General features: G+C 44.2%; 2 protein-coding genes across 9 annotated transcripts; one reads left to right on the top strand and one right to left on the bottom strand.

Moving 5' to 3' along the window:
* The first annotated feature begins 18,199 nt into the window (after nucleotides 1-18,199).
* On the top strand, nucleotides 18,200-36,320 carry SFRP5 (secreted frizzled related protein 5). The gene is made up of 3 exons (XM_061636301.1): nucleotides 18,200-18,940; nucleotides 25,729-25,806; nucleotides 30,037-36,320. The coding sequence occupies exons 1-3, from the start codon at nucleotides 18,418-18,420 to the stop codon at nucleotides 30,378-30,380; spliced, it is 945 nt and encodes a 314-aa protein (XP_061492285.1). The 5' UTR covers nucleotides 18,200-18,417; the 3' UTR covers nucleotides 30,381-36,320.
* Nucleotides 36,321-44,275: 7,955 nt separating this feature from the next.
* ZFYVE27 (zinc finger FYVE-type containing 27) lies at nucleotides 44,276-71,279 on the bottom strand. 8 transcript variants are annotated; one of them, XM_061636294.1, is made up of 13 exons: nucleotides 71,173-71,254; nucleotides 70,120-70,160; nucleotides 69,733-69,936; nucleotides 61,793-61,863; nucleotides 61,136-61,322; nucleotides 53,630-53,725; nucleotides 52,733-52,845; nucleotides 51,534-51,676; nucleotides 50,286-50,357; nucleotides 49,507-49,651; nucleotides 46,410-46,456; nucleotides 45,411-45,492; nucleotides 44,276-45,179 (listed from the first exon to the last, which is right to left on the bottom strand). In XM_061636294.1, the coding sequence occupies exons 3-13, from the start codon at nucleotides 69,933-69,935 to the stop codon at nucleotides 45,115-45,117; spliced, it is 1,224 nt and encodes a 407-aa protein (XP_061492278.1). In that variant the 5' UTR covers nucleotide 69,936; nucleotides 70,120-70,160; nucleotides 71,173-71,254; the 3' UTR covers nucleotides 44,276-45,114. The 8 variants fall into 8 exon arrangements, with proteins under 8 accessions (XP_061492278.1, XP_061492282.1, XP_061492281.1 ...); XM_061636298.1 differs by having other exon boundaries at nucleotides 70,124-70,160; XM_061636297.1 differs by lacking the exon at nucleotides 71,173-71,254 and adding an exon at nucleotides 70,674-71,093.
* Nucleotides 71,280-72,089: the final 810 nt, after the last annotated feature.

The following is a 72,089-nucleotide window of genomic DNA, read 5'->3' as shown; positions in this document are numbered from 1 at the left end:
ACATGGCTCAGGAGCTGAGTACTGCTCCAACATGAGGCTGGCCATCTAGATGTCATCGTCAGCTTTCTTCCAGAGCCCCCATCCTCTCGACAGAGGCGAATGGTGATTGCGGAGTGGGCCTTCTGGCAACGTACCCATGGAATGCTCTTCCCAAAGAGGCTCACCTGGAATCCGACTCCAATGATTTGTTGGCACCAAGCAAAGACCTTCTTTTATTATTTCCCCAGGCTTTTAAATTATAATGTGTAACATTTATAATTATAAATGTGTAACTCCTGCATTTTTTATCTACTGCAGGTTATTTGGAGATTTTTCTCTTTGTGTGTTATGATAGTTGAAAACAATCTTGTAAGCCCAATGTTTTCACTAAACGGGGAGGTCTGAATGTAATATATATCTAATTAAATAAAGTTGTGGCCCAAGATAGGGAACCTCAGACCCAGGGGGCAAATGTGACCTTCCTGGCCTGTCTAGCCAGCTCTCTGGTCTCCCCAGGTCCCTCCCTTCCTAGGCCATACCTCTCACCAGCCCTGCTCCACTTCCTCCTCCCACCCTTTTGCCTGGCTGGGATGTGTTATTGACATGTGATGATGCCTCTTGCTTGCCTTGATGGAGGATGGAGAGGGATGTGTGTTGACTAGAGAAACTTCTGGCTTTCCCATGGCTGGGATGTAGAAAGATAAATGTAATAGTCATTGTTCCTCCCACTCTTGCCTTTGACCACCAGGCTCACTTGGCCAGCCCCACCATTGGCATGCATCTCACCACCACCACTGGTATGTTGTCCATGAGAGAATGCAACCCTGGAGCTGAAAAGGGTTCTCCGCCCCTGCCCTAGCCTCAGAGGCTGTTTTGCAGTCGGAGCAACTTGTCTCACAAAAGAAGACCTTGGCTGTCCGTCGAGGCTCCTGCTCCTCTCTGCTGCAACTACCTGCCTAGGGTGACATTATCTGTCTTTGGAGCCTCAGTTCTTGCCTTTGAGACTTGATCTGTCGCCTGTCTTGGACTCTGGACTCTGCATTTGGACTCTCTGACTGATGGCCTCTGTCTGCAGGTTCTGCTCTGGAGCACGCTATTTGTCTCTGGCCCCTCAGACAATCAACTCCATAGATCCTGAAGATTGACTGCTGCCTGGATGGGGAGGCCAACCCTGTGGGGCCCTTTGTCATCCAGCTCATAATTATTCAAACCGTGTTTTACCGGAACAGCAGCAAAGTAAGGGGCCCTCCAGATGGCCGGTTTATTGAGCATTCATCCTGATTTGTTTGCACAAAACTTATGCAGAGGTATATCCAGTCTTTACTGAGCATTTATTCTGATTTGTTTGCAGGGCAGTTATACAACAACAAGCATCCTGACTTGCTTTTGCGGTGTGCCAGTTAGTCATTTGCTCATCCCACACTTTTCAGTGCATTTCCCCATCACTTTCCTAACCATAAAAAGTCTGTGGTTTCTTTAAAAAGCAGATTTGTTGCACTAGGGTGACGGATTGCTTTAATCCACTTTAATTATGCAATCCTAAATTTCCAGTATGTGCTTGAATCCCCCCTGCAAAATACTGAGAGTCTGGAGGCAGCCTAAATGTGAGCTGAATGACACGATATGAGTGTAGCAAAACAGCTTCATAGCTGCTTTGCCATGTGCCAAGCACTGCATGAATTCGCTTACCCCACATTCCCAACATACCAGTTTGCTCACATGAATTTGCAGTATTACCTGTTACAGGAAACTGTGTTGTGTCCCAATATTGCACCAGTAGGGTTCAAATGCAGTGTAGTGGAGATAGTGTTGAAGCTGGACCTGAAAATCATGAGTCCATTAGGTGAGCAAGTTCAAGTCACAGTTTAACAAGACATGGAGCACATTCCTATGCATGTCTACTCTGAAGTAACTCCCACTGAGTTCAATGAGATTTACTCCCATGTAAGTCTATAAGACTGCAGCCTAAATTTTCCAACTGTAACATCAGAACAAACATCATGACCTCTCAGCTAGGTTTTTCTAAGCTTTGCAAGAATTGTCATTTGGTCACACATAAATAAACCACTTTAGCTGATCTGGTTCATGTTTACAACAGTACATAGTATCCAAGGGAACTACTGGAAACATATGAAATTGCCCACAATAAAAACCACCTGGGTCCTGAAAATTCTAGGAGGAAAGAGATTGGATTCTTTAGAGAAGGAATATGCTGTCACTGCCTGTGCACACCTAAAGCAACAGACATCAGAACTAAAAATCTGCACTGATGCAAGAACAACAAAAGATCTTGACAACACAGGGGAATACCACATGACTATATTCTATGCAGTGGCTGCTTAACATGTATGAAGATCCAGTTATGTGTATGCTTCAGACATACAATAAACCAATTGTAACTATGCCCCTGCCCAAACTTCTCCAGATTTCAGAGTAGTGAGAGCATGGCAACATTCAGCTCACAGCATGCTGGAGGATAACCAGTTCCCTGTGTGCTTAAAGCCACTGTGTAAACAGCCATGGTGGTTCTTATCCCAGGGTGTAGTGGAGGGAGAATGTAGCTCTAGGACTTTTTTTCAGAGCAGGAGTTGCCAGAGCAATAGCAGTTTGAATGGATCGCTTCTTTGCAAGATAGTTTGGATTTCTGATTAAAAGCTAAAGGTTGCATTGCAGATCTTTTGTTAAAGCTCAGTGGGTTGTATCCAGCATAGCGCTAAGTAAGCATCCCATCAGTGTGAGGATTTCCACCAAGAGTTTCCACCCCTCTCCACCTCTGGTGTGCACCCACCGGCCCAGATCTGCTGTGGAAGGTTGGGGGAACTCCTAGAACATATTGGGGGTGGAGGAGGGTAAAGCCCCATTGCACAAGCTGAAATCCTTGAGCTGATGGTACATTTATTTAGTACTATGGTATAACCCAATGTGTTTTACAAGCTGAACCTATGTAGTCAGAAGTAAGCACCACTAAGTCCGTTGGGGTTTGTTCCCAGCAAACTATGCATAGGATTGCTGACATGCTGATCCTAATAAACGGAGCATTATGCTGTACTGCTCTCTTGCTCTGTATATGTGTGCATGTGTGTGTGTGTCTCAGCTGCTTGCATTTTTTGAGTCCCCTTAGTAGCAAGACTATGGACTGTCCTTGGGAGTGTTGCTATGGGGGTGCCATTATGAGTTCCTGCACCTCAGAATTTACCACTGCACCACTGCAGTGACTGGCCAAGTAATGCTACCCCCAGAGAAGGCATAACAGAAGATCCTTTGCCAAGCACTTCAGGTGCACAGGATAACAGAGGATGTGAGTGTTTCCTAGCTAGTAGACTGTAAGTAGCAAATCCTTTGCAAGGCAATCTACAACAGGTAAAGATTAACCCACCCTCCCTTCCTGTCAATATGCAGCATTCCCTCAATTCTCCCTTTCCAATCAGTGCCCAAGGCCCCACTCCTCATTTCCAGGCAGGCGTCATCTTGTCTCACAATAATATCTCCCAGCAAAAAAGCAAACCCAAAGTTCCCAGGGGAGGAATCAATTTGCCCTTCCCCAGCTAACATCCAGGCATCACTAATGATCCCTACTCAGAGCAAAGATTAACCCCTGCTTTTCCTGAGGCTACTGGAAGTGCCCGGAGCAGGCAAGGATTATCCCCAGCTCTTCCAGTGGGAACCACCATTTTTAAAAGACATTGACAAACTGGAGCATGTCTAGGGGAGGGTGGTCAGAACATTGAGAGTGTCTGGAAACCAAGTCCTCTGAGTAACGGTCAAAAGAGCTGTGTATGTTTAGCCTGGAGAAGAGAAGATGAAGGGGAGGCATGATAGATGTCTTCAAAAACACCTGAACAGCTGTCACACAGAAGATGGAACAGATTTTTCTCAGTTGATCCAGAGAACAGGACTGGAACCATAGGTGGAAATTGTGGGGAATGTTAGGAGCTAAATATTAGGAGAAACTTTCTAAAGGTAAGAACTGTTCAACATCAGAACAGCCTGCCTCAGGAGCTGGTGGGCTTTCCTTCACTGAAGGTTTTTAAGCAGAGGTTGGGAGGTCACCTGCCAAGGACACTGCAGTTGCAACCTATATTGAAGAAGGAGAAAACTGACTTCCAAAGTCCCTTCCAACTCTATGATTCCACTAAGTAGCCACCACGGAAAGTTAAGTGGGTCTCTTTTCCATTTAGATCAAGATTAACTCTTACTTCACACACATACAGGTGACTGGTTGTAACAGCATGTTGCCTACATTACTGCTCATTGATCCATGAGGGTCAGCAAAGTTTAATCTGCATTTTCTCTGAAAATAACCATTTAGGGCAAGTCTGACCACACAGTTTGCACTGAAGGTTGGAAGAGGAGTAGCTAGAGATATGGTACTGTTGTAGGTAATATGGGGGGGATAGGAAATATGGGAGAGGGTTACCAACTAAATCATGAAAAATTCCAAAATCTGGATAACATGAGCTGTACTTGTTCCTCCTGGATGAGAGAAAAAAGTCTTCCTGCTCTCATAGATGAAACATACTCAAAATACATGCTAAGTAGAGTTGTCAGGTCTCAGAGTTCTCTGACCTGATATTTTAGGGTTTTAAACTCCTCAGGGTCTCTGACAGGACAAAATTCCAAGGTGCGGATCCAGAATAAAGCAGGATATTTTCTGTTTGGCTTAATGGCAGCTTTTGCTATTAGCTTCCCTCCCATACCCATCCAGTTCTACCCACGATGAGGTCAGCCATAGCCATCCTTTGGCTCCACTCCCATCCCACTAGATCTCCCCATATTTGCTGGGCATCACCTTTTATCTCCCAGACTCCTACCCTGCCCTGAAATGTCAGGATATGAAACCCTGGAGACCTAGGAACCCTAAGTAGGGCCTACATTTCCAACCAATTCTCACAGTCTCTGCCACTTCCACTCATCAATTTTCCCCCTACACACACACACAAACACACACACACAAAGGATGGAAAGTTCTGTCAATTTTGGTTCTCTCTAATTTTTCCAATCTCAAATTCAGTTCTCCACATTTCTGCAGCAATTTGTGGATTTAAAAAAAAATGAAAATTCTCCAGCATTTCAGTGTGAATTTATCCTAATAAACATGTTATTGTAAGCAGTTTTGACTAATGTACACATTTTTGCAAGCAATTTCGCATCATACAATGTATGTTTTCACTCATATAATGCAATTTTGTATGTCATTTTCACTCATATATTCATTTTTATGCACACTTTCCCCTATGCATTTTTGTAAACACTGTTTAGTTGGCAAACTGCATTGCAAAATTCAAATAAATGCAAATTTTGAAGGATATGATTGTGTTTCACTTCTCACATTGTTTCAGAAAGTGCTAATTTGATAAATTCAGCTTGAAATGTGACCTGAATCAAATTTCTCACCCATCCCTAACACACACACACTTCCCCCCTACACACACTGTTGTTCATAATGCTTGTGAGCACCCTAGTCCCAGTGACTGTACTTCCTCCTTGGCATTCTGTGTGTGTACATGTACACAGGTATGCTCAGTTTCATGGCAATTGGGATGGGTCATTAGGAGAAGTCAGTGTGTAAGACATGGCAGATCCCAGAGCAGCAAGAGGCAAAGTGGCCACAATTAATTTTAGTATGTATGAGCCATGTCTATATAGCCAGTTGTAGAAACATTTGTCTTGGAAGGATCTGAGTAATTTTTCCTGGTTCCTACAGTGAGCAATATCATTAAAGGTATTTAACTGAGATCAGGGGTGTAGTGGTCCAGGGTCTCAGGGTCTTAGACCCTTTACTTTTTTGGGAGCAAGGTCCCAGCAGGGTCCCTATGTCTCCAGTGTCTTATGAGCCAATCAGCATGAAGGGGAGTGTGTTGGCCACTCAGAAGGGTCTTCTGCTTCCTTGTCCGTTCCTGCTGATTGGAACCAATTAGAGTGAAAGGAGGTGAGTCGGCCACTGAGAAGACACTCCCCTTTTATGCTGATTGGCTCCTAGGGACATCTGTTGTTGTGGAAGAAGTTGCACGTGAGAAGAACTGAAGAGTGTGGAGATGACAACAGAGAGCAAGCGAGGGGGTGTGGCTGTGAGGGGAGGTGGTGTGACTATGATGAAGGGATCCTGCACTTCTGAATTTGTCACTACACTACTTGACTGAGATCGATGTATGCTCATGCCTGTGCAACTGTATTCACAAATGCAGGGATGCACTGAACACCAAAGTCAGGATCATTCAGACCATGGTATTCCCGATCTCTGTGTATAGATGTGAAAGTTGGACAGTGAAAAAGGAGGATAAGAGAAAAATCAACTCATTTGAAATGTGGTGCTGGAGGAGAGCTTTGCGCATACCATGGACTGCGAAAAAGACAAATAATTGGGTGTTAGAACCAATTAAACCAGAACTGTCACTAGAAGCTAAAATGATGAAACTGAGGTTATCATACTTTGGATACATCATGAGAAGACATGATTCACTGGAAAAGACAATAATGCTGGGGAAAACAGCAGGGAGTAGAAAAAGAGGAAGGCCAAACAAGAGATGGATTGATTCCATCAAGGAAGCCACAGACCTGAACTTCCAAGATCTGAACAGGGTGGTTCATGACAGATGCTCTTGGAGGTTGCTGCTCGTAATCGACTTGAAGGCACATAACAACAACAACAGGGATGGACACCTTGGGGTGCATGTCTGTGAAATACCTTATAGAATCATAGAATAGTAGAGTTGGAAGGGGCCTATAAGGCTATCAAGTCCAACCCCTTGCACAATGCAGGAATCCAAATCAAAGCATTCCCGACAGATGGCTGTCCAGCTGCCTCTTCAATGCCTCCAGTGTCAGACAGCCCACTACCTCTCTAGGTAATTGGTTCCATTGTTGTATGGCTCTAACAGTTAGGAAGTTTTTCCTGATGTCCTGTCGAAATCTGGCTTCCTGCAACTTGAGCTCATTATTCCGTGTCCTGCACTCTGGGACGATAGAGAAGAGATCCCGGCCCTCTATGTGACAACCTTTCATGTACTTGAAGAGTGCTATCGTATCTCCCCTCAATCCTCTTCTCCAGTCTAAACATGCCCAGTTCTTTCAGTCTCTCCTCACATGACTTTGTTTCCAGCCCCCTGATCATCCTTGTTGCCCTCCTCTGAACCTGTTCCAGTTTGTCTGCATCCTTCTTGAAGTGCGGAGACCAGAACTGGCCAAGCCATGCTCCAAGGACAGCCTATTCCTAGACTTCTGCTCCTCACCCTTGGCTCAAGTTTACAGGGACTTTTCCCCCTTCCCACTAATCCCAGCATCTGGGAATGGTTATTTCTTCGCATGAACAGGAGGAAGGGAAGAAGGAGAAATTAAAACCCTATAAGAGGTGCTCCTGCACATGCAGTGCACACAAAAACACAAGCTCAACTTCTCACATGATTTTTGCATGAGGATTTTGCATAGTTTTTCTGATGTTCACAAAGAGGCAGAGTAGCCGGGCAGTGCTGCCTATTACTGGGCCACCTATTTATGGGGTTAGTGTTTCTAGATTTCTGACAGGAAAAAAATCAGTCATCAGTTCCAAGTCACTCCAAATTCACACATACACTTACTTCCACCTTCACAGTTATAAATTTCGCAGGCACAGTCTCACCTTGTGACACTCACACCCCAAGGCCTGTCAGTCTCCCCTTCTCTTTCCCCACTCCCTGAATACTGCACATTACTTGATTCATCCCAGCACATTCATCACAAGCCAGTGATTTTCTGTCAGCACCAGAGCCGCCTGGGCTTATCTTGTTCTTACCTGTGATAGCTGGGGGCTTCTTACCACCTCCCCTCACTCCAGTGGTCTTGATAAAGCCATGGCTTATCTTATCTGAGCTGCATTGGCAACCACAGATTAATGGGGCTGAGAGAGTACAACTAGGAATTACAAGGGTGGGTGCATGTCCACACTAAAGTTAAATGTGGACTGAGAAATGTTCATGTGAGGGACTGCATGAGACAGCAACCAGATGGCGAGCATGAGATACATTCAGATATCCAGCAACAGTGGCAGCGGCAAAGTGGTTTCACTTGAAATACACAAAATGTTTACTTCATAAGGACGTCACTGGCATGTCACAAATGTTTCCCCTCTAAAAAGAAGAGCCACATAAGGTGTTATCTGGGGCGTGGGGAGATTCTGGATGCTTTCCTCCCAAGCAGAGCAAGATCCCTTGGCTGGGTCCAGAGATCCATTTCCATTTGTTGTCACTCTTAATGCAGTGATAAGTAGCTACATGTAATGTCAAAGTTGCGTTCTCTGCACTGCCTTTTAAAAAAAAAATCTTGTATGGCCTCTCATAATTTAAGGAAGAATCTTCCTTGGACTTCCATGTGATTTGGTTATAGAGCACAACATGTCTGACATGTAGTCTATCGTTAAGGTGACCATATGCAAAAGTGGGAGTTTCAGATGGTGTAGCTAAACTCAACTATTAAAGGTTCAGGAGCATTGTCCTCTTTTTTCTATCTGGCCACTCTATCACGTTGGTTGCATCATTCTTTTCTGAGATTAAAATAGGGTTGCCACCATCAAGCAGGGATCCAGGCACCACCACGCTCCGCCAGCAGAAGCCCCGTCCTGGGTGAGCCATGGTGGCCCCCGGAGTCTGCGAGCGATGGGCAGCCCAGCGGACTGAGAGTAGGTGGAAGCCGCTGGCGTGGCAGGAGAAGAGCCATGGAATGGCCTTACGCAGCATCCAACTCCCTCTCCGAGTGCTCCCAGAGGTCCCAATCTGGCCCGAAGTTCTGCCGGCAAAAAGGCCAGCGCAGTACTGTAAAATTATTCCAATGGTGGTTTACAGGGAGCGCTGACTCCTGGGCCTGTTTGGTAAGTGACGCTTGTGATGCGTCCTTCCCTGGCTCTCCCTGTCAGGTTCCTACCTGCTCGTGGTTACTGCCTGTCTCTAGGCACCACCAGGGACTCCACCAGTCCGGACCGCACTCTCTTATGGTTTACCTATCCGCTCTAGCACAGATCTCAACAGATCCCCCTGCTAGGCAACCACCAGTAACGTCCCAATACTAGTATTCCCAGAGACTCTGAATACTGGTATTGTTACTCTCTTCACCGCTGCCACCATTTGTTACAGTTCCCCTTCAGCCTTGGTCATTACCTTACCCTCCCTTCTGGTCTGTGAAACTCCAGCCAAGGATCAGGCCTTTGGTAAACCAAATTAAGTATTTATTAAAGATAACAAAGCTAACAAGATTAACAAGATTTCTTCTTAAGGCACATAAGCATATGGTTTTACTCAATACTAATCCGAACTCCACCTCCCTCCTTCTTCACGCTCTCCTGGCAAACAACTCTCTCAAACCCCACCAAGCAATCCACTCTTTCTCTTCTCCCCCCTATTCCACTCTCACTCTTCCTTTTATACATTCAGCCATTTTAAACACTCAGCCAATCATCTCGCATTCTACTGCCATTCACTCCCCCTCTTTCACTCCACTTACCATGTATCTTCTAAAACAACAACACTTACCATATATACATTAATATAGGAACATCACATTTCCCCCCCTTAAACAACAGCAGAGTATTATTCCTGTTCCAGGATTTATACGTCGCGTTAACAAATAAAAGTCTCTATGGGGAAAATGTCTTTCTTTGTTCCTCTGTCTGGTCACGTCACTGCAGTCCCAGCCACTTGCCTGGAAAGTCCATCGGCCAGTACATTGTCCTTGCCTTTTATGAACTGGAAGTCCACTTGATAGTCCTATAGGGCCCAGGACCACCTCTGCAGCATAGTGTTATGGTTTTTCATAGTCTGCAACCATAACAAGGCCCGATGATCCGTAGTCACTGTGAATCTTCGTCCCCACACGTATGGGCGCAACTTGTTCAGTCCCCACACGACTGCTAGGCACTCCTTCTGGACCGACGAATAGTTTTTCTCCCTCGGCGTCAGCTTGCGACTCAGGTACGCCACTGGATGTCTAGTGCCTTCTCTCTCCTGTAGCAAGACGACTCCCGGCGCGAGGTCCGACGCATCTGTAGCCACGATGAATGGTTTCTCATAGTCTGGTGCTATTAATATGCGTCCTTGGCACAAGGCTTGCTTCAGTAGATCAAAAGCCTTCTGACATTCATCCGTCCATACCACACGCTCAGAACACTTCTTCTTTGTTAATTCATGCAAGGGGGTTGCTATTTCCCCAAAATTTCTCACAAACTTCCTATAAAATCCAGCCACACCCAGAAATGCCCTTACTTGTTTTTTGGTTAAGGGGATCGGCCACGCTTGTATTGCCTCCACCTTGCTCCATAAGGGGGTGATTTTCCCACTACCCACCTTATGTCCTAAATAGATTACTTCCTTTAGTCCAAACTGGCATTTCTTAGCTTTTATTGTGAGGCCTGCTTTTCTTAAGGCCTCCAATACTGTTGTCAGGTGTTGGACATGCTCAGGCACCGACTCGCTAAAAATGGCCACGTCATCGATATAGGCCACTGCAAAATCTGACATGCCTCGCAACACAGTATTGATTAGCCTCTGAAATGAACTTGGTGAGTTCCTTAGTCCCATGGGTAAGGTCACAAACTCATATAACCCATCTGGTGTACTGAAGGCAGTTTTGGCTCTGGATTGCTCGTCTAGTTCCATTTGCCAAAATCCTTTACAGAGATCTAGTGTAGAGATAATGGTTGCTGCCCCCAATAACTCTAACATAGCGTCTACCCTAGGCATAGGATACGCATCTGGGACAGTAATTTTATTGATTAGCCGATAATCAATGCAAAACCTTGTCGTTCCATCTTTTTTCGGAACCAGGACAATACTTGAGGCCCAGGGACTGATGGATTCCCTGATCACTCCTAATTCCAGCATCTCTTCCACCTCCTTTTTGATCTCATTCAAAACTTTCCCATTCACACGGTACGGAACAGATCTGATTGGGGCATGATCTCCAGTATCAATGGAATGTATAACTATACTGGTTCGGCCAGGTTTGTTGCTAAAGAGATTCCTATAGGTTTTCAAAACTCTCAGAATCTCCTCTTTTACTTCCTCCTTCACCTCCTCTGACCATTCCACTTGATCTACGCCTCCTTTGTCTTTGCTTTCCTGTACCAAATCTGGAAGTTCAGGCCCACTTCCCTCAGGGAATAAGGTAACTTGCAACACCTTTGCATCCCTGGTATGGTAAGGCTTTAACATATTTACATGAACCACTTTGCTTTTGTTTAATTGGTCTGTGGTGATTACATATGTCACTGTGTCAAGCCTTTCTCTGATGGTATATGGTCCTTCCCAGTTAGCCTGTAATTTGTCATGTTTCCTGGGTATGAACGCCATAACAATATCTCCCACATCATACACACGTTCTCTGGCTGTTCTGTCATACCAGTAACTTTGCTTCTCCTGTGCATGACTCAAATTCTCTTTCACTACTTCCATCATTGATGTTAATTTATTGCGGAATTCCAATACAAAATCTACTACAGAAGTTTTGTACTCTCCCAGAGTTCCTTCCCATGAATTTTTTAGCAGTTCCAAAGGTCCCCTCACTTTTCTAGTGAACATGAGTTCAAAGGGTGAGAAGCCTGTTGACTCCTGAGGGACTTCTCTGTATGCAAATAAGAAGCATCCCAACCGTTCATCCCAGTCTTGTGGGTGATCTTGAACATAGCTTCTTATCATGCCCTTCAAAACTCCATTGAATCTCTCAGTTAGCCCATTAGTGGCGGGATGGTAAGTAGTGGTCTTTAGATGTTTTAGACCACAACATTTCCACATACGTTGCATCACTTCTCCCATGAATACACTGCTTGATCTGTCAGCACTTCATGAGGGAAACCCAGCCTCATAAAGATTTTTAATAAAGCCTCTGCCACTACAGGGGCTTCTACAGATCTCAGTGCTTCTGCGTCTGGGTACCTGGTGGCAAAATCCACCACCACCACTAGATATTTCTTGCCATGCCTTGTGGGTTTGGAAAAAGGGCCCACCAAATCTATTCCCACTCTATAAAAGGGTTGTCCAATTATAGGAAGGGGCTTTAAGGGTGCCTTGGTCTTTACTCCACTCTTTCCCACCTTTTGGCATATTCCACAAGATAGACAATGTTGTTTTACATCCTTGGAGATATTTGGCCAATAATAATGTGCAGCCAATCTCCTCTTGGTCTTTTTTATTCCCAGATGTCCTGCACATGGGACATCATGGGCTACCTCTAGCAATCTGGTTCTGTATTTGCTAGGTACTATCAATTGCTTCACTGATTCACATTCATCCTTTCTCTCAGCAGGCATCCACAGTCTATATAAAATCCCATTCTCACACACAACTTGATTCCTCAGTTTGTCAGTGAAAGGAATCTGTTGGGTCAGCGCTTGTTCCTTTATCTGCTTCAGACTTATATCTTTATGCAGCTCTTCCCTGAATTGATCTGCTTCTTCCCCAGAGACCACTTGATACAGTTTGTCTTCTTCAGCAGACCTGCTAGTGGTTGCTATGGTGACCTGAGGCTGGTTAACAGATTCCACCCCGTTTGTTTCAGCCCCCCTTAATATGGCTTCTTTTTCTCTGCCAATTTGCTGTCTGGTCACTACATATATTTTCCCCTGTGCCCCCATAACATCTCTTCCCAGTATTACTGGTTCTTGTTGCTGGGCATTAATACCAACTTTATATTGGCCCTTTCGGCCTCTCCATTCCATTTTCACTAGGGCCACAGGCAAACTCTCTGGTTGACCCCTCACTCCTTGGATAGTCACTGTTTCCTGAGGTAATATTTCTTCAGACTTTATTAAATCTGGCCTCAGTAACGTCTGAGCGGCACCAGTGTCAAGCAATGCCCAATAAGTTGCCCCTTGTACACTCACTTCCTCTCTCAGACTTGAATCAAGGTCTGTTACTTCTGTCCAGTTTATCTGGCAGAACTGAACCTTTTTAGCTGTTTCTAAAGCCTTGGGCTCTGTTTTCACTGCCCTTGTCTGAGCACGATTACTAATGGGGTTGGCAACCTCACATTGAAAACGTAGGTGCCCCGGTCTACCACATTTGTAGCATAATTTCTCCTCACTTTTAGGGTACACAGATCCACTCTGGGGTGTCCTGTGCCCTTCAGATTTTACTGGAGGACTCACTCGCTGTGGTACCACATCCCTTCTGCCAGCACTATATGGTCTGGGTTTAAACTCTCTTGATGTTTTCCCCACCCAGCCAGTTCTATTGGAGGCGAAGTGATCCGCCATCTCTGCGGCCTCCTGCACAGATGTAGGGGAACGGTCTTTGGCCAGGAGCCTTATTTCTGGTGGTAACTGATGGTATAATTGATCCAGTATCATGAGGCTTTTCACCTCTTCCACTGACTGAGCTTTGGCACTACTCATCCACTTTCCAAATATATCCATCAACTTTGCTCCCAGTTCCACAAAAGACCTCCCTGTCTGTATCTGGCAGTTTCTGAAAAGCTTTCTAAAATAATCAGGCCCCAGTCTGAATCTTTTAAACACTGCTTCTTTGAATTCAGCATAGGTGACGGGCCTGTCTGAGGGGAAATATTGGTATACCTCAGCCAATTCCCCTTTAATCAGGTTTTTATCTGTATTTATCTTCAGGTAGCCCCCACAACTGAGCTGCTTTTTCAAAGGTGCTGAGGTAAATTTGAGGATCTTGACCAGGCTCATAGACAGCAAAGTCCTTTGGAGTAATTTTTATTTTTGCTCCATCTCTGTCTTTCCTTGTCTCCTCAGAGTGAAATTTCTCTCTATCAAATTTTAACTTTTCTACTTGTAATTCAGCATCCAATGCTCGTTGCTTCTCCCTCTCCTCAAACCCCAATCTCATTCTCTCAATTTCCAACTCCCTCTGTTTTTCCTTCTCTGCACCTTCCATCCTCAATCTCTCAGCTTCCATCTTCAATCTCTCAGCTTCCAACTCCCTCTGCTTGTCTTTTTCCTCAGCCTCCCATCTTAACTTCTCTCTCAAGTACTCTATATAAGCGGGATTGCTTAAATATCCTTCTGGGGTCTCTTCCCTGACAGGTTGTTTTTGCTGGGCAGTAGCAAATCCTATAAGTGCTACCCTCAATTCATCTACCCCTTTACCCTCGTGAGGTAAATTGAATGTTATGCACTTCTCCACCAGCTCCTCTCTTTTCATTTTTATGTATTCAGCCATGGTGTTTGAGTTCACTCACTCTTTGCCACACACTCTTTGCCAGTCACTCTCACAAGAAATCTTGTTTTGTTATTTCTGTTTGCCACACCACTGTTCTGGATTCTCTAGTATTCGTATCTGGATTCTCTGTTGTTCGTATCCCACCGCTACTGCCACCACATGTGATGCGTCTTTCCCTGGCTCTCCCTGTCAGGTTCCTACCTCCTCGTGGTTACTGCCTGTCTCTAAGCACCACCAGGGACTCCACCAGTCCGGACCGCACTCTCTTATGGTTTACCTATCCGCTCCAGCACAGATCTCAACAGATCCCCCTGCTAGGCAACCACCAGTAATGTCCCAATACTAGTATTCCCAGAGACTCTGAATACTGGTATTGTTATTCTCTTCACCGCTGCCACCATTTGTTACAGTTCCCCTTCAGCCTTGGTCATTACCTTACCCTCCCTTCTGGTCTGTGAAACTCCAGCCAAGGATCAGGCCTTTGGTAAACCAAATTAAGTATTTATTAAAGATAACAAAGCTAACAAGATTAACAAGATTTCTTCTTAAGGCACATAAGCATATGGTTTTACTCAATACTAATCCGAACTCCACCTCCCTCCTTCTTCACGCTCTCCTGGCAAACAACTCTCTCAAACCCCACCAAGCAATCCACTCTTTCTCTTCTCCCCCCTATTCCACTCTCACTCTTCCTTTTATACATTCAGCCATTTTAAACACTCAGCCAATCATCTCGCATTCTACTGCCCATTCACTCCCCCTCTTTCACTCCACTTACCATGTATCTTCTAAAACAACAACACTTACCATATATACATTAATATAGGAACATCACAACGCTCCAGATGTCTTTTTTATTGAGCATCCATGATAAATTGTGCTCATTATGGGATAAGGGCAGTTATGTGCAATCCCTTTTTATTTATTTATTTATTTTATTTATTAAATTTATATCCCGCCCTTCCTCCCAGTAGGAGCCCAGGGCGGGAAACAAAAACACTCAAAACACTCTAAACCATCATAAATACTGTTTGAGCCTGCAAAACTTCCAGGAGAGACATACTGCTTTGTTTCAAATTGGTGCATGTCCCGTAGCTTTCAAGTGAAATCCTGTAACTTATTATAACACAAATGTTTGGGGGAGTGAGTGTTGTCCCACTTCAGTTGCATTGTAATGCAAGAGCACCCTTCCAGATGGCAATAATGTGACAACATTGGGGAAGCATCACAGAACAACTAATAAAGAGGAATGATGTGTGGATGGTCCAGTATAAATCCACCACTAATGCCCTATTATTGCATCAATGACATGTTACAGAACACTCCTGTAAAAAAACCCCACCGGTCTGGAGGGGCCTTATGTTCTACAATTGCCGCTACTGTACTTTTCAATGCTTCTCTTCCCCACTTGCAGAATCCTTGTCATGCTGATTCTCTTCCACAAAGGTGCATGCACATCCCATACAGCAGAGATGGAGAACCTGAAACCTTCAAATGTTGTTGGACTACAACTTGCATCATCCCTGACTATCTGCAATGCTGGCTGGGGCTGATGGAATCCAACAACATCTGGATATCCACAGATTCCCCATCCCTGTCATACAGGAAAGAAGGTTGCACTGCAGAGTGGCCAGATTCAAAAGAGGGCTATACTCCTGCACCTTTAACAAGGGCCTAGAAGGTGGGATTTCAGCAGTGTAGCCCATCCTATCAAAATCTACTTCTGCCACCCCATTTCGTCTGCCCTAAGCCAGTTTCAGGACTGAGCACACCTTCACTGTTAGCAAGGAGACATTCCTCCTGCCTAAGCCCAAGCAGGTGCAACACCACTGTGTGTGCCACCTCCGAGCTCAGCTAGTGACTTCCCTTCCCCATATTGGGCAAAGGTCACGGGAGTGGGTGGAATGATTAATTGATACTCAGGAATAATCAGGAGTCTCCCCTCGCAAGGGTTGACCCACTGACAGCCTGATAAAACCTGGAGAAAAATCTCTTTCTAACAGTGCCTGCCCTCAGGAGGGGAAACCACTGCAGCTGAGCTTGTTTCCAAGGATTCAAAGGCATATAGATCACAGCAGCCCTACAAAAAGGAGAGTGAGGAAGGAACAACTCTCCCTTTTGTGAATGCCCTGCCATTTCCCAGTTGGGATATATATAGAGAAACCAGTGGAGAAGCATTTCATACTCTGAAGATGCTATGTTTAAACAGAGCAGCTACAAGACCCAAGGAAATGGCTGTGAAATTTAAATCCATTGACAAATTTAATTATAGCCATATTAGTCTGTAGCAAAAAAATGTCAGTGTGTGACATAGGAACATAGGAAACGGACCTTTAGTATAGTGGCACTTACCCTTTGGAATTCCCTCCCCTTAAATATTAGACAGGCACCATCTCTGTTATCTTTTCAGTGCCTATTGAAGACCTTCCTCTTTCAACAAGCCTTTTAAGGAGAGACCATATCCCAGCCCGTGTCTGCTGGAATTTGTTTTTTAATATGTTTTTAAAGCCTTTTTAAAATGTTTTGTTTTAATATGTTTTTAAAGATGTAATATATTTTCAAGTCTGTTTTTATGATGTTTTAGAGTGTTTTAGTGCTTTTGTTTACCACCCTGGGCTCCTACCGGGAGGAAGGGTGGGATATAAATCAAATAAATAAATAAATAATAAAATGTGGTGTCAAGTGGCTTGTTGTATCATGATCTTTTAGTGCATGAAGTGACTACCACAATCCATTGCAGAGTTAAGCCCATGGATTTCACTGAGCTCAGATGTGTTTAACTCAATGGCCCTATTCACATGTCACACAGCCATGCTGGCTAGAGCAGATGTGTATCTACTTGTAAGCTTCATGCAGATAATGACGTACAATGTGGCTCAAAGCTAGGCAGTTCTTCAGTAATCCAATGGTCAGTCTCACCTCATCAGTTTAGAATCTCTGATAGCATTATGATTGAGTTCTGGTTCTTCATCCCACTCATTTGTCTGCTATACTTGCCACATTTTGAGTTCTCACATCATGATCTGGCCAATTAGATTTCAGGCATTCCGTTGGTATCTGATATCCGATATCCAGCACTGGGCCTTATGGTTCCCTATACTCCCATGTCAATCTTTGTTTGTCATTACCTACTTTTGGTCCTAAACCCATCTCCTCCCGCTGCCCCTCAGAAAAAAAAATCTAGGTCCATCTATCTGTCTGATGCTCCCATATAGAGAAGGTGGAAGAGGCTGCTCTTCATTCTACAGTGGCGTAACAGTGCTCCACAAAGGCTCCTTTCCAAGATTCCCACCTCAGAATGCAACTTTGCTAAAGCTGAACCAGTGGGGCTCAAATTCACCAGTGCCCAGTGCCAAAGTCAAATTTCTTTTTCTGACATTTGCCCCTCTTAAGCAATGGTTGCAAAAAGGATTGTTGGGTTTCCACACCAGCACCATTAATCTATAATCTGATCGTCAACATCTGTAGATGATCTATAGATGATCATTTCAATCTATAGTATAGACAATCATTTCAATATTTACTGAGTTAGACATTTTCCACATATCAGAGAGTCTACTGAACTCAATGGGGAGATACTGCAAATGTGCTTATCCTGGTCCTGGTCACAGATATTTTCACATTCGAAGCAAAACAAACAAACACTCCCCAGTTCAGGGAGTGTGGAGAGAGAGACAGTTCTTTAGACTGGAGCTCATTTTTAATAGCACTTCAGAGACGATGCCTGGAGGAGGCAGGAAAATTGCACACTTTCTCAAATCTGCTGCCCAAAGATGACTGCTTCATGGCATTTCATAGTAATGCCAGCTGGGCCCTGATGCCTCTGTATGTAGGGAACAGGAACAAGGAGAGAGGGAGGGAGGGAGGGCTGAAGGAGCAGCCCAGACTGGGAGGTGGGAACAATCTCATGGCTCGCTCCCAACTCAATGCTGGGAGGGGGGAGCATGCCTGGTGAAGATTGGCTGCTGATCCCCCCCCCCCCCAAGAGGCTGCCCTGGAAAGCCTGGAGGGGGTGGTGCTAAACAGCCCGAAGCAAAGATTTCAACTTAATCTAGCTTCAGCTCACTCTATCCCACTGGTAGTGCCAGATGCAAATATGCAACCTTGAGGAGGAATGGATTTGCTTTCCTAGGCACAGGCACACCAGTTTTCAGCGACAGTTGTTGGCTGCTTGGCTTGGCTTGGCCAAGGCAGTACCCATTCAATTTGGCTCCTGTTGGCACTTGTGGCAACAAAGTCCCCCATCCCATCCCCCATCCCCTGACTGGGGAAACACTGAGGGGAGTGTCACTGAGCCATGAAGTCACCCTGCCAGTGGAATGCCCTGGGCACTGTGCTACTGGTCCTGGTGCAGGACTGGGCACTGTCCGTGAGTCAGGAGTATGACTACTACAGCTGGCAATCAGATAGCTACCAGCATGGACGCTTCTATAACAAACAGCCTCAGTGTGTGGACATCCCAGCTGATCTGCAGCTCTGCCACAATGTGGGCTACAAACGCATGCGCCTACCTAACCTGCTGGAGCACGAATCTCTGCCTGAGGTCAAGCAGCAAGCCAGCAGCTGGGTGCCCTTGCTAGCCAAGAGATGCCATTCAGACACACAAGTTTTCCTGTGCTCCCTCTTTGCGCCTGTCTGTCTGGATCGGCCCATCTATCCGTGCCGATCCCTATGTGAGGTCGTGCGTGACTCATGTGCTCCTGTCATGGAATCCTATGGCTTCCCCTGGCCTGACATGCTCAACTGCAACAAATTTCCCTTCGACAACGACCTGTGCATTGCTGTGCAGTTTGGAAACAGCCAGGCGACTCAGCCACCAGGTAACAGCATGGGGAGAGAGGGAGGGGGGAAAAGGCCTGTGCTGAGAGACATTCAGGAGACTTGTCACTCCCATGGAACCCCACATTCACCTTTCCCATTAGACCTTGGTTCCTAGAGTTAGAAGCCCATGCAGACTTCAGATGAGGCTCCTGTCCTCTCTGCTACTGGCTCAGATTCTTGTTCAATGCTCTGTTGCTTTACTGGCATTGCAAAATGTACAAGAGCTTTCCAAGCTATAAAGGGCATAGTCCAGACCCTTTAGTGGCTAGTGAGGTGGGGGTGGGCCACAAAGGATGTAGGCTGGGCCCAGGGTTGGAGTTTGATCCCTTGTCCATTGCTTATCCAAGCCTGATCTGGTAGTGGCTGCTCAGCCCAATATCATCTCTCCTTTCTCTTCATACCCCTGGAGCAGGCAGTTTTTCTTGAAGTTTGTTGTGAGACATTGTACCTGAGAGGCTGAGACTTTGAGAAAGCCCTCTAGCATACTGGGGAAAACAGAGCAGAAAATGACTTTCTCAAAGCTCACAATATGTGTACTCTCTCTCTCTCTCTCTCTCTCTCACACACACACACACACACAAACACACACTTTTATACAATTTCCATATTTCCCATTCTATTATAGTGAAATTGCATATTACAGTTCTCACCCTGACACTATTTTGCTTTGCTTTTTCTGGTGACTTGAATATTGCTATAGAGCAGAGATGGGGAACCTGTGGCCCTCCAGATGTTGCTAGATGACAGCTCCCTGCATCCCTCCCTGTCCACTGGCCATGCTGAAGTCCAAGGGGTGAAGTCCAAGAACATATGGAGGGCCACAGGTTCCCAATCCCCACTCTACAGAGCTTCCTTTGCCCAGAGATATTGTCTCCAAAACTGCATTTTCATAAGCAGCTTCTTTACATAAGCATCATCATCCCCCCATAGGATGAACTATCCATCTGACCATTTCTCCAGTATCTGTTCCTTGCAGGGGCACGCACAGAGCTTTTTATACTGCAGGAAATCTTACAGTTGGTCTTTGGGGCCATTGGGGAAATCTCTGTCCTAGATTTCAAATCTGTAAACACAGCTAAAACACTCATTTGGGGAGTCAGAAGCAAGTTCCAGAGCTGAAAGGATGGGGAGAAATAGCAAGTGTCACAAACACACATGCAATCAGTAGCAAATTCTTTGGCACAGCAACCACTGGGAGGCAGCATTCATATCAAACAGAGAAGAAAATTCAAAGAGATGCAGGTAACAGGCCCAGTCACTGGTAACTGGATACTGCAAGCAGAAGCCAGAATTCTTGACTTCTCCATGGCTTGTCCTTCTAGTCAGGGGATTAGGGTAACTCAGTACACCTCACTTAAAGTGTATATGGGGACCTTCTTTCATGCATACTGGAGTGGGGTATTCTCCCCAAATTCATGGTCACATATATTTAAAAATTCCAGTCTGGGCTTGGCAAGCAACATTTTACATGGATGGATTTAAGGAGTATCCCTGGACGCACAGTATATTAGTTTGCTCCCCAAAGAAATGGGAAATTCAGAGCAGCCTTTGCAAGAGCTTCTTGGAGGATAACTGTGTGGAGGAGCGAGCACCAGAGATTTATGGTGTGGCCATGAAAAGCTGTTGGTTTACAGATAAAACACGCAGGGAAGCAGGAGTAGCACAGATCCCACCTGTCAACACAGGCCTTGGAACCCAGAGTCTGGCCAGCTCCAAGCACACTGCCTGCTTCTTCTCAGCCATCACTTCCAGCATCTAACTTAAGACAAAATTGTCCTGTGTCTGATCTCCCAGATAAGTCCTATAGGCTTGGTCCTCGAAGTATACAACAGAGCTGGGTAGCAAAACCCCTGGTGGAGAAGTCAAAACCAAGGCAGGTGGATCTCAGCAGACATTTAAAGTCAGCTTTTCTGATTTGCTGATTTGATGCTTAATTTTAACTGATGTTATCCTTTATATCTCTTATATAATTTCATTATACACCACTTAGAAACTACAGTGATAAGCAGTATATGCATTGCTGAAATGAAAATGAAATTTCACTCACACACACAACAGATGGAATACACTGGGTGCTGCACCCCCACTGATTGATCATCCTAACCAGATTTGGGATGTTTAGGAACAGTTACTACCTTGTTATAATGGCATTTCTCTGTGCATGGCTTCAGGAGGACACCAGAGATGTCCTGTTCTATTCCTCATTTAATGTCAGTATTGAATTAGCAATGCAACTTACAGACTCTCACATGCAGTGGCACATATGCACGTAACTGAATGTGAGGATCTCTACATGCTCACCTGTAGAGCAGATGGTGGTTGATGCTGAGTTGGGTGTCCTAGAATGTGGGGGCAACAAGTGGAGATGGTGAGTTTTTAAAGGCTAAGTAAACGTCTTAATGCAACAGTTGTCAGGTTTCTCACACTCAGAATGCACCTTTAATCCAAACCTGCAACATGGAACCAACTTTTAGATTTGTATGTTTGTTTGGTAGTATGCATACACATATTTTCCATTGATCTGGGGTAACCATTGGCAAAGGATGTCAGAGTTCTTGTGCTTTTAATATCAGTATGAAGGTGGGAGCCTTGTTATTAACAATCAGCATGGCACACTAGGTATATTTTCAGACCTTTTCTGAAAAGCTAAGTATATTTTCAGACTTTTTCTACGCAACGATTAAAAGATAACAAAGCTCTGTCCTCCTTTGTTTTCCTCCTGCTCTCTGCTTTTCTCTTTCTTCTACTCTAAGTAGCATGATTATGCCTCTTATTCAGCTCACCCTAGCATATGGGTGGCCCATGTGTGGGTCCCAACATATCAGCTGAAGATCAATGTCCTTATGCATTCCACCAGGCTGGACAGCCAAAACAGGTTCTGTAGCTTCCCGGGGACCATTTAATCTGCCTAATGATCCCATAACACATAGTTATATGTGCCCACTGGACTGCTTCAGTTTGCAGAACTGGCACTGTTACAGGTGCCACATAATACACATTCTGCACTTGTAAGAAATCAGTCTTTGAGTGTGGCAGCACATAGACTTTGGAACTCCCTGCCTTTTGAGATCAGGCAGGCACCTTCACTGTTCTCTTTTAGGCTCCTGTTTAAAAACATTTTTGTTTAGACAAGCCTATCTGGGGCCAGATATATATAATATGACATGTTTTAATAAAAGGCAGTGTTACTATTTTTCTAATTCTATTCAAACTTCTCCTTGAACGTACATGACTTTTAATCCACTTCTCCACCCCCTGCTACACACCCACACTTTTGGAGGGTAAAGAGAGAGTCAAATTAAATGGCAGGATATTTAACTAGGGCAAGGATAGAGGTTTACATAACTGTGGGAAAACTGTGAGGTGGATAAAGAATCAGTTAAATGAGAAACAAATATTCCTCCCCTCCCCCCCCCAAAAAAAATAGTCTTGTCAAGCTATTCAGAAGGCTTTCCAATAAGGATTACAGGCTTCCTGATTGGGTAAGCCAAACTACCAAAGCTCTGTTCAGATACTTCAGGACAGGCCAAAGAAGTTTTGTGATGAAATAGTTTCATGACCCTGGAGTGAGAGTACAATCCAGAATGAAACTGTGCCCTTCCTGGGTGGGAGACGGGGGAGTGTTGTTTTTATCCTGGGTGAGAGATGGGGTGTGAGTTGCGTCTGAGGCTAGAAACAGCCTTGCTGTTTTGCCAGTTCTAGTGCATCTCCACCTCTCTCTTCTGAAAATGGGGGCACACGATGCTAGTCAAACCCCGCCCCTTTTTCTGTAAAGCCAGGTGGGAGCAACTTGAGTGCATTTTTTAAAAATTCAGCTTCAAAGAGATTTTGCAACTGATCAGGAAATCAACCCATTCCCCTGCATGTGTGTCTAATAGAAACGCTTTGCTGTAGGCGACTAGCGGGTTCACAGCTTGATAGTTTTCTTTGTTTGTCTCCTAGTCTGATGTTCCCTGCCACTAACCTCTGCTATATTTCTTTGTTTTCTTAGAGGTGGGTCAGAGAAGTATCTGTCTGGGACAGGGACAGGGAAGTGATGGGAGTGGGATTGCCATCCCTTTGATGGTAGTGAGGGAGTGATATGATGGTAGGCAAAGGTATACAGGGGGGAGGAGAAAGGCTAGTTACATCAAAGTCTCCCCTCTGCTTCACCTATTTCAGTATTTGGGGATACTGGTCAGCCAACCCCCTGGCCTTGTAGTGTTAAATCCCAGGTCTGCCCAAAATAAAATATCTATCATCCTCCGTGGCACAGAGTGGTAAGCGGTGGTGATGCAGCCGAAGCTCTGCTTACAGCCAGAGTTCGATTCCAACGAAAGGAGGAAGTCGAATCTCCGGTAAAAGGGATTGAGGTCCACTCAGACTTCCATCCATCCGTGGTCGGTAAAATGAGTACCCGGCCTATGCTGGGGGGTAAAGAAAGGCCGGGGACGGAACTGGCAATCCCACCCCATATATATGGTCTGCCTAGTAAACATCGCAAGACGTCACCCTAAGAGTCGGAAACGACTCGCACTACAAGTGCAGGGACACCTTTACCTTTTATCATCCACAATCTGATCATAGATGAGGAAGCAAACTTGGCATGTATAACTGAGACCTGGGCAGATGAGCTTGGTGGCCCAGCTATGTCCACCTGGGTACTCAGTGAAGCACCATTCCAAGTCAGAAGGATGGGGAAGGGGAGTTGCGATCAGCCATAAAAATTCCATCTCCCTCACCAGGACACCAATCTGCACTGTGTCTGGTGTGGAATAATTTACAACCTCATCAAGATAAGCCCCCTCTTATTAAGGGAGGCCTAGTAGGCCTTTCAATAAATCCTTGCTTGTGCCTTTTTTTTCAGGCTGCAAATATTAGAGGTTGCTTTGCTGTGCCTAAAAATGAAAGTAATTTGCTAACACTCTCAAGAGTCAGGGAAAGAGGAAGCAGTGGTCAGCAGTAAGTTTTCACATCCAAAGATGTTATTTTGAACGTAGACAGGCTGACAGTGGTCCTGAAACAGTAACTTTTGAGACTGGTGCTTTCCATCTTGGCATGTGTAGGGTCAGGACCAGAAATGTGTAGGGTGACCACCCAGAAGGTGTAAGATAATACTAAATAAGGCAATCAGGTATGCATTTTCGCTGTGATGTGTAATCCATTTATAGAGCCCTGCGTGGCATATCTCGGGCAGAGAAGTTCTTTCTGACCTCTCCCAATGGCTCATTTGTTTATGTATTTCTACCAATAAACTCTGTCCCTTGGAGCACAATCTAATGAGTGGAGAGTGTTCCTTCCACACTGGGTTCAAGGAATTGTTTGTGGTGTTAGGCCAGAGACAGAACAGGGATGTTGTTAGTGCACCATCATCCCACTGTGCTATAGCCTCCCTAACTGAGCTGGTGGAAGTAATCTCGGATGTGGTGTTGGAAAACCTTTTCATAGGGGTCTTGGGGGACTTCAGTATCTATGTTGAGGCTACCTCAAATGGGCTAGCTTGGGGCTTTATGGCCTCCATGACAACCATGGGGCTGCCTCAATACATCAGTGGCCCAACACATGTGGCCGGGCATACCTTGGATCTGGCCTTTGCCACAGAGCAGACTGGTAACACTCGGTTGATTGGGGCACTCGCTGTGGGTCCGTTGTCATGGACGCACCATTCCCTGGTAAATTTTGGGCTAAACGTACCTACTCCACTCTGCAAGGGTGGGGGACCCACTGAGATGACCCACCTTTGGGGACTTATGGAATGCAATGAATTCCTGAATGCTTGGGGTGGAGTTTCCAGTTGGAGCTCCTGTCAAGGCTCTTTCCTTACTGTGGAATAGGGAGATCAATAGAGCCATCAACACAATCGCTCCTGAGTACCTTCACCATCACTGTGGAGCACATAGGTCACTTTGGTACTCTAGTGACCTACATGCAATGAAACAGGAGGGTCAGCAGCTGAAGCACAAGCCGCATAAATCCCAACCTGAATGTGACCAAACGCAGGTAAGTTTGCACCATCATGTCTACCATATGGCAGTGGTGACAGGGAAGAAAGCTCACCACTCTGCCACCATTGCATCTGCAAGTAGCTGTCCAGCAGAGCTTTCCTAGTGGTGAATGGGCTACTGTCATCTGGCCAAGGAAGCATTCCTCTGAGACCCTTGGAGGCCCACTGTAACAACTTTGCAAAGTATTTAGGGACAAAATCACTCTGATTTGGACAGAGTTGGATGCCACAGTTAGAGCAAGGCCAATGGAGGCATCCTGAGCACAGTCTGTTCCATCTGTACTAGATCAGTTTCAATTATCATGGCCTGAAGATGTGCACAAGCTGGTTGAAGAAGTGCAGATGGCCATCTGCCCCCTTGACAGTTACATATATTGACTTCTTAGCGCTAGCCATAGGCAGATGACTGTGTAGGTCCAGGGAGTGATTAACGCTTCACTGGAGAAAGGGGCATACCATCTGCCTTCCCCAAGCACCTTGCCCAAAAAGTATTTGCCACTTGGTGATAGTAATTTAACACTTCTGGGTTCACGGAGGTCATCTTAAGAAGGGGAAGCACCACTTAATTGTTTTTAATAATGTATTTTAAAACTGTTGTAACCCACCCTGGGACCTCTGGGTAAATGGCAGGTAATACATTTAAACAATAATAATAATGAGAAAGATTAATTGGGATTGAGACTAGCAATCATCATTAGATATAGGCTACCCATGAGACTATGGCCAGGATATTGGAGGGCCAGAAATGCTAATGATGTCCCAAACATTTAGTGAGTGAGCACTCACCCTTCTTCCATCTTACAGTGTCAAAGATCTGCACCCAATGCGAGATAGAGCACAAAGCAGATGGCATAATGGAGCAGATGTGTTCCAGTGACTTTGGTGAGTCATTCATTCAAGACAGCCGGGATTTGGGAGTCTCCATTTGGGTTATCTGAAAGTGGAGCTCTACAGAACAACTGTTGGGATTGTGTCACATACTCTTTAATTCCATTCCCCTATTCTTGCTGAGTCACACTTATAGTTCAATACCTTGAACTCACAATTCTTCCATCAGATCTTCAACTGGCTTCCAGTTAGCTTCAGGCAACTACAACGTACTGGTTTTAACCTATAAACCTTAAATCTCCACTCCACAGCTCACTGACAGAGCATATTCTTTGCATCTCAAAGGGCTCAAGTTTAATCCCCAGCATCTCCAGCTGGAATAAGAAAAACCACTGTCTGAAACCCTGCTGCGTCACTGCCTCTCATCGTCGATCAGGAGTCAGTAATATGTGAGCTTCCAGATATTGCTGAGCTTCAAGTCCCGTCAGCTCTGACAATTGGCCAAGGCTGATGAGAGTTGGAGTCCAACGTCTGGAGGGCCACAGGTTAGTCCCCCCTGTTGTGTAGACAATATTGAATGTTTAGCCCAACTAAGTATGGCAGTTTCCTATGTTTCTAAGGCTGGGACCAAGGTACCAGAAGGGCCACCTTCTGTCATCAGAACCTGCAAGCTATATGAGTGCTTCTTCTGAGAACCTTTGAGTACTCCCATATCTGGAAGTTAGGGGAGAGGGCTGTTTTTGGGGAAAGACCCTGGTTGTAAATTGCTTCCACAGGAAGATTCACCGAGCACAAACAATATCTTTTAGACAGCAGGCCTGTGTTGTTAGCGTTTGAACTAGAGGCTCATCCAGACGTCCTTATTGTGCATTCACGGTCCTGCTTTCAATACTATTTGCACATGCCAAGGTTTGGGGATGATCATACTGCTTCATTTCCAGTCAGTGCATGTCCCATAGCTTCCTGCTGAAATCCTGTAATTTTTCATACCACAAATGTTCTGCATTTTTTTGTCCCACTGTAGGTGCAACAGTGCCCCTCCAGATGGCAATAATGTGGTAACATTGGGGAAGCACTAAAGAACAACTAATAAAGCAGAAGGATACATAGAAAATCCAGTATAAATCCACCACTAATGCACTATCTTGATGACATGTTAGGGGAGAGGGAAATCACCAGTTGAGAGGGATGATAGAACTAAAGAGACCAAGGCTCAAATCCTCACTTGGCCACAAAACTCACTGGGTGACCTTGGACTAGTCACCATCTCTCCTTACTGCTGGGGGGGTGGGGAACGCATCCGGGGTGGGGTGGGGAACACAGCCATGTACTCCTGGGAGGAAATGAAAGATAAACATGCAAAATAAGCAAACAAAAGAAATCAAGTCTGTGTGTTTGCATTTACTATTAACTAGCTGTAACTTCAGTATTTCTGCTGGTATTTTTTTATCTGTGTCATTCATCTGCTTCTTGTTAATTTTGGTTTAATTTACCTACTCAAAAAGTGCTTATCAATGGTTCTTTCTCAAACTGGGCGGAAGTAACAAGTGGGGTACCACAGGGCTCAGTCCTGGGCCCAGTGCTCTTCAACATTTTTATTAACGACTTGGATGAGGAGGTACAGAGCATGCTTATCAAATTTGCAGATGATGCAAAATTGAGGGGCACAACTAATACCATGGAAGACAGAAATAAAATTCAAAGGGACCTGGATAGGCCAGAGCATTGGGCTGAAAACAACAGAATGAAATTCAACAGGAATAAATGAAAAGTTCTACACGTAGGAAAAAGAAACCAAATACACAGTTATAAGATCGGGGATACTTGGCTTAGCAATACGACATGTGAGAAGGATCTTGGAATTGTCGTTGATCACAAGCTGAATATGAGCCAACAGTGCAATGTGACTGCAAAAAAGGCAAATGCTATATAGGCTGCATTAACAGAAGTATAGTTTCCAAATCATGTGAAGTATTAGTTCCCCTCTATTCAGCACTGGTTAGACCTCATCCTGAATACTGTGTCCAGTTCTGGTCTCCTCACTTCAAGAAAGATGCAGATAAACTGGAATAGGTTCAGAGGAGGGCAACAAGGATTATCGGGGACTGGAGACAAAGCCCTATGAGGAGAGACTGAAAGAACTGGGCATGTTTAGCCTGGAGAAGAGAAAACTGAGGGGAAATATGATAGCACTCTTAAAGTACAAGTGAAAAAGGCAAATTCCATGCTAGCGATAATTAGGAAAGGTATTGAAAATAAAACAGCCGACATCATAATGCCGTTGTATAAATCTATGGTGCGGCCGCATTTGGAATACTGTGTACAGTTCTGGTCGCCTCATCTCAAAAAGGATATTATAGAGTTGGAAAAGGTTCAGAAGAGGGCAACCAGAATGATCAAGGGGATGGAGCGACTCCCTTACGAGGAAAGGTTGCAGCATTTGGGGCTTTTTAGTTTAGAGAAAAGGCGGGTCAGAGGAGACATGATAGAAGTGTATAAAATTATGCATGGCATTGAGAAAGTGGATAGAGAAAAGTTCTTCTCCCTCTCTCATAATACTAGAACTCGTGGACATTCAAAGAAGCTGAATGTTGGAAGATTCAGGACAGACAAAAGGAAGTACTTCTTTACTCAGCGCATAGTTAAACTATGAAATTTGCTCCCACAAGATGCAGTAATGGCCACCAGCTTGGATGGCTTTAAAAGAAGATTAGACCAATTCATGGAGGACAGGGCTATCAATGGCTACTAGCCATGATGGCTGTGCTGTGCCACCCTAGTCAGAGGCAGCATGCTTCTGAAAACCAGTTGCCGGAAGCCTCAGGAGGGGAGAGTGTTCTTGCACTCGGGTCCTGCTTGCGGGCTTCCCCCAGGCACCTGGTTGGCCACTGTGAGAACAGGATGCTGGACTAGATGGGCCACTGGCCTGATCCAGCAGGCTCTTCTTATGTTCTTATGTTCTTATGTACATGAAACGTTGTCACACACAGGAGGGCCGGGATCTCTTCTCAATCGTCCCAGAGTGCAGGACACGGAATAATGGGCTCAAGTTGCAGGAAGCCAGATTTCGACTGAACATCAGGAAATACCTCCTAACTGTTAGAGCCATACAACAATGGAACCAATTACCTAGAGAGGTAGTGGGCTCTCCGACACTGGAGGCATTCAAGAGGCAGCTGGACTGCCATCTGTTGGGAATGCTTTGATTTGGATTCCTGTATTGAGCAGGGGGTTGGACTCGATGGCCTCATAGGCCCGTTCCAACTCTACTATTCTATTATTCTACCAAGGTGATACTCCAATTAATACAATGCAGAATTTATTTGTTGCCTCGAAGACTTTTTATACAGAAAAGCCAGCATATACATTTTTAAAACAAATGCTAATAAACATGATGCAGTCCCTACATGCCTAGTTCTAGACCAGTACTTCCCAAACTTTTTTCACCACAGACCATTTGAAAATAGCTGATGGTCTTGGCATACCACTTAATGATTTTTCTGCCTGTTGCAACAATCTTAATGTGCTGTGCTAGATTATTTTTAATTGTATTCTTATTGCTTCTTTTCTTTCTTATACTTATTTGATTGTATTACAGTTTGAATTCTATGGAATGCAAAGTGTAATACAATAAAACACACTATAAGAAATCAAAGAAACTATAAAAATACAATTAAAAACCAATACGGCTATTTAACGTGGACATGCTGCAGACCACTGGTGGCCCATGGACCGCAGTTTTGTTTTTATATTGACTTTTGTCTTGTGTGTTTCTGGTGGAGCCAGGGATATTTTTCTCTCTGCTCTGGTTTGTATTGGAGTAGGGTGGACCATGTTTTGCTCCTTTCTTCATTTCTAAGGGTAAGGAAAACACCAGGATGACCTGCTCACGTTGAGAAAACCTTCTCCAGTGATCCTGTGATGGGTTTTATAGACTAGTGTGCCCAAACCTTCATAATGGTAGCTTGTCCTTTCGTCAAATAAAACTCTATCACATCAAGCAAACTTAAAACAATAGGACATTAAAGGGGGGTTCATTACATCACCTCTCATTCAGTCCAAAGGAGAAGAGCCAGGTCAGATCCCAACCATCTGTCTGAGCAAACCCTATTACCTATTCTCCATCTTCTTTCACATTTTTTAAAGGGCCAAATTTGAAGCTGTCAAAGTCAAACAAGCCAACCCTCCAAGTCCCTCCAATCCCTTATTAACCTGTCTCCCCATCTTGTTCTTCCTTCCATTTACATGACCTTAATACAATCCACTGGCTATTTCCCCCCACAGTGGTGAAGATGCGCATCAAAGAGATCAAGAAAGAGCATGGGGAAAGACGATTGGTGGCTGCCCAAAAGAAGAAAAAGCTGCTCAAACTGGGGCCACTGAAGCGCAAAGACACCAAGAAGTTGGTGCTGCACATGAAGAATGCAGGTGGCTGCCCCTGCCCCCAGCTTGATGACCTCAGTGGTAGCTTTCTGGTGATGGGGCGCAAGGTGGGTGGGAGGCTGCTCGTCTTGGCCATTTATCGCTGGGAGAAGAAAAACAAGGAGATGAAGTTTGCTGTCAAATTTATGTTCTCCTACCCATGTTCCATGCACTATCCCTTCTTCTATGGGGCAGATCCCCATTGAATCCCCACTAATTCAGAGAAGCCTGCTCACTTTCTCACACAGCACTCCCCATACATTTGGCTCCCACTCCTGTTCCATAGAGCACCCCTTCTTCTATGGGCTGACCCACACAAAGTCACACACTGTTGGAACACATTCCTGCAACTGGACTATTTCTTCTGAAAGACAACTGCATTAAGTTTCAGATCTTGGTCAGAGTTCTGCCCTTTCCTGATGCTCCCTTAGGTTTGAAGAACTTGCAGAAATCTTCCCTTGCCCCATTGCCAACACACTTTCACTAGAAAAATAAGAGCAGTCTTACTCCCTGTAAGCAACATCTTATCAAGGCCAGTATAGCCAAGCTCCAATAGAGGCTGAATTGCTTAGAATTTTAGTAGCGACATATAGTGAAACATTTAAAGAAACATCCAGTCTATCCTTAATTCCTGCTAGTGAGAAGTTGAAGATTTAGGAACATTATGAGGACAATCAGTGCTTTCCCATTCCAGCCATTAATCTGCATAGTCCTTTGAACTACTTAGTACAGGCATGGGAAATCTGTGACCTTCCAAATATTGGTGGACTCCAGTTCCCATCAGCCGCAGCCAGCATAGCCAATGGGCAGGCATGACGACTGTTAGGCTGTGTATGCACATAACCTTTGAAATGCACAGAGGTCATTTTTTCACAGTGCACTTGCACATAGTGGTTTGCAGTTATACACACCTTTGCACAGTAACATCATCCAAAGCAGCAGCTACCGTCCATGTTGTCTGTTCACAGAGGTGGGTGTGTTTTCAAACGCCCCTCAATTAGCGTTCCACAGACCTTTTTATTCATTTATTTTTTGAATTCTTTCAAAAGGGAAGGGCTGGAAACTGGTGTGTTAATATACAGATACACAGGTATATATGCATCAGTGTACAGAGGTGGATAAGTTACTGTGCTGCTTCCTATTTTGCCTATTTCATTCACAGACAAGTTAAAAATAGTGAGGAGTGGCACAATCCTGCAACAACAATAGGTCTGCCCCAATAGGAGGTGACCTGAAAAAGCACCCTGTGTACACATGATGGGCGAGATCTCAATGGCTATCTCGCTGTGCCACCTTCCCCAGGTAAGACACGAGCTGCAATTGGACCCTGAATCGAGTGAGGAAGGAAAACATGATCCAAACACAATAGAACTTTGATCAAAGGTTCTAACTGCCCCAAAGAAGCTCCCAGTCCAACTGAGAGTGCAACCTTGGTCAGAAAGACAGCTTTATTCAGGAAACAGCAACAATTTATAGATCAACATGGCATGGCAAGCAGTAAACATTGCAAAAGACAGAGTCATCAAACGAGGATGTAAACAGACGTAGTATAGGGAACATACGTATTCAAAAGAAACAGAAGGTGAAGTCTCATCCTTTCTGTCTTCCTGTTCTTGTTAGATCTTACCCTAATGTTATCACCCTTTCAAACAGACACTTTGTGACCAGTGGTTAAATGCATCATTGAAATCGTCTTTGTTCTAGATAAAGTAAGGCAGTTACAACAGATTATAGATGTCATTGCTTTGCCAAGAATTAACACATACTTAGCACAAACCTAAAAGGTTAGGGAGAGATACATTTTTTTTATAACAGACATAAACCTCAGAAGAGGGAGAACTTTCCACACCAACACACACGTATGCAGCAAGTGCTTTAAAAGTGCATTCCTGACACGAAATGGATTATAACCGTTCCAGCAAAATTCACATTAGTTCAACAAATAGTGTGGGACAGACACAACATAGGGAAGATGTCATGTGCATAGCACCCAAAAAAGGCACTTGCATCAAGCACTCAATGCACATTATCACGCAGTGTGTGCATGCCCTTATAGTCCAGCAACATCTGAAGCCACATGGTCCCCATTCCTGACTTAGTAAGAGGTGTTGTCCAGACCTAGTATGATGTTCAAAACATCTCAGACTGCTAGACATCAGCTTTGCTGTACAAATCACAATCTCCCAACAAATACTTTATTGGGCTAACAGTCCCTGATTCTGGTCGCCCCTACGTCCATCTCCAATCTTTGCTCCTAGATTCTACACAACATCTTCAGAACTTCAAGCAGAAACTAGGGATTAGGGAGAAATTCAATTCTGTTCACATCTAAAGCAGAATCTATCCAATTTGCCCCTTCCAAAACAGTAAAACAAAAACACAGCCTACCCTCCTTCAAAATTCACTTCTCCAAATTTTGCAATGCAGTTCTCCAACAAATGTTTACAAAAATGCATATATTAGGGGGAAATGCACATAAAAAGGAATGCGTGAAAACAATCTACATAAATGCATGCAAAACTGTACATTAGTCAAAACTGTTTATGAGAAATTTATACTAAAATGCTGAAGAATTTCTAAGAGCATTTTTATGCAAATTGCTCCAGAAATGTGGAGAGCTGAATTTGATTGGAAAAATTAGAAACTGACAACCAATCCTTCTATCCCTGGCAGGCATTGAGCAATTCCTGAATAGTAGCCTTCCACATTTCCAGCCAACAGTGACCACTATCTATGCTAGCTAAGGCTGATGAGAGTTATAGTCCAAAACAGCTGGAGGGCACCAGGTTCAGAAGTGCTGTGTTATATGATGATGTTTGAAAGTGGGCTTCAATTAAAGAGGTCAATTGTTTAGCCATGGCATAATTTCACACATGCATTCTGCTACTGCTGTCATCATCACTCTGTTGATTTGAGCATGTCTCAAGACAGAGCTCTATAGCACCCTTAAAAATTAGGGGTAATATCAAGCAAGCTGCGAAGCTATGGCTTGGAACTGTTCCTAATGCAAATGCTGTTCCTGAGGCATGCATGACCACTAAGTGGTCCATCGATTTAATTCTTCAAGACTGTCTGCATTGGGAGGGGGTGGATGGCCACTTTGCTATATGAAGCCATTTATGAGGAATTTCACTGGAAAAATATGCCCATCCCTAATTCCATTACCTCTCCCTCTCCACATTTACTTGTCTACAGAAATATTGTGACTGCACAAAGTACACTAGTGTGCCAATCCTAGGGGAGCACATCAATCCTGTGTACCCAACAGTGAAGATGCCAAACCACCAACTGGGCCTGCCAGGTGACTGTGTCCACCATGCTGGATGCCAGACCACCAACTGAGCCCAGGCAGCAAATGCAGGGTGAATGTGTTTCCCTGGGGCCCCTCCATCTGGCATATTGCCAAACTCCTGAGTGGTCAGACCAGCTGGCATGTTAATCCTGGAACAAATATTCATAGCATCAGCATTGCCAGTTTTTTTTTCCAGCGGGCCTGGGGCAGCTGCTCAACACAAAGCAAGCTGTAGGGATTGAGCCTGGCTCCCACACCCACAGAAGGCTTTTTCACAGAGGCTCATTCCCAGCCAAATTTTGCTGGGGAAGAAAGGAGGGTAGCTGAGAAGCTCTTAAAAGAGTCTCTCTTCCACTCAGGGAATCCCCCCACCCTCAGACTTTCCAGATGAGCTGCTTTGCATATTGTGTACAGCATGTCACACACAACTTACCCTTGAGTTCATGATCTCTGATTACAACAGCACATCTTGAGTCCCTTTTCCCTGTACACTACTGAGAGGAGGCTGCTGAAGTTCAAACAGCCAGTTCTATACATATAAGGAGGGGTGCCATCTTGTCCTTTGCCTCAAGCAACAAAGGGTCTTGGTTTAGCCTTCCCTTTTGTCAGGGCCAGCTTCCCATCCCAAAAGAGGATGCTGAGAGAAATAACTAGACTAGTAACTTCTCACGTACTGTCCCCTCAGAAATCTGTGCTGTGTTGTTTTCACTAGGATTTGTAATTTCAGTCCCACTCAGCCTCTGAACTTGGGTATATTCACAAACTAGGCCATCACCCATTATTCTTCCATTTTTATTTCTACTGCCTGCCCATCATTATTTTGGAGCCAACAGACTCTCACTGCAGCTGACAGCACGAGATCCATAATTGCTTGACTTCATAGGAAGAATACAAACCCTTGGTTTATGGAGAGCCCTTATGTGACTTACAACATGAACATTTCCCACTTCCTTGCATTAGACCACAGAGAGGGCTTAACAGTGCATTTACTTTTGTGCAGGAGTTTGGCGTTATATACAATAAGTAAGTCAGGTAGAAAATAATATCCCCACATGATCAACATTAACATGAAACTAGTCCTCAAAGCTTAGTAACCTGAACCATTTCTTTACTGATCCAGCCCAACTGAGTAAAAACATCCTTAACCTGGGCTTACACATTACCAGCTTAAAACACAGCTAGGTCATTCTTTTTCCCGTTTCGGATCAAAGCTGGTTTGAGGAAAAAACTCAAAATGCAGTATTTCATAAGAAACAACAGGATACATATAGACTGTAGCCAACATCAATCATGTGCTCACCACTTCCCAAATCAGTGGTGGGAGTGCACTGGGTGGACAGCAAACAGGAGTGTGCACACAGCCTTTCTGGAATTGCTTTTGTCACAGAGCAGCCTTTTTATTGAAAATCCATAAACTCTTCATTTTCATCTCTGAAAATGCTGTTATAAGCAATTAAAGTTGGACTAATTTCTTTTCAAAAAAAGATTGTTCTGTGTCCAATTATCTACCCAAATAAAATAATCTCATAAAATTGGTACTGTCCATCATCATTCCTCGTCAATTCCCCCACCTCCCCAAATTTATCAGCAGTTCCAGATTCTTCCTTGGCCCTTGCCTCATCTTGGGAACACGCATGTGGAATTTTGAGTTTTTGCTCTTACAGTGTTCTCCACCATTCTAGATTCTTTTGTAAAATGAAGCTGAAGCATTCATGTTCCGACATCTACACAACATTCCCAGGTTAATCAAGTATTTGTAAAATACATATTTTCTGCTTGTTGACAGATCCAAATGGGAGGTCAATTCCCATTGAAATCAATGGGACTTGGCAGCTAACTTGTTCCATTAATTTCAATGGGAACTAGTTGGTCCAGATCCAATGTTTTGAGTTACATGCTGCATTTATTCAGTGTCAAGGTCAAGAGAGATACTGAATCCTGCCATCATTTTGTTTAGTCATTATAACAGAATTGCATCATGAATGTAGCACTCCACATTTTCAGTTTCCCTAAACAATAGATCATCTGTGATAAAGCTAAAATCAGGGGTGGGGGGAAGGTTCAAGCAGGTTCTTCTGCCTCAAATTTGAGTTTTATCTCAACATTATTAATGGATATTTGGATTCAAGGAAAAAAATTAAGGATTTATCAAGTAAATATTACTTTTTTCAGCAGTATTCCTCAAAATTTAATTTGAAATTACACATCATGCAGAAATATTAATAAGCCACAGGAAAAACCTAGAACCCACTGCAACTTTGGTGCCTTACTTCATTGGACCACTAAACCCTTCCCTTCCCTCCCCCCACCGCAGTGTCCATGCAGACCCTATTATTAGTTTTCTCACAGCAACACTGCAGTTCTTGAGTTTAACTTGTAGCAGCACCACTTCCTTACATCTGCAATCACATTGTAATAAACAGAATAAAAGCTTTGCATTATCTTAGCAGGAAAATTTGGCAAGATCTGGCAATATATAGGAAATTGCATATTGATCCATGTCTCATGCAGTCTTACGATGATATGCTCAATTCTGTAAGAAAATTGCCATCCGGTAAAGGTTAAGATGTCGCACAGCACAAATGACACAAGAAATTATAATATTGTTTGTATGCACAGACGTTTGAGTAATGTGGATTGTTACTTCCTCACATAGCCTACCCCTGCAAAGGGCTAATCAGCAGGCCGTAATTAGATTACTTGTATATTGATTGAGCTCTGCTGCTGTTTTAGTCTCCAACTTGAGCCAGTCTTGGGAGTAGGGGTACCACCTGCACAATGTATAGTTTTTAAACCTATATTGAGTCACTGTGTTTTAGATATTTTTATGGTATGTTTGTCAATCACCTTGAGACACCTGTGAAAAGTGATTTATACATTTTAAAATAAAAAAATAAAGTAAGTCTAGGCTTAACCACTCCTAAGGAATAATCCTGCTCAAGAGTGCTTTCCAAAAGGTTTAAGAGATAGTGGATTCTCACCAATAATCTGTAGCATCCTGCCATGTGGTGCTCTGCCATATCTCACATTTCTAATCATATGAAGAGCAGTGGCACAGTAACATTCTATGACCGGTCAATACAAAGGACCAGCTCTCCATGTGGTTTCATTTTGTAACTCTACAAATAGCCACCATACCAAAACAAAATAATCTGAATCCATGTTACACTTGCATAAAATGCCGTTGAGATCTGGCCTTTTTCTAAATAAACTATAGAATCTTAGCCTTGCTGCAAGTACCAGAAGAGAACAACAGAGGAGGAGATTCTAAACATAAGGAACATTGTGTGAACTTTAGCTAACAAGGCAGCCTTGTTCTTGCTTTCTGTAATCCTCTCTACTTCTTGTACCCACGGAGCTTGTGACAGAACGTGAACTTTTCCCTAAGGTTATTTCCAAGAGCCATAGCTGTGTTCATTTGCCAAGGATGGCTTATTTCCAAAGCTTGGAAAAGTTATTTTTTGAACTACAGCTCCCATCAGCCTAATCCAGTGGCCATGTTGCCTAGGGCTGATGGGAGTTGTAGTTCAAAAAAGTAACTTTTCCAAGCTCTGCTTATTTCATACTAGAACTCAAATTCACTAATAGACAAAAAACCCTTGTGGTTTGAGAACGTACCTATAGCCCACAGATATTTCTATCAAATTTTTAAAAGCAGGGAAATTGGGCAGCCACAGTGAATGCACTAGGGGAGCAGGAGACCTGACCTCCTCTCTGAGATGTTGTACTGCCCTACAAATTTGTCAAAATGCAAACACAATTTGGGTTGGTCTTTCACAGTCCAATCCACTTCCTGTGCAGCTTGGAAAAATTAGGTAACATGTGCCTCTGCACATACGGTGAGTGGTGACAGTACAACATCTCAAAGAGGAGGTCAGGTCTCCTGCTCTCCTGGTGCATTCACTATAGCTGCCCAATTCCCCTGCTTTTAAAAGTTTGATAGAAATATCTGTTGGCTATAGGTACGTCCTTAAACTGCAAGGATTTTTTTGCCTATTAGTGTATAATCTGTTACAAGGTCAGGGTCACATAGGATTTTTGTCCAACCAGCCTTTCTATAGATTCCACCTGATCTTGCCACTGACAAGTATCTCACCTTGTATTACCTGTATAGGATTATGCAGGACTTCCCTATAGCATAATACCCTTAGGTAGTATTTCTTACGTTTTGTGAAGCAAAGAATTCTTTGGGGGCTGAACTGAGGAGTGGTATGTTAATATATAATTTGCCTGTCCCTCACGCCTGGAAAGATGACTCCATAGCAGGGCAGAGGACTCTCTGCATTGCCAGGAAGAGAAAGAACCACCAGGCAACAGCAGGCAATATAAACTCCTACAATCTCAATAAAAGTCACAGAATGAGCAGATGAGGGCATGATTTTTTGATGAGAACGGACAGTTCTCCCAATGGAGGGCTGTAGAAAGTGGAGTCCCTCAAGGATCGGTATTGGGACCTGTACTTTTCAACTTGTTCATTAATGACCTAGAATTAGGAGTGAGCAGTGAAGTGGCCAAGTTTGCTGACGACACTAAATTGTTCAGGGTTGTTAAAACAAAAAGGGATTGCGAAGAGCTCCAAAAAGACCTCTCCAAACTGAGTGAATGGGCGGAAAAATGGCAAATGCAATTCAGTATAAACAAGTGTAAAATTATGCATATTGGAGCAAAAAATCTGAATTTCACATATACGCTCATGGGGTCTGAACTGGCGGTGACCGACCAGGAGAGAGACCTCGGGGTTGTAGTGGACAGCACGATGAAAATGTCGACCCAGTGTGCGGCAGCTGTGAAAAAGGCAAATTCCATGCTAGCAATAATTAGGAAAGGTATTGAAAATAAAACAGCCGATATCATAATGCCGTTGTATAAATCTATGGTGCGGCCGCATTTGGAATACTGTGTACAGTTCTGGTCGCCTCATCTCAAAAAGGATATTATAGAGTTGGAAAAGGTTCAGAAGAGGGCAACCAGAATGATCAAGGGGATGGAGCGACTCCCTTACGAGGAAAGGTTGCAGCATTTGGGGCTTTTTAGTTTAGAGAAAAGGCGGGTCAGAAGAGACATGATAGAAGTGTATAAAATTATGCATGGCATTGAGAAAGTGGATAGAGAAAAGTTCTTCTCCCTCTCTCATAATACTAGAACTCGTGGACATTCAAAGAAGCTGAATGTTGGAAGATTCAGGACAGACAAAAGGAAGTACTTCTTTACTCAGCGCATAGTTAAACTATGGAATTTGCTCCCACAAGATGCAGTAATGGCCACCAGCTTGGATGGCTTTAAAAGAAGATTAGACAAATTCGTGGAGGACAGGGCTATCAATGGCTACTAGCCATGATGGCTGTGCTCTGCCACCCTAGTCAGAGGCAACATGCTTCTGAAAACCAGTTGCCGGAAGCCTCAGGAGGGGAGAGTGTTCTTGCACTCGGGTCCTGCTTGCAGGCTTCCCCCAGGCACCTGGTTGGCCACTGTGAGAACAGGATGCTGGACTAGATGGGCCACTGGCCTGATCCAGCAGGCTCTTCTTATGTTCTTATGATGTTTTTAATTTGGTAAGAAGAAAAGTGAAGAGAGGGTGATCCAGTTCTTCAAACAGACTGTGGTGGATCCACCTGGAGGAAGGGGAATTGCAACACTGAGCTGGGGATAGAAATTGTTATCTATGCCTTGCAGCAGCTGGGCACTGTCTACTACATGAGCCAATAATGCCTGTGATGCATTCCAGATGGTGCAAGGCAATGCCCACTGTGGAGTATGATTGCCACTAAATCAGTCTTCAGGCAGCACCTTCTATGCAAATGAGCCATCCATTCTCAGCAAACTTGTAGAGGATCCCATTTCTAACCTCCTAGATTAAAAAGCAGAGAAATTCACTGATAGGCAAAAAAAAAAACCATGCTAAACCACTCTGGCTGCTGGAATAGGAGTCTCCTAACAACTCTCAGCACCATTCTCAAACTACACTTCCCAGGATTCTGTGGGGAAAAGTCATGACTCTTTAAAGTGGAATAAATGTCTGGCATGAGTATGGTTAGCCAAGCCTTCTGTTAGTCTGGCTTTTACACAAGCATGCGTGTGAGCATGCCTGCGCTATCATAGACTCCAATGTTAATTTTATTAATTAAAAATGTCATGCATTTTTAAAAAAATATTTAGACAGCAGAAGGGCCAGAGTATGGGGCAAGGGCAGTAATAAATACTCTGTGAACATGGCTGATTTTTAACTCATTTCAAACAAATTATGAGACCACTGACAGAAAAAAGTCCCAACAGGGGTCGATATTATTTTTCTCTTGTTTTACTTTGAACTCTGAATTCTCTGAGTGTTTTGTATATTGCCATGAAAACTTAAGAGGGTTGTTAAGCAAGCATTTCTGAGTTCTGGACTATTAAGTTTTGTAAGATTTTGTTTGAAATGAGCTTATAGGAAGCAGCAGAATGGCATGGGGGTATTTTCAGTTTAACATGGTGGAATGTGAAAAATCCATGCTGGCTATAGTATACAGCCACTCTTGTGGCTGTATAATAAATCATCAGTGACATTTCACAAGCACAAACAAGCTGTGACATGGTCCTGATGAGCCTGCCTATGCTGTATCTTCCTTAGACGATAGAGGGAAAGCAGAGTCTATGGGCTCGTCCAAACGACTGTTTAATCAGCAATATGATTGCTTTGTGTCTTCATTAATTTTCCATGGTCCATACGACGTTGCCCGTTTTCACGGATGTTATAGCGTTTAAATCTGCACCTGCAGTATCGCAAAAAATGTGATTTCCTTTTTTTAAACCAGGAATCACCTGCTTCAACATAGCGCTAGGATGCAATACCCCGGACTTTAGCGATGTAGGCGGTTCATGGGCGGTCCTTGGCCATTTCTCCACACCCCTTCCGTCATTCCCGACCAATCACTTTTGCGTATGTGCACAAATGTCCAGGGGAAGAAGCCCAGGAAAAGTGAACCAATCAGGAGCGGAGCTGGGAAAAAGTGAGAAGTACGGGTCCTCCCCGCTGCGTGTGCAGGCGCAAAAAAAGCGTTGTCTTTATATTGGCAAAGAGTGAACAAACAGGCTAGTGGGGACTGTCAGATGACAAAGCGCATATGGAAAACATGGATTATCAAGGACGGTTTGGACGGTCTCCAAGTTACAACTCAATATTCCAAACCATTCACAAAAGAGTGTTGTTTTAACATCCCTTTACAAATGACCTTAAAGAAACACTGGAGCCCTCTTCTGGCATTCTACTTACATGTAAAATCAACCAGCAAGCAGGAAAAAGTATGCTAAGCTCTACCACCCCCATTGCTGTCCACATGATGAGAGGGTGAATTTCTGAAGTGGGAAGCCTCCTGCACTTACAGAGCCTCCCTGCACAGTTTAGAATCCTGGAAGATTAGGCGTCTAAATTGTGCAGGGAGCCTGCACAAATACAGGAGACTCCCCACTTCAGAAGTTCAGCCGCCAACATAGAGGGCGATCGGGAACGTAGCATGCTCATCCACACTTGTGTGTAGGTTTACACATGAATAGAATGTTTGCAGATGACTTTTGTTGTTCCCATAAAAGTGGCAAGAGATTTTCCATGTTTCTTGTACTATGTCACACCCTGTTCATTTGCAGTTATAGCATGTCAGTACTGGGACCCAGCAGCAAGAAGACCCATGATAGGAAGGCCCTTCAGCCACTTGTGGTTTTCCCTTGATCAAGAAAGTCACAGGGTGGCAGAGCAATCAGGTACCTAGAAATCACCTTGGTAAGAGAGAGAACCTTCCAATCAATTATTCTTGATTCTCAAATTACACAGATTAACAAAATTGTTGAAATTTCCTCATTAACCTGCAGGGGCAAATAAACCTCAGTTCCTTATTAGGGGGTCTTTCTGAGCTCTATTTCAAACTTTCATATAAATAAGAAACTGGGGACTAGTAACCAATTAGTTCAGCTTCATATAACAAGTGGGTGCAATCAGCCATAAAAAGCTGGTTGGGGTCTCTGTTTAGAAACACTATGACTTCAGGAATTCAATCAAGAGTCATTTCCACATTTCTTGAAAAGCTATCAATGGTGAAATGTCTAAAGGGAGCCTGAAATAGGAAAGGAGCTCACAACAGTTTACCATGTGCCGCAAAGACATAAGCTCCCCCATCCCATTCCTTTTCTTTACACCAAAAATCTAGCAACTATTTTCCACTTTTCCTATTAACCCCCTTTAAAACTTTACATTAGTTCTCACCTTATAAGAACAGTACAGTCTTAAGACATTAGTCACTCCAGGATCAAACTATATGGACTGAAAAGGGTTGATACATAGAAGGTCTTCACATGTCTTGAGAGTCTTCTTTGGAGAAGCAGTGTATACTATTCAGCCCTTTTAAAGTCCAAATACATTACTGAAGTGTTTGGGGGTAGGAGGTATGAAAGGAAGCATACTCACCTTCATGAATATAAGACAAAAATCTAACTGAAGGTGTTACAGATGGAATTACTTTACAAACTAATAGCCTTTGTTGTCAGCACAGCAGTTGCTTTTATCATTTTACTTTCCAGCCAATTTCCTCCCCCAAAAAGGAAGTTTTAGCTAAAGTGTTAAAATGCTAACATTTCTATTGATGCTCACCATTCATACATAAGAACATAGGAAGAGTCTGCTGGATCAGGCCAGTGGCCCATCCAGTCCAGCATCTTGTTCTCACATTGGCCAACCAGATGCCCATGAGAAGCCCACAAGCAGGACCTGAATGCAAGAGCACTCTCCCCTCCTGGGCTTCCAGCAACTGGTTTTCAGAAGCATACTGCCTCTGACTAGGGTGACAGAGCACAGCCATCATGGCAAGTAGCCACTTGTATCATTTCACCTCTAACTCACCTTTTCTCTAAACTAAAAAGCCCCACATGCTGCAACCTTTCCTCATACGGTAGTCGCTCCATCCCCTTGGTCATTTTGGTTGCCCTTTTCTGAACCTTTTCCAACTATAATATCCTTTTTGAGGTGAGGCAACCAGAACTGTACACAGTATTCCAAATGCAGCCACATCATTGATTTATACAATAGCAGTATGGTATCAGCAGTTTTATTTTCAATACCTTTCCTAAAGATCACTTGCATGGAATTTGCCTTTTTCACCTCTGCTGGACACTGGGTCGACATCTTCATCCAGCTATCCACTATGACCCCAGGGTTCCAGGTCAGTCACCACCAGAACCCATGAGCATATATATGAAATTAAGTTTTTTTTGCTCCACTATGCATAACTTTACACTTGTTCACTTTGAATTTCATCTGCTATTTTACCACCCATTCACTCAGTTTGGAGAGGTTATTTTGAAGCTGTTCGCAATCCCTTTTTGTTTTAACAACCCTGAACAATTTAGTATCAGCAAACATGGCCATCTCATTGCTCACCCCTAACTCTAGATCATTTATGAACAAGTGAAAAAGCACAGGTCCCAATACCAATCCTTGAGGGAGTCCACTTTCTACAGCCCTCCATGGGGAAAATGGTCCATTTATTCCTACTGTCTGGTTCCTGCCACTTAACAAGTTCCTGATCTACAAGAGGACCTCTCCTCTTATTCCATAACTGCTAAGCTTACTCAGAAGTCTTTGATGAGGCACCTTGTTGAAAGCTTTTTGAAAGTCGAAGTACACTATGTCCACTGGATCACCTCTATCTATATGCTTGTTAACACTTTAGAATTTGAATACATTTCATTCTAATATAACCTATTATGAAGATTCATGTACAGTCAAATCACATTTTAAAATGTAAGAGTTGGTCCTGTCCAGCATTTCATCTCCAGCACTGGAAACATCTCTTTCTTTGGGAAACAACAAACATGATGACGTTAGCAATCCCATGTTTGGCCCCAGTATGCAGAACAGGAAGATCCTATTTGCCTATTAAAGCCAATAGCCATAGATCATCCTTTTCCAATCTGGTACCCTCCAGATGTTGTTGAACTCCACCTCCCATTTTTCCTGACCATTGGTCATGCTAGCAGGAGCTGATGAGAGTTGGGGTTCACAGCAATTGGAGAGCACCAGGTTGGGAAAAGCTGCCATAGACCTATCCTCCTGAATTTGTCCAATCCACTTTTAAAGATATATAAGCTATCAGGCATTGCACCTTTTAGTGATGAATTCCAGAAATTGTATTGTTTTGTTATATGCCTTCAAGTCGATTACGACTTGTGGGGACCCTATGAATCAGCGACCTCCAATAGCTTCTGTGTGAAAAAGTACAACTTTTTGTCTGTCCAGAATCCATTTCCAGTCTGGTTTCATATTTGTCTGTTTTCCTGCCATCCCCATTAACAATGCTTCATCCCACACAAAGAGGTAGAAAATGGGTTGCCATGCACTCCCAGTATACTTCCCCACTCACTGCAGTCCAGCCTGCATTAACCCACCTTTACACACATTGTACCAGAAATTGCAAGCAGCACAGAGGGCAGTCCCCGAGGCCAATGTTCACGCGTCCTCTACAGCGCTCCATCTTGCATCTCATACGCTTCAGTGCACTGTAGCCCATATGTATTTCTCAAGGCACAGGTGCCTGGTTGTTTGTTGGGTGTTCTTTGTTTTTTTTAGGTCTTCACATCCTGCATGTTCCAACATCCCGTCTTCAGCCCTGCTACTTCAAGGTGCATTCTCCAGTCCCTTTTATCTTTTATCCTCAAATTTCATCTCACAGATTCAATCTAAGGCTCTCTTCCAACAACTTTTATGCATAACTAGGTCCCCTGCTGCCTATTCCCCCTTCACCGCATCAAAAGCTACTTCAGACACTAGGAGTGCTGGCTCCGGTCTCCAGGGACACTATTTATTGGTATTATATACATGTATTACTCTGCAAGAGAGCTACAGAAGTCCAAAAACCAAGAGCTCCACTCCTGCAGAAGGATCCACCTTCTGAGGCAGGTGCTCCGCACCTTCAGGTGGGCCTTGTGATGAACAGGAACTCCAGTTGGCTACAGTAGCATCTGTTCCCTCTAACGTGGCAAAGACTTGAAGACAGCAAGATTTCCAAGTCCAGGTCAGGCCAGACTGAAGAGCTTTGTCTAAAAGCTATCTAAAAATAGCAAAGTCAATGGCGTGGAGATGGGAAGAGAGATGCCATCAACATCTGAACAGGGACAGAAAGCAGGTCCAGCTGCACAACTTTCTCAGTTCCAGGGTTGACAAGACTTTGCCTTCTTTACACAGCGGAGCTTACTCTGACCAGAGCCAACTTACAATGAGCATCTGGAGGAAGACCCAGCCTCCACTTCAGAACACACTCAGGGAACAAGCGGCATCTCACTCCCTAGCGAAACACAGAGATGCCTGGCAGTCCAGATGCCAAGAACCACCTTGCATAACAAGAACGGCCAGCTTCCTGCAAGGATGACAAGGGAAAATTTGGGGCTCCAGGCAAGCGAAGGACTGTTTGCTCCTGGATTGAGGGAAGGGAAAGCCTACAGTAGTTTAGTACATAAGGAACCCCCTACGACACCGTTAAGTCATGATTGCTAGTCCCCTCCTATTACAAGTACAGGGAGGAGCAGAAGGAGTGCACAATGCTGTTGTTTCACTCCCAGGAATGCCAGCAAGTTTGGGGTAAGAGGAAGAGCAGATTCAGCAGAAGGCAGGACTCCAAATCGGCTTCTCACTTGATGAGTGCTTGGTTACACTGCCCACATACGAAGACGGTCTCCCGCTGGGCATCAGGAGCTGCAGTAGAAAGCACCAGACAGAGACTCAGAGCCCACCAACAATTGTGCTGCTTTCCCCACCCCCAAGCCAGACAAGAACTTCTTCAGCCCTCATACATACACCCTGAGAGAGAAACCCAATGACCCCTTCTGACTAGTGACAGGCAGAATTACAGCAAACCTGCCCCCCCCAATGGGAAAGAGCATTCACACGGAGGAGCCCCACCCTAGTCCCTGGCTGCCCTCTCACCTGTAGCCCCCATGCAGCTCTTGGGAACTTTGAAGGAGCAGCACCTGGAGCAGAAACTGTTCCCGCAGTTACTACAACACCGCTGCAGGGAGGAAAGGAAACGGACACACACACACAAAGAAACTGCCTTCAAACATCATTCTTTCCCACCATCCCACAACAAGAGCCCCCAAAATAAATTCCTTAGTGGGCAGGCCCCCACTATCCCCAAAGGTGAAACTAGGCGTGATATAAGAAATCCACAATTAGCATCACCTGCTTTTTTTTTTTTAAAGGAGCACCTCAACGGGTTAGCACAGTGGTGCTGGGTGAGGGGAGGATGAACCCTTCCCCCCTACACACACCAAGATACCATTTGCTCCGCGAATGAACATTTTACAGGTACCCATAGAAAACGTGTGTGGGGAGGGGATTTTCAGCACAGGGGAGAAAGGTTAACTCCCATGCTGCCCAACAGATGCCACTCTGAATTAGGCAGGGGGGAGGGGAAGCTGCTGTTAATTAGAGAAACCCAGAGGAAATCCAATTCGTGGGTCTCTCAGGTGACATCTAGTTTGGCCCTAGGAACGCTGGCTTGGCCCCGCAGAAATGGATCCAGAAGAACAGCGTCTGCAGAGCTGAGGGAGGCTGAGCGGAAGAAGAAAAGAGGCTGCTGCTTGCATCGGAAGCTGCGCTTCCAGCCCGGTATATCAAGCTGTTATGCTAGTCTAGCCCACCCTGTTGTAGTCCAAAGCACCCAGAGGGCAACAGGTTGGGGAAAGATGTGTTATGCCATCTCCTCACCTTGCCAGCAGCCTCAAAGCCAAGAGGATGAGAGTAAAAAGGCCAGAGAATGTATTTAAAAAAACACTTCAGATACCTATTGCTGTTCTCCTCCCTCGCCTCCCCCCCCCCTTCAGTAGCAAAGGAGCTTAAGGAAGGAGTCAGGAAGGTGAACAAGACAAGGCAGCACAAGAAGGACAAGGGGGCAGCTAGGGCAATGCTGGGCTAGAGACTCACCCTCTTCTTTAACACAGAGAAAGTGGCTGAACAGCTTGCACAGTTCCCTGTGAAATATCAGAGAAGGCACATGTAAAGGTCAAATCTGGTACCTCTTCATCCATCAAGCTGTACAGAAAATTTGCCTTGCCTTCCCTCTCTGCTGTCCCCCCCCCCAATTTCTAGAGACAGTCCTTCCCTACTAACAGCTCCATCACATCCTATTGTCCAAGGAGACACACCCATGTGCCAGGGTGTGCCAAAAAAACTCACTGTGAGGGCTCTCCGCGGGACCGATATTCAGGATTTGTATTGGGTGGCAAAAAGGCCCTGTTGCATGCTGCATCTCCCAGGCAATGCCAATCCTCCACTCTACAACCCTGTGCCAGGACCAGAGGTGGGCATATGCCACATAAACATGGAATTCGGCATGGGGTGGAAAAAAATTCATCTCTCAAGAATCTCAGAATAAACACTTCCGGGAAGGGTGACTTAGCCTGTGCCTGCTTTTGAGACGGGCTCCTGCCTCAAAAGAAGCTTATTCAGATATATCAGTCAGTTTTTTCTTTTTTTTTTGACTGATTAAACTTCTCCCGGGTAGGGAGAAACGAAGAGATTAACCTCAAAGCCTATTTTTGTTGGGACGACCAGATCTCATTAATTTATGGGACGAGGTCCAGCCGACGAAGGTGGGACGGATTTTTAACAGCAAGCTCTATCTGATAAAGCGAACGTTCACCTTATCTTCTAAGAGAGAACGCACTAACAGGCAAGCACCCTTCTTTCTATATTTTTCTTTTACTTGACTTAAATTGTTGCTGTTTAAAAGAGATTTGCCAGATTGATCAGTTTTTGACATCTCACTGGGGAGCCATAACTTCTCTCTGCTACGCACTAATTAATAGCTTATCTCTGTTTTTGTTGCAAAAAGCTGTCCTGGATTTGCATTCTAAAGATATACACAGAAGAGGGATTTCTATTCCAGATTTTTATTTTGAAAAATATTATACTGTTTTGAGACTACTCTCTTTTTGGTCTATTTTATTTTGACGAATCTGTTTCTTGACGATTGCCATTAATTGTTTCGATCCTGGGAACTGCATTTTGTTTACTTAACTATTGGAGAGATAAGGCTGTCTGCTCTGTTTATACTGTGATGTCACCAAGTTTGGAGTATTAACCCAATTGTTGCTGAAATAAGAAGTGGTTCTCCTATATTTTTCTTTTAAAATGGCAATTAAGAAAGTGGCTGAAAATCTGGAAATAACTATGTTTCAGAAAATAATGGATGAGATTGAGATAATGAAAATTGAATTGAGTAAAATGAAGCAGGAGATTAAAGATATAAGGGTCCCTGTGAGAGAGGTGACCCTGGAAGGGGTCCCTGTGAGAGAGGAGACCCCGGAGATTGGAACAGGGGTCCCTGTGAGAGAGGTGACCCTGGAGACTGGAATAGGGGTCCCTGTGAGAGAGGAGATCCCGGAGATTGGAACCAACGTGGAACAGGAACAAGATTTGGAGTCTATGGACTTTAGAAATAAAATCTATTGTTTGGAACTCAATGTTATCTCTGAAGAAATGAATGAAGATTCTAGAGATAAAGTTATCAATGGCATGGATAATCTTCTGGACTGGAATGATGTGATGGAGCCCAATATAGAGAAAATCTATGGAATTAACTGCAGCCATGTGACAATGGAAAAACTTTTAAGAGATGACCCAGTGTATTTTGAAAAAAAGAACAGAGATATGATTTTACAGCAGTATTTCAGCAACCTATTCAGAATGGATGGCAAGAAAATATTTGGGATAGAGGTAATCCCCATCAGACTCTTACTATATGACTATGGCTTTGACAGCAAGATTATTATGGAATACTGATAATGGAAGATTGGATATTGAAATTACTGGACTTAACAAGACTACTGAAGATGGAAGATGGAAAATGGAACTAATAGAGATAATAGAACAATGGCTACTGAAATTATTGAACCTAACAGATTCTGATGTGATGGATTAATTGAAATGTTTATTTTGACTATGGTTATGACAATAAGATTATCATAATTAGTAATGAGATGGATTAATCGATATGCTTATCTGGAAAAAAAAATTGATAGATATATTTCTTAAAGAATTGAAACCTCTCTTTGACTTTTTGTGGAAAGAATAAAGTAATGTTTATGAGATTTGATGATTAAGTAAGATAACTACTGGAGGAAAGTGATTTTATAATATGACTTAAGAGACAGGATTGTTATATATTATAGACTTATAACTGATTTGATCTTTGACAAATGGGAAGTCAATATTTTACTCTTTATTTTTTATTTTTGTTTTTTTTTTTTCTTTTTTTCTTTTTGTTTAACTATTTTTGATTTTGTTTTTTGTCTTTGAATGTTTTATGATTTTGTCTTGTATGTTTTATGAAAATCTGAATAAAAATTATTGAAAAAAAGAATCTCAGAATAAACCAGTGTGGTATAAGCGATCAAGGGTTAGAGGTGGACTCAGCTTCATTGGGTGGCCTTGCACATGTCTGCCTCTCAGTGCAGAGCTGCATGTGACTGTGGCAAGTATGCATTCACAAACTCAGTTTGCTGGGGGGGATGCCAAAACGGGTGAACGGGGGTATTTCTAAGAGAGTTAGTAAAGATGTTTAACCCCCTCTTGCCTGTTGATTCTGTCCTGTAAAATGACTCCCCCTCCCTGGCAGTATTGCACAATTCGAAGTGTCCTTGGCACTGATATTTTTAAAGCCCTAAGTACATACAGCCCTGGGCACAATGGCATTTTTCTAATACAGAAGACCCATCTAACACTAGCCAGCCCCAGCCTCCTCTGTGCCAACAATTGGGCCATGCCTTCCTATTCAACCAACCCTCTACATCATCCTTCCCCAACCCGGTACCCTCCAAATGTTTCTAACTACAATATCCATCAGCCCCAACCAGCACGGTTGTGCAGGCTGGAGATGATGGTTGTAGCCCAAAACATCTGGAGGGCACCAGGTTGGGGGAGAAGGCTGATCTACGCTATTCCTGCTTCAGTCCAACAGTAAGCATCTCATGGCATCAGCACTCTGCCATTTCTACCACCCCACCTCCCAATCCAGTACCGAGGTTGTTGGTTGGGTAGCGCTTCCGCAGTCGCTCCGTCAGCCGCGACACCCTGCTGCGAATCACCTCATTCTTGCTCATGAATGGATTGTCAGGAAGGCCCAGATCAAATTCTCCTGAGCACTGAGAGACATCATCATCATCCTGGATAGGAGGAAAGATCAAGAGCAGCACTTGTCAAGAAGCAGCCACTACACACAGTGTCTGCCTCTAAGGAATAATCTAGGGCAGGGGGATAAGGGCACAACGGCTAGGCTAGCCATGGGGAAAAGCACAAAAGGGTCAAAATTCTGAGCCCCTGGAAGGGTCACAGTCAGCCTTCCAGCTTGGGTGGGCAAGTAAATGAGACGTGATCAGGGCAAAGAACACAGCAAAGATACCAAAGTCGCACAGGCAACTGGAAGAAAAGTGATCTTTGATTTAGGACAGGGTGGCCAAGCTCCTGAACTCACCATTCCTAGCAGCTGGGTCTCCTACTCCCGCAGCAAAGAGAAAAGACAAGAGATGTTGTCCAGAAGAACCCAGCCCAAAGCAACCTTCATCTTTTATGGTGTACCCATCTCCACTTCCAGAACAGCACATTGCCTATCCTATTTCTCTCTTCCCCATACCAAAACGTTTACTGCACTACTGGCGTGGACCATGCCTTGCTGCCACTCACTACCCTAAGTAACAAGATGAAGGAGGCCACCTTTAATCTGCTAGCCTAGCAATATAACCTTACTCCATCATAGCACAGATAAGTCCAAGCCCAGGAAGGACCTCTCAGGGCACAGACCTCAATAGCATCCTTGAATTCATCATCAGGCTCTGCCTCCTCTGCTTCCTCCACACTGCCAGGGGTCAGATCCTACAAGGAAAGCAAATGACTGTCATTTTGTAATCAAGGAATCAAGGCCTGCCAGCAATAAATGAATCCAGAATGGACCCTACTCAATTGACCTTACCCCGTTACAACTACTCAAATGCATCAGTCCATGGAAGCTAGGACCTTCTGAATGCATTTCCCTTCCTGCCTGGGCATAGTTATTTACCATCACAGCTTTTACACAAAGCCCCAAACACTGAGAATGTTTGGGGTGCAGATCCTGAACATCTTAATAGGCTGCAGAAAGGGGCAATACTGACCGGAACAGGCAGTGAAGACTTTCTGAAGAACTGTGCGAGGGAAGAGAAGAGAAGACTATAGGTACCCTCCTTTTACATTTTCAGATGAACCAAGGTAAGTGGCAAAAAAAAATTAGGGCTGAGCTGAAAATCTTACTATACTTCTAAGAAGCAGACTGGAGAAAATAAAGGTAAGCTCAAATTTGTAACACTCCATTGCCTGCCTGAGGCTCCACCTTTTATCAGTAGGTTCCAGATGCATTCCAACACTACTTCTTCATAACCAGCTGAGACGAAAAGGTTCAGGCACTTTGCAAAGGAGAGGGCAGAAGGTGAATGGCAGCTCCCCCAAAGACACGGACCTGTGTAGGCAGACCTGCGGCCTGGGAGCAGGGATTGGAGGTTTCCAGACAAAATCCACAGCTCTATTCCTCCCATGATTTCCTATCATGAACTTACTTTGCAAAATGCAGCTGTAGCTGGGGGAACCTGTGATCCTCCATATGTTGTTGGGACTGTAGCTCCCATTCATCCCTGCCCACTGGCTAGGGCTGGTGAGAGTTGGGAGTCCAACAACATCAGAGGCCCACCGGTTCTCCCATCCCTAGCTTAAAGCAAGACTACAGAAGATGGGAAAGCAGGGTTGGGGGAAAACATGGGACTACATCCAGCAGAAGGAAGGTGGATGCTTGTCTTTTGTGCTCCAGCCTGGGACATGTTTCCTAAGACTGTAGATCTGGAATCAGCTGGAAAGCCAGCAACTGATACGCTAAGTGCCTGAGGATGACCACAGGCATTTGCAAAAGAAAAAACAAACCATCCCAGCCACTTTGATGAAAATACTCATTCTAGATCTGCTTGGAAGAGAGAAACACAGACCTGACTATTCTTGTACCTTTCCACTACCTCGGTGCCTTACCTCAGTACTGGTGGGTGTAGGTGTCCGGTCTGGCAGGGCTGCAGCCCCTACATCTCCAGCTTCCAGCTCTACTAGCTCTGGAGTCGTAGCAATGGGCTTGAGGCCCAAACGTTGCTCTACAGCAGACTTCAGCTCCAGCAACACTAGGGAGGGAGGGCAGAAAAGGGCAACCAGTGTTCATTCCCTAAAAGCCCAAGAAAGCCTTCCAGTAAACAGCCTAGGCTTTTAGCACTAGAAGAACAGCATGTCATTCAAGCCTACTTCCAACCCAAATGCCCAAGAGATATGCTGGCACAGCAGCAACCAGTACCTGAATGTATTTAGCAGCATTTAAAACAGCAGTAGGCTTGCCTGAATCCCCCACAGCTCTCTCCAACGCAAATCTGGCTGAACTAGAGCCCTAACCACCCCCTAACCCCTCAGTAGCCAGGGAAAATGCAGTGAATATTCCCCAGCACACTTTTTTGGCATACGATACAAGAAGCTGAAGTGTTTCCTGAACACCCATCTCCGCATCCAGGTTTCCTTTTTTTCTTTTTCAGCAACTGTTCACTGGCATTCACAGCCCCCTGGCTGCTGCTCTAGCATCCTCACAAAGCCAATTCAGAGTGAGGACAGGAAGCTTTCCTTCACTATAAGTGGGTATTGAGAAAAACTGTGCTCTGAACAGGTTCGTCCCTGCTTGCACTTTTCCATCCCCCACAAAAAAATGTCAGAAGTGGGGTGCATCCCGGGGGGAAGTTTTCACAGCACACTCCCAAAACCTGTTTCAGCTAAGCACCGTCTCTTGGTGCTGCTCCTTGTGATAGCCCACCGTTTTCTGCCAGATACCACCACAGGAAATTTGTCATTCTCATAGAAAGATTTATTTCCCTACTGGGACATATCTGTATGGAAGAGGTTTCCAGTACTCAGTTATGCCCAGTGAATGGAGTCCGTGCCTGGGTTTCATGAACATAAAAGAGTTTGTTTATGGAATCAGGGCGGCACAGAAGAGATGCAGTTCTCCCCCTCTCCTCAAAATTTGCTATCAGCTACACACAGTTCCCCTCATTTGGCATAATGTGGGACAGCAGCAGGGGTGGGTGCAACACAGATCCCTGCCTCACACAGATTTATAGCAAAGGAAATCTTGAATCTGGGCGCCCTGTTTCTAGACAGATAGATCAGTTCCTGTGGGAAGGAGAGCAATCTCTTACCTTGATAAAATGCCACATTGCCCAAGAAAAGGGCATTATTGAGCAAAACAAAGACCCAACACAAGGGCAGCAAATAGAGGGCACAAACAGACACCATCAGCATCCCATAAAACCTGGACAGAGGGTGGAAAAACAGCAGAAGGGGTATGATACACCTTGGCATCAGGATGACAGTCAGGTGCCCCCAGAGCAGCTCAGGCCTGTCTAAGCTCCCATCACTCTCAGATACTGAATAGTGAACACAGATATCATCTCCATTTGCCTTCCTGTCACCCAAATACCCCCCTTCAGTCTGGACAAACCAATAGCTGCCCTCTGTCCAATTGCACCCAGACAGCTTCCCTGTGAACGCCACCACTACATCTGGGCATGGACACCTGCCCAATGTACAGTGGAAAAGTAGGGATCCATATGGCCAGTGAAGTGACCTAGCAGCAAAGCTCACAACCAGGGCCAGGGCCAGGCATGACTGGGCCCTTAGGAACCAGCCTGCCCCAGGCCCATGACGCCACAGCCTAACACGCCTCCATGCAGGTGGTGGCAGGCAGGCATGCACACTGCACACAGCATTCACGTTGATGGGAGAGGTAGGTAATGCATGTGTGCAGGCTTATTGAAACCCACATTATCTGTATTGGGGGATGCCTGGGAGCTCCATCTCTGTGATGCATCTCAGGGTTGGATTGCAGGACCTGACGCTGCCATGGATCATGGAACGGGAGCACCATCCTCCCACTCTAAGTAGGGGCCCTTCAGGGACCCCTCTAGGCCACAGGGCCCAACCTGACCGCCCTCTGGTGCCAGCCCTGCTCACAATCCCAAAGCAGCAAGGCCTTGGTCACCACCACAGGCAGCAATGTCCCAGTTCTATGACGTGTTCCCCAAGGCCACACTCACTGTGAGGATAGAGAAGGGTTCTCCCAGTACAGGACACGGTAGACTGCCTCACAGCCACCACACAGCCGACTCAGGAGGGCCTCCAATTGGATCAAGCTGAAAAAGGATATCACAGCAGCGTTAAACGCATTCCACATGCCCTTCTACTCACAACCCCAAAGCCACTGCAGCAATCTACATTCCAAATGCTTCACAAAGGGAAAAAAGTGATCCCCACCACCTCATTTAGTCCAAGGCAAGTGCAGAGAAAGGGTCCACTTTCAGGGTAGGGTTGAACTGAAAAACACTCTTTCATTGCTCATCCACACAAGGCATGGTTAGGATGAGCCCTGCAAAAACCTCCTATCCCAGCTAGTTCCAGGCAGGCAAGCTTGGATACAGAAAGCAACTGTATAGGCTTCACAAGTAGGATAAGAGCCAGCATGATTCAGAGCCCAGCAGTCTATCTACTGAATATAGGAGACCCTGGGTTCATATCCCTGCTGAGTCATGAAAAACTCATTAGGCAATCTTCTGCATGTCTTTCCTGTAGCCAAAAATCTGAATAGCGATGACTAACTTCAGAGCTGTTGTGAAGCTAACAGTGTGATCCTAACCACATCTACTCAGAAATAAGTCCAATTTAATTCTGTGGGGCTTCTTCCCAGGTAAGTGGGGTTAGGATTCCAACCTAAGCAAAATATTGATTTAAAGTCATCCAGCCCACAAAGAAAGCTATAAGGTTTCTCAAACTTTGTGTGTGTGTGTTTTTAATTAATTAATTATCAGTTTGTTTTACAGAAGAGATAAAAACCAGAATATGGCAAAATGCTTTTTATATTAAATCCATATAAAATTAAATCCACCCAAAAAATATAGGTGCAAAGGAGAAAATCTCAACTCCCATTAGCTGGGTTTAGTCCCTCATATGAGCAAAAAACCCTGCCTGATCCTGTAGGCTGTTGGAAAGCAAGATGTTCTATGTTTTTCCAGAAAGACAAGAAAAAGACAAGTAAGCGGTTAGAACTGTGCAGCAATCCAAGGACGGACTGCAGCTGGCACATAAACCGAAAGTGTATAAAACCTTGGGTGAAGAAACCGCAAGGTGTGGGGGTTGTTAGTTGGAGTAAAGAGACTTTTATCGTGTTAATACTTTGCCTATTGCATCAGTAAAGATTCTCTTTACAAGAACTTGCTGTAGTGTGTCTTTACTCTGGATATTCTGGGAAACAACTGGACGTTTTCTGGGCACAGGTCTCTACATTCATACGCTACACAACAAGGGTTATGGGCCCAGCACCAGCCTAGAGACCCAAGCTAGAGAACCAATCCAATCCAGAGTTCCAGAGATCCAGCAGCAGTGCTCAGCAGTGCACAGAAGGAAACCGGTATCCAGCAGCGGCAAACCAGGACGCTTGGTTGGTGAGTCTAACGTGTGTACGGAATCGTGCCGGGAGGCTGTGTGAGAAGCAGGAAAGGAAAGTCTGCAAGGATGGCAGTTTCGCTTTCGGCTGGCATGCCTCTTGAACGGCTGACAGAAACAAACTATATGAGTTGGCGTTTAAGGATGCAAGCATTTCTAACTAAGGAAGATGTATGGCAAGTAGTAATCCATGAACCCCCCTCCATTCCACCACCGGAGCAGTGGATTCGACTAGAGGAAAAAGCAAGGGCTTATCTTATTCTGGCATTAGATGATTCACAATTGCTTCACATTCAAGATAAACCGACAGCCAGGCTGATATGGACTGCTCTTAACGAGGTTCACGTCAGGAAAACAGCCAGCAGCAAGATTCATTTAGCACGGAAGCTCTATCAAATTAGGCTGACTAATGACGTGACGATGTCAGAACATTTACTAGCAATAAAGAAACTGTTTGCGGAGTTGCAAGAACGGAATGTTGCTCACACTCAAGTATAACAAGTTTACATCATCCTATCTTCTCTGAATACTTCCTGGGATCCTGTTGTATGTTCGTTAGAAGCAATGAGAGATGACAATCTAACCGTCGAGTACGTATCTGGAAAGCTGATCCAGGAGTGGGAGAGGCGAAAGGACACAGACGACAGGGAACATCTGGATAAATGCAACAGAAAAGAAAGCAGAACTTTCTTCAAAGACGCAGATACGAGATCATATGGAATGAAAGCCTGCTATATTTGTGGTTCACATTCACATCTACAAAAGGACTGTGAGTCAAGACGAAAAGGACAAGGAAGGAAGCTGTCGTATGTTCAGCTGGTGAGTGCTGATAAAAGGAAAACCAAAAGCTGCGAAAACAGTGACTGTGTTGAATGGGTAGTGGACTCCGGAGCTACTCACAGTATGATTGCAGACAGAACTATGTTCAAAACTATGCTTCCCACGACGGAGGATGTGGTACTTGCTGATGGTACGCACAGAAAGGTACTGGGAAGGGGAACTGTAAAATTGTGTATACTGAATACAATAATGACTGACGTACTGTTTGTACCAGGACTAGAAAGCAATATCTTGTCTGTCACAAAACTGAATTCCATGGGTTTTGAAGTGTTGTTTAAACATGGGATCTGTGAGATAAGAAAGGGAGACAGAGTCTGTTCACAAGGGAGTTTAAGAGATTCACTATTCTATATAAAACTGAATCTCATCGAGTGCGGTCAGAGGGTGAAAAGCATAATAACACAAAAAGGGAGTTATGGCAAGAGCCCAAAGGGTGCAACTGTAATGTGCCCGGTGATAGAGTCGTCTCTGGCCTTCACCGCAGCCAGAATTGCACCTGAGGCGATACAGGAGGAACCCTCTTGCATCGATGATATCAGGCAGTTGCCCGTAACCGAGCAGGCCAAATGGCAGGCAGCCATGCAAGAGGAGCTACAGGCCATAGACAATAATGGCACATGGACGCTGAGCAGTCTACCCACAGGAAAGAAAGCCATCGGCTGCAAGTGGGTATTCAAGAGAAAAAGGACTAGCTCAGGTGAGGTGCAAAGATACAGAGCACGCCTGGTAGCAAAGGGGTTTACACAACAGTATGGCAGTGATTATGATGCCGTCTTTGCCCCTGTTGTCAAGCATGAATCCATTAGAATACTTTTGAAAATAGCTGCAATGAAACACATGAAGGTCTACCATTATGACATCGGCACAGCTTTCTTGCATGGGGACCTGCAGGAGGAGATATACATGGAGCAACCTCCAGGGTTTGTAACAAAACCAGGGCTAGTGTGTAGGTTGCACAAATCCCTATATGGTCTTCGTCAGAGTGCGAGGTGTTGGAATGCCAAGTTGGACGACGTATTGAGGTCTATGGGGTTTAGACGGTGTGTGGCAGACACTTGTGTGTATGTCAAGACAAATGGTACAAGCACCACGTATTGTTCCATGTATGTGGATGATATTCTATATGTCTTCCACGATGAGACAGATGAGATATACTTCAATGATAATCTACGACAGCATGTAGATACGAAGTGCTTGGGGCCAGTAAAGCACTATTTAGGAACTGACATCATGCGTAGTGATGATGGTAACTTCATGCTAAGACAGGAAGGGAAAATAAAGCAGCTTCTGGCTGAATGTGGGATGTCAGACTGTAAACCTGTAAGGACGCCCATGACTGTCTCATTTCAACAGGAAATGCAGGAGACACAATGTGCAAACCCAACTCTATATAGACACATTCTGGGCAAGTTACAATACCTGGTAAAGGTAACGCGCCCAGACATTTGTAACGCGGTCGGCATCTTAAGCAGGAAGGTGGAGAAACCTTCAGAAACAGATTGGCAATGCGTTAAGAGAGTGCTTAGATACCTCCAGGGCTCTAGTAAGAAGGGGCTGGTTCTTTCCGTGCAGGAACAGGGTGGCATGGAATGTTACATGGATGCAGACCATGCGGGTGAACTCACAAGCCATAAGTCAACCACTGGCATAGTTATGCTGCTGTACGGGTCAGTGATTGATTGGAGTAGCAGAAGGCAGGCGGTTGTGGCTACTTCCAGCTCAGAAGCTGAGTACGTTGGCTTGTCGAGTGCATGCAATGAACTGCAATGGTTCGCACATCTAACACACGAAGTGGGAATAGAGGTTAAGAAGCTTATAAAGGTATACGAGGATAACCAAACATGTATCAGGCTAGCAACATCGGAAGCGAACACCAAGCGTACCAAACACATAAGTGTCAGATATCACCATGTCAGAGAAAGCATACAGCAAGGGTTTATCACGTTAATATACTGTAACACTGCTCACATGTTGGCTGACATCATGACTAAACCCATATGTGAAGAGAAATACAGCAAAATAATTGCTATGCTTGGCGTGTTTCACTGGAATGACGAATAACTGATGCTGCATATCTTTACTTGTAATAAAATAAACCATATGAATCAATGCATTTCTGAAGAATTATACAAATGTATATAAGAAACTGTGTAAAACTCATGTAGAAAAATGTCTTTATGGAAAAGGTGGGAGCTGTAGGCTGTTGGAAAGCAAGATGTTCTATGTTTTTCCAGAAAGACAAGAAAAAGACAAGTAAGGGGTTAAAACTGTGCAGCAATCCAAGGACGGACTGCAGCTGGCACATAAACCGAAAGTGTATAAAACCTCGGGTGAAGAAACCGCAAGGTGTGGGGGTTGTTAGTTGGAGGAAAGAGACTTGTATCGTGTTAATACTTTGCCTATTGAATCAGTAAAGATTCTCTTTACAAGAACTTGCTGTAGTGTGTCTTTACACTGGATATTCTGGGAAACAACTGGACGTTTTCTGGGCACAGGCCTCTACATTCATATGCTACACAACAGATCATACAAGCAAAAGCATGTGTGTTTAAAGGCCAGGTTAACAGCATGCCTGTTTCACTCTTTTGATGGATAAACTGTGTGCTAGAGCAAAAGTGGGAGGAGGCGAGGCAAAGACCAGATCAGTGCGACAACAGAGATTTAGGGTGAAAATAAAAATGGTCCTATAGACAAACCTAGGGGAGTAGTTTTATAAGTAAAAGCATTAATTTGTAGCTAGGCAGCATTTTTCATTTTGGATCACCTCAAAGCATATGTCAAGGTCAGGACAGGGAGCCACCAGCATTACAACGTGATATATCAGAAAGTAATCAATTCAGTGCTGTGTAGGGTAACAGGATGATTGTTGTGGTTTTGCCATGTGTGCATTGTTGTAATTTTGCTGTTTGTTTATTCCACATTACTTCCTTATGTTCTTAAGTACTCTGTCTTTATTACCGTTATCACAGCAAAGTGCATGGTATGAGGCAAGTGGACTGAGAAACTGACCAACTCTGACCAACTTCAAGGCATTCTGTGCCTTCAAAAATCCTTTTCACATTAAATGCATGCACCCTGGAAGATTATAGAACTGAAGGAAAGCACTGCTGAGGTTTTACAGAAGCAAGAGCCAAGCTGGCAAAGGCCAAAGAGGAATTTGCTTGCAGCAATGAAGTTATAAGGTCATAGGTGTGTTGCCCTTGGGGTGTGTGGAAGCCCACTCATGCCAGTTTGGCGATCAGCGAGGCTTGCCTGGACCATATATACTGAAGGGGTATGTAATAACATGGCACATCAAATCATATGATGGATTGAACATCAGACTTTGATATCTTGTGCAAAACATCAACAAAGTGACTACTGTTATGGTCAACTTCGGACAGGAAAGTGTGGGGAGAAAAAGAGTTTGTTCTTATGTAACTTGGGCTTCTCCCTATCTGAGCTCCAAGCCACAAAAAACTATTCCCTTTATAAAATTCAGACCACTCTAATAATGTATCTGTCCTGATCAAACATTGATTGGAGCAAAAACCATTAGTCCTTAGCTCAGAAAAGTTCCAAAGTCTTCTAAAATTAGGTTTCCTAACATGCACACTTGGGAGTAATACAATATGTTAATAAAAACCTTTTTAAAAAATCAAATTCTATAATTACTTAAACAAAGGGATGCAACACTACTGTGTCATCCTCATAGGCGGCTAACAGATGTACTAAACCTGGAGTAATGTTGCATTTAGTTGCAAATCAATATGTTTTAATAGCTCTATTGAGCAGTGAGAACACACTTTTCTTTGGAAAAATACAAATGGAAAAGTTGATTAAAATCAATGATTTAAAAATGAGGCTTCTTGCCAAGTGATTGAAATCGATCCACTGTTCTGGAAGGAGGATGGGCAGTTTGAGGGGTGGGCAGCATAATCACGTAAATGCTTAAGCGACTCTTTTTTCAGTCTAGAGTCACAGTCACAACTAGCAAGGGTGTGCAATGCCCCCAAAGGGTGAACTGAAGTAGGGTACCTTAGAAGGCAGCTAATCTAGGGGAGGATCCACACGTTGGTTGCTAGTACTACCAAGGTACTGCTCTCCCACTATTTCTTAAAAGTAGGATTACCACCGTTTCCACACATGTAACATTACTGTGCTGTATAGACATCACACAACTGTTGGCCTCATGGCAATGCTGAAATGGATGGCATCTGCAATGTCACGTGGACTATCTTTAAACATACTCCCAGCCTTCCCCCACCCCATTTGACCTGAATGCATGTGTTTCTAGCTACCATTGCAATGCATTTTTTAGAATGTTGCAGGCAGTATCATTGATAACATAAGTGATGACAGATAGGGTAGTTTGGGGAAGATGCTACCCACTCCCCCAAAAAGCCTCCATGACACACATCATACTGCATTAGTGCTGTGCAGCTCTTTGTGATGGCCACATAAAGTAAAAATGAAAAGATCAACTCTGTGCGGTTGTGCACAGCTCTACAGGTGCACGGTTGAAGAAGAAAATGGATCAGTATGCCATACTGTGCACTGCTGCAGATCTATGCAGGTGAGCATCCAAAACAGCCAGTGTGGTGTAGCAGTTAAAAGTGTTGGACAAGGATCTGGGTGACCACGGTTCTCACTAAGCCATAAGGCTCACTAGGTGACCTTGGGCCAGTCACTGTATCATGGCTTAACCTACTTCACAAGTGATGTATGGATGAAATGGGGAGGAACCATATATACTTCCTTAAGCTCCTTAGGGGAAAAGTGGGATATAAATGTAATTAATAAAATATTATGGGACACACAAACACACGCATGCAAGTTACTCCGAGAAATAAAACCTCAAAAAGAACAACAGCTGGTCAAAAAATGATGAAAATATTTTTTGTAAAAATACAGCAAGAAAAAAGTAAAAAGGCTAAAATCGGAGAAGACAAAAGACAGGAACTGGTGGAAACCAACACTAAAGATGGGACAGAAAGGTCACCAAATTGCTTCTGCCAGCTAAACCACTCCCACTGTTCAGGTGTAACAATAGCATGTAACTTGTCTACACTGGAAATGCTCACACAATAGACAGAAAAATAATCACAAATCATATCCGAAAAAATAATGGGTCACATGCATTTAGAATGAGCAAGACATTCAGAATCAGAAAAAGATCTAATGTGAACGGGCAATTAGCACAAGAAGCATCCCTCTATCACGAATTTCAAAAGACTCCACCCAAGGGCCCATCTGTTTTTCCATCTTTCCCTAGTAGCACTTACAAGCCCTTTACTTCAGCCACAGCCTCATGTCGAGAAAGTTGAACTTTCCTCACATCCTCACGCCGCACACTGTGGTACCTACGACGTGCCAGCTCTTCCTCAGTCAGGCGGATGCGGCATGTCTCCTGCAGGTAGCCCAGCATGGCAGGCACTGAGATCAGTAGGACACACAGCCCATACCAAGCAGCTGGAATGGGAAGTAGAACAGATGCAGAGTTTATTAGACCATCCCTCTGTTTGTCCAGTCAGCATATAGTTTTACCACCATCACCCACAGCTCAGGGGCAGATCATGCACTTTGAATGAAGCTGGTCCCAGGTTCAATCCCTGGCATTTCCAGGTAGGGCTGGGAATGTTCCCTGTCTGAAATCCTGGAAAGTTGCTGCCAGTCAGCATCAACAATACTGAGCTAGACATACCAATGATCTGCCTCAATATAAGGCAGCTTCCTATATACCTCCCCATACACCATCTCAAAGGAGGCCTTTCTGCTTGCCATGTACACGATTCCGTTACTATCTCTAAAGAAAAGAGCTATTAGCCCTTAAAATCTGCCCCCAATAAAATCATATTCCATTCCCCCAAGCTTCACATCACACCCGAAGGGAGATCTATACTTCACTTAGGTTCCCAGCACATACATCCAACATTTCTCACCTTCATTCAGAGTCAGAAGCAGAAAGTTCAGGCCCAGGCAGGTCAAGAGGGAGCAGAGAGGCATCTGCCAGCTGTGGAACATACACAATCAAGCATTTATTATACAGCCATATGAGTGGCTGTATACTATACCCAGCGTGGATTTTTCACATTCCGCGATGTTAAATTGAAAAAACCGCCCCATGCTATTCTGATGATTTCCATAAGCTCACTTCAAAACAAAACCTTACAAAACTTATAGTCCTGAACTCAGAAACGCTTGCTTAACAACTCTCTAAATTTTCATGGCGATACACAAAACAGTCAGAGAATTGAAAATTCAAAGTGTAAAAAGAAAAAAACCCAGACCCTTTTTGGACTTTTTTCTCTGAGAGTTCTCATAATCTGTTGAAATTCATTAAAAATTAGCTGTGTTCACTGAGTACCTGTAATCCTATCACTGACCTTGACCCATACTCTAAACTTCATCTTCTGCAATTTTAAAGTTTAAAAAATGCCTGGTTGATTTTTAATTAATTTAAGAAATGTTACAGTGAACTCAATGATAATGTCGGGCATGCTCAGTAAGAACCAACTGTCAGTGTTCTAAAAGCCAGACTCACAGCTGCTGGGGTTGGCTAATCAGGGGGCCACACCCACACCAGACTTTGATTTCACTTGAGACAGTCATGAGTTCCCCCAAAGAATCCTGGGAAGTGTAGTTTGTGAAGGGTGCTGAGAGGAGACTCCTATTTCCCTGACAGAGCTCCAGTGGCCAGAGTGGTTTAACAGTCAGCCACTTTGAAGCTCTGTAAGGGGAACAGGGCATCTCCTACCAACTCTCAGAACCCTTCACTAACTACACTTCCCAGGATTCTTTGAGAGAAGCCATGACTGTATAAAGTGAAATAAAGGTCTTGTGTGTGTGTGGCCAAGGACAGCTTTGGTTGAAATTTGGGTGGGAGGCTACTTGTGCCTGTTGTAGAATAAAAAGGTGGGGGAAATGCTGAAAAGCAATGATATTTTTCACAATATTTTCTTTTTGGAAAGGAAAGGGGCTTCCCCCCTGCCCAGTGCCCACCCACCTAATCTCCCCTCTCTCCCCCAGAAAATAGTTGCTAGATTTTTGGTGTAAAGAAAAGGAATGGGGTGGGGGAGCTAATGTCTTTGTGGCACATGGTAAACTGTTGTGAGCTGTTTTTTATACAAAATTGTTCTTATAAGAACTGTATTTCACCTTATGCATCAAGGAAATGAGACGTATGCCTCGAGACAGATAAGTTACCTTGTATGAAACTATGGTTTTCACAAGAAAAATGTACAGAGATAACGACATGCAGCCAGAGGAGTCTTCTAGAGAACAGTTGAAAGGGGCTAAACAACTTAAAATTACTCATTTCCTCCTCTCCTCTAAAGCTGAGAAGAGTTTGTCACGTTCCTGCAGCTCAGACGCTGTCTCTGAATTAAAGGAGCCAGACTGTATTATTAATTCTAGCCTACTTGCTTCTCCCTCTGGAGTCGAGACAGATTGGTCACTGGACCTCAGAGACACATATAAGATTTCTGAGCAGCCTCCAGGCAAAAATACAAACTTGGCGGTAGAATTGGCCCGGGCAGAACTTCAATCAAACTCTCAACCCTGTATCAAAGGAGGTTCTTATAGGATTCCCCTACCCTCCCTGGTGACGGACATACATGAATCCCTGAGCTTCTTAAGCTGTCAAGCCCACCCCACCCCCTTTCTTACTCAGAGACTACCCCTATGGAAGGTGATGGTGTGAGACAGTCTCTATCTCAGCCTGACTATTTATGTTTGAATACTCAGTTGGCGATTGCCTCAAGCGAAATAACTTGTATCAAAACCTTTATTTCAGAGACAAATGGCTTATTAAGAACCCTGACTCAGGAATTTGCCAAGATAGCTCTAATGATGAAGCCTAATAACTCTGTTGCTACAAACCCAGTATCTTCTTCAGCTCTGGCCAATAACCAGAAACGTAAATAGAAAATTAAAGCTGCACCAAAAGGCAAAAAATCTAAAAACATCAAGAGGTACAAACACCCTAAAGGCAAGAAAATGGACTTTCGGAAACTGTTTAAATTGTTAGAAACACTGCCTCCTAATGGTTGGATAAAGGATTGTCGCTCTTGCACAGTTTCCTCTCAAGTTACTACGACTGCACCACATAGCGAATTGCTCCATCTTCCTCAGACCCCTGCGCAGCTATCTTATGGGCCATCTACGAGAGGACCATGCTCGGAAAGTCAAGTGGTTAAAGATTATTCTACCAAACCCTCTCCGCCAATTGGGGATGCAAAATATTGGCTTTTAAAATATGACCGGAATTCAATAGCCCTACTCAATCTCCCCAACTATAGTATTAAACGTTATAATGTCAACAAGAAAGTGTACATCTATAAAGTCCTACAAGTCATGAACTTGACATTCATTAAACTGGAGGACATCATACAAGTTGAATTTCTTCCGAATATACCTACAAAATTGTCGGTTTTACTTACCTTTTGATTCCAAGTGACGGCTAATTTACTACTGGCTTGTAGGCCCAAGTTACTCAAGCAAGGGATTTCTGTTCAAAGACATTTTTTCAACCAGGCGCAACCCTATACCTTGGGTATGTCCCGATGCCAAACAACTTCTATTTTAACAGCTGCTCAACCAAATGACAAGTTCCAGCCATTGGATGGAAGCCCTATGAGGGCCCCTATTGTTCCTTGGCCCACACAGGATTCTCTACAAACTCAAAACCAGAACCCTGGAGTTACTACCTCCATGGACGTTTCTGAACTTTTTCCTTCTAAGTCTCAGAATGAATCAGGCTCCTTCGATTTAGACTCATCCAGCAGTAGCAAATTCATTGTCGTGGATGAAATAAGTGCTGTTTCCACCTCATCGTCTACACCGCTGCCCATGAGCCTGCCTAAGTCTTCGGCCGATGAGCCGAATACAGATGATTTAGAGTCTGCATCCTTTCTCTTCTCCTGTGAAGGCGAGGAGGAGCTAGTAGCCAACTTTCATACATTTTCTGATTATGCCCAGCGGGACATTATAAACAAACTGCAAAATCTGCTTAAAAACCTACAAGGAAGGAGGGCACCATTTAGATATCTGGAGGACTTTGAATTAGGCTCACCATCCAAAGATTACACCTCTAACCAACTGCCTCCTCCCCTTCTCCCACCCTTGAACGGACCGAATGTTTATAACTCTACCTTGAGTTGTGAGGCGGAAATCCATCAAGAGGGGTTTATTTCCCCTTGACATATGGCTCCCAAAGTGAGTCAAGCTCCGCCCCCTCTCACCGTCATTTCATGGAATGTAGCTGGCTGGCTGTCCAAGCTGGCCGACCGGGATTTTGTCGAGTTTTGCAGGTGCTTTCAGATTGTATGTATTCAAGAATCCTGGGTTTTTTCTATCCCTACTATTATCTCCTCTAAGGGGGGTAGGCCTCAGGGTGGTTTGGCCACTCTGATTTCGGTAGACTGGAACCCAACAGCTTCAGAGATTAATATGTCCACGTCTAAAAACATCCTTATTACGAAAATCTCGTGGCCTGAGTCACCTGAAATAATAGGGATTAATGTATATGTTCCCCCGTCTTTCAAGGCCCATTCAGATGAGGCCCATAGTACCATCTGGTCGGATCTTGAGCAGGTGTTGTTGCTGATATATCAACAGTACCAGGATCCCCTCTTACTGCTTACTGGCGATTTCAATGCAAGGGTGGGTTCAAATAATCTGACCATTGGTAGTAAATTGGGACTGTCTTCGGACGATTTATCAGTCCTCCCTTACAGGAATTCCTCGGACAGAGTTATAAATTTTGCTGGGCTTTCTTTCTTTACATTAATATATAAATTTCAGTTTCTAATTTGCAATGGTTCTGATTTATTTCCTGAATCAACTGCACATACCTTCCTCGGTCCTTGGGAAAGGAGTGTAATTGATTATATGGTCCTCTCCAATTATCTTATCTCCCTAATAAAATCTTTTGAGGTCATTTCAAGACCAGAGAGTGACCATATGCCCATATATGCTCTTTTTTCTATCTCACTTTACCTCCCACCTAGTACTTATTTTCGGCCTGGTCCCCTTGTATCACAGGGAGAAAGAAGGATCCGCTGGAGTGGGAAATTGAATGAGTCCCTTACTCTCTTTTTAAATTCCCCTCGGATGCTGGACTTGAGAGATCGTTTCTTAACTACCAATGTTTCTCTCCAATTATATGATTCCCTTGTTCTAATGTTAAGGCCCCTGTTAGTTACCACCAAACCTGTCACACAGAAGAAGCCCGGGTGGTTTGATAATCATTGTATATTAGCAAAACGTAGTCTAAGTACGGCCATCAGAGCTCTCAGGTGGGATGAGTCACCAGCGAAATTTAAGGCTTATTTGTTTTATAGACGGTCCTATAAAAAGCTTCTTAACAACAAAAAAGCCAGCTATGTGCAACAGCACTGGAGGGAACTTGGTCTCGCCGCTTCAGAGAATAATGCCTCTAAATTCTGGGACCTGGTCTCCAAGGGCCTGAGGCTGGAGCGTCATGATACTGACAACCAGATAACATTGGAACAATGGAAAGTCTTTTTTTCCAGGTTATATAATGACCCCTCATCTTATCCTCAATTAACGTCAATACCATTTGTTAGTGCCCTAAACGGTTACCCAGAGTGGGACCCGGTCTCGTCTGATGAGGTTGTCTCTTTAATTTCTATGTTGAAAACCAGTAAGGCTCCAGGTGAGGATATGATTCCAGCAGAGCTTTTTAAGTCTAACCCCGAATGGTGGGCTCCTATACTTGCTAAATTATTTACCTTTATTACGCCCATGGAGCTATCCCCAATGGCTGGCGAACTAGCACGGTGGTGCCAATTTATAAAAATGGTGCCAAATCAGATCCTAGCAACTTTAGACCGATCAGTTTATTGGATGTTGCTTCCAAACTCTATTCTAGGTATATTTTGATGAAACTTAACAGATGGGCTTCTGAGAATGACATCATTGCCCCAGAACAAGCAGGATTCTCCAAAGGTAAATCCACAGTGGATCAATGCTATGTTCTTTTTCACCCCATTCAAAAATACGCATTCCACAAAAGAAAAGAATTGTTTGTGGCATTTGTAGACTTTTCCGCCGCCTTTGATCGGGTTTAATATATTATATTATATATTATATTCTGCCTTTGGCAGAAACTCGGGAAACTAACATAGATAAAAGACTATTTATGCTATTACAAATTCTGCACCATGAAACTTCCCTAAGAGTGAGATTGGGAGCAAATGGTCTTCTCTCTGAGATAATTCACACATCCCAGGGAGTTAGACAGGGATGTTTATTAGCACCTTTTCTTTTCAATTTTTATGTGAATAGCATTGTTAAGGAATTATCGGGCCCAATGTTCTTTCCTCCGTCTATTTTATCAACCAAACTATCTGTTTTGTTATATGCGGATGATCTGGCCCTCATCTCAATGACCCAAATTGGAATGAGGAGGTTGTTGCACAGTTTAGGCCTCTTCTGCTCAAAAGAGCGTCTTCATATTAATTATACAAAGACAAAAGTAGTTGTGTTTGGAAACAAAAGTTCCAAACACATATGGAGACTAAACGATAAAATAATCCAACAACAATGGAGTTATTGCTACCTGGGCATGATTTTTTCCTCAAATCTATCTTGGAATCTCCACTGTAATGCAGCTAGGCTGAAGGCTACCCGCTCTGTCCACCAATTATGCCGCTTCTTCCATAGTAAAGGTGGCAGACTGGTCCCTCCTGCTCTGGAAATTTTTAATAAGAAAATCATCCCGCAACTTCTCTATGGGGCAGAGATCTGGGGTTACAGCTTTACCCCCCAGCTAGAGAAAGTCCAGAACGGCTTTCTTAGGTCTATTTTGGCTACCCCTCCTGGTACCCCTGCCCCCTTTTTAAGGTTGGAGACGGGATCCCACCCATTGGAGGCTTACGCCCACATAGCCTTGGCGTCCTATTGGTTGCGCCTAGCTGGGATGGATGACTCCTGTTTACCCAAAAAGTGTATTTTGGAACAGTTGCAGTCATCCCATCACTCCTCTTGGATTGATCAAGCCAAATCTAAACTGGCTGTCTATGGGATCTCTATTGTCTCCTTACCTTCCCGTTACTCCCCAAAGGCCAGAAGACTGCTCAAAGAAAGGATTCTTCTATATGCCCAAAGGTGGACACTCTACTTGGCCTTTCTATCACCCTTGTCCCTTTGGTATTCTTGGTTTAAGACAACATTCCATATGGAATCCTATCTTTCTTTCCTCCCCTCCCCTTGGTTGAGAATATCATTTACGGCACTCCGCTTTCAAACGATGCCCACAGCCATTCTAGAGGGCCGTTATAATAAGATCCCCTTTAATTCTCGGGTATGTATTTGCCATATGGGAGGATATTGGTCATTATCTCTTAAGATGTCCGTTATATAAGGATCCTAGAGATAAATTTCTTGCCCCCATTATTTCTAACCTGCTGGATAGACCGGTTTTAGAACAAATTGCCTCCCTATTAGTCGGCACGGATAAATATGTGACTACTCGGGTAGCTAACTTTGCACTGGCGGCTAGGAAGATCAGAGCTAAAGTTACAAATAATGCGGAGGCAATCTGAGTTAATTATTTTTTAAAAGGATGCAAAGAGTTACCCTCTTCACAGGCACATTCTACAGATGTATATATTTCATGTATATAATTTCCTAAGACTGGATGGCAGATGTGTTTTACCTAACAAGGTATTTTTGTATATATTTCATGTAAATCATGTATCATGTTTTTTGTACTGTGTATTTTAGCTCCTTTTATTTTATCTTTTTTAACCTTTTTTGCGGTGGCTATATAGCTTTAAGCAAATAAAACAAATTAACTAACCTTGTTCTTATAAGGTGAGAACTAATGTAAAGTTTTAAGGGGGCTAATAGGAAAAGTGGAAAATACCTAACTCTTCCAAGCTACACAAGAAGTGGATTGTACTGTGAAAGACTAACCCAAATTGTGTTTGCATTTTGACAAATTTGTAGGGCAGTACAATATCTCAGAGAGGAGATCAGGTCTCCTGCTCCCCTGGTGCATTCACTATACAGTAGGGCCCCGCTTTACAGCACTTCGCTTTACAGCAATTCACTAATGTGGCAGCTTTCAATTAGGGAAAGTCCCCGCATTAAGGCGCTTGTTCCATTTTTACAGCTGTTTTTTTCCGTCGTGTACCATTTTGACGTCATTTTCGCGCGACGTGTCCCATTATCGTCAATGGGTTTCGCTTTATGGCAATTTCCGCTTTACAGCGGGGGTCCGGAACGGAACCCACCGTATGAGCGGGGCCCTACTGTAGCTGCCCAATTTCCCTGCTTTTAAAAGTTTGATAGAAATATTTGTGGGCTATAGGTACGTCCTTAAAGCTTTTTTGCTTATTAGTGAACCGTCATCTCAAAGGGATACTTTAGCTATACAAAAGGGTATGAATGTGAGAATGTGAGGATGGAAAGGAGGAAGGGGGAACCTATGACTAGGGCCATGAGGTACAGTAAACTACTTTGAGTACAGTAATGTAGAAAGATAGCATACACATTAAAAATCAAATGAAAATGAACGAGAGGACAAAAGTAAGGTAAGGACCTGGTACGGTGGTTCAAAATGGAGGCCACTTTTTTTAAGAAAGAGTATAGAGTCAGCCATGGATCCAGTACTAGTGGACACTGACCAAGCCACAAATGCAGTAACATGTCTTCTTTAAACCCAATAGCACACAGCATCCCCAAAGTTGTATGCCTCATATCTCTTGGAACAAGAAGTGGAAGTAAAATTTGGTCAAAAGCGGTATTTGCACAGAGTGTATGCTTTTCTGCCCCCCAGGATGTTAGTAGCTAACAAATACTCTTCTCTCTAGGTCGCATCCCCTGAGATGTAACCAAATAGATGGGCACCAACCTGAGGAGGAACCACAACCCTTCAGCAACATCCTGCAGTGGTTCCAGGTACAGCTCCAGCCGCTTGTAGGACACTACTAGATTGAAGAGGTCAAAGGAAGGGGGCTTGGGGGGCAAGGGAGAAACTTGCTGGGAATCGGATGTAGTGGGGCTGTCCTGCCCATTCCCTGTGGTTGCTCCACCCTCACGCTCCGACACCTGCATACTGTAAACGTGAAGGTCAGGAGATGCAATGAATAAACAAATAGCACAGTCATCTCTTCCCCACCACCAGCCCAGTCTGAAGGAAACAACAAATGATAACCTTTGGGAACAGCACTGCCCACATCCATCCATGCAAAGGAACTGCATTCACTACAACTGGGCAAATCATGAAAAACAGAAATACCTACAACAGGTTTCACCTTTGCCCCACTGAGGCCCCAGAACCTGCAAGAAAGGGAGAGCCAACACACAAATCTCAGAGTGTCCCAAGGTATGCAAAGCAATGGGAAGGCTATGCAAAAGTATCTCCTCCTTCAGACACTAGCAAAAAGCAACTAGAGCCATCTGGAAGTCAGGGAGGATAGACACTACCTGCAATCCCATATCCTATACATCAACAGACAATCTGATATTCTGTGCTAATTAATCTGGACTAATTACCACCACTGGTTCTTTACACACACAACTGCAAACAAATCTTAAAATCTCTACTCATAAATATGTATTGAAAGCAAAAGCAGGGAGAGAATCTGTCCTTATAATGTTCTTTAGCCACAATGGCTAGATAAAAGTCTAGGGTGACAAAGGCCAGCCAGCTCTGTTTGTATTAAATGATACCCAGCATACACCATCAAAGCATGTGGGGTGCATCTGTGACACAAAAGAAACACATTCAGAGGGAGAGGGGGTGGCCAGATCATATTCTACATCTCAGTTTGACATAGACAGTCTCATTACCTGGATCACTCAAGATGGATCAAAACAGAGAAAACAAACAAGAAGAGATGCTCTGGTCTACTAACTCAGTAGCGAGGAGGAAAGCAAAACTTTTTTCTCTCTCCCCTCAGGAAAGGCTCCTCTACCATTAACAGGTGCCTGGCATGGCACACATAAATTCAGCAGGTGAAGCTTTTTGCGCAGTTCTTCTCCATGCTGGGTAAGCTTCATCTGCTGCATTTCCACATACCGAGCAGTTGTTAACAGCACAGCAGCTCTTTCCAGAAGAAAAACAGTAACCACATAAATTCACCACTTAAACCTGGAGCCTTAAGATCCGCAAACACGGAGACTCCACTGAGCAAGCGCTCCCTTTATGGGGGGTAGGTAGAGATCTCCAACTCTGATGGAGCAGCAGGCAAAAACACACCGGATCGTCCCCCTTACCCCGACCCACAATCACTCCAATCCAAAATAGAGCGAAAGGGCGGAGCCTCCCTACTGTCAAACTCGACCTCACCCCTGTCGCCGAGCCGCCGCAGCTACCAACACTTCCTGGGCAGAAAGACCCGGCTGTGGTTGAGCTTCGTTGCGTAGCACACGCTGCTGGGAAGCGACAGCCGGACTCGCCCATCTGAGGCAGTCAGCCAATCAGAAGCGCGGGAAGCAGCAACTGCTGCGCGTGACCTTCCCCGAAAACCTCAAGCTCCTATTGGGCAAAACTCGCCTGTCCTTATTCCCCATTGGTCTCTAGACCCTGGAGGTGCTTTTCCTTTTAGCAATGATTAGTTTTCTTCTTGCCTTTCTTAGCACAACTGGGAAGCTAGCGGTTTATGTATCTAGTCGGTGGTGCTCTTAGATAATTTTTAATTCGACTCAATGTTTTTAAGGGGCCTCTCTTAAAGCGTGGGATGCGGCCTGCAGAGTATGTGGCCCCTCCTGCCCATTCTGCTGAGAGGAGCCCTGGACTAGTATAGTAGGGCCCCACTCATATGGCAGGTTATGTTCCCCCGCTATAAAGCGAAAACCACTGCAAAGTTGAACTCATTGAATAGAATGGCGCACAATGCCTGAAAACTGCCGTAAAAGCAGAACAAGTGCCGCATGAGTGGGGCTTTAGTCTAATTGCATCTAATTGAGATGGCTGTATTAGCGAATTGCTGTAAAGCGATGCCCTACTGTACTCCCAAACACACACTCCCAGGGAGAGGCACTTGCAGGATTTTCTGGTTCAGGGGCCAACGTAATTTGACCCACCTTAGATAGTATGCACTTGACTTGCAGAGATGAGGGGACATCATTTGCCATCCATCATAGTCAACAAAATCATAAGAACATAAGGAGAGCCTGCTGGATCAGGCCAGTGGCCCATTTAGTCCACCATCCTGTTCTCACAGTGGCCAACCAGGTGCCTGGGGGATCATGTCGGGCTGGCCC

This window comes from Rhineura floridana, chromosome 7 (assembly GCF_030035675.1).
Source record: "Rhineura floridana isolate rRhiFlo1 chromosome 7, rRhiFlo1.hap2, whole genome shotgun sequence".
In the NCBI taxonomy this organism is placed as follows: domain Eukaryota; kingdom Metazoa; phylum Chordata; class Lepidosauria; order Squamata; family Rhineuridae; genus Rhineura; species Rhineura floridana.
The sequence above is the reverse complement of the archived record's forward strand: the minus strand, read 5'-3'. Positions and strand labels throughout refer to the sequence as shown.

Bases quoted from the DNA above. Each gene is read 5' to 3' on its own strand.
- SFRP5 (XM_061636301.1), top strand. From the start codon at position 18,418: ATGAAGTCACCCTGCCAGTGGAATGCCCTGGGCACTGTGCTACTGGTC. The intron at 18,941-25,728 runs GTAACAGCATGG...TCCATCTTACAG, and splicing joins CCAGGCGACTCAGCCACCAG to TGTCAAAGATCTGCACCCAA. The intron at 25,807-30,036 runs GTGAGTCATTCA...TTCCCCCCACAG, and splicing joins GATGTGTTCCAGTGACTTTG to TGGTGAAGATGCGCATCAAA.
- ZFYVE27 (XM_061636292.1), bottom strand. From the start codon at position 70,082: ATGCAGTTCCTTTGCATGGATGGATGTGGGCAGTGCTGTTCCCAAAG. The intron at 50,358-51,533 runs GTAAGGCACCGA...CTTTCCTTGTAG, and splicing joins CTACACCCACCAGTACTGAG to GATCTGACCCCTGGCAGTGT. The intron at 45,180-45,410 runs GTGAGAGGGCAG...TTTCTACTGCAG, and splicing joins GAGCTGCATGGGGGCTACAG to CTCCTGATGCCCAGCGGGAG.